At 49.4% G+C, this 66,899-nt stretch overlaps 25 protein-coding genes across 25 annotated transcripts; 15 read left to right on the top strand and 10 right to left on the bottom strand.

The window, feature by feature from the left end:
• Positions 1–229: 229 nt before the first annotated feature.
• Positions 230–1,325, top strand: Aspvir_003394 (uncharacterized protein; the record flags this gene model as incomplete). Its single annotated transcript, XM_043274978.1, has 3 exons — positions 230–305; positions 372–757; positions 810–1,325. The coding sequence occupies 3 exons, from the start codon at positions 230–232 to the stop codon at positions 1,323–1,325; spliced, it is 978 nt and encodes a 325-aa protein (XP_043130913.1).
• A 921-nt stretch (positions 1,326–2,246) lies between these two features.
• Aspvir_003393 (putative RNA helicase/RNAse III) lies at positions 2,247–6,802 on the top strand (the record flags this gene model as incomplete). Its single annotated transcript, XM_043274977.1, has 7 exons — positions 2,247–2,351; positions 2,410–2,438; positions 2,525–2,573; positions 2,634–2,886; positions 2,948–3,095; positions 3,153–4,235; positions 4,297–6,802. 7 exons carry the CDS (start codon positions 2,247–2,249, stop codon positions 6,800–6,802), a joined length of 4,173 nt encoding a protein of 1,390 aa, XP_043130912.1.
• Positions 6,803–6,948: 146 nt separating this feature from the next.
• Aspvir_003392 (uncharacterized protein) lies at positions 6,949–8,281 on the bottom strand (the record flags this gene model as incomplete). The annotated part of the gene is made up of 3 exons (XM_043274976.1): positions 6,949–7,897; positions 7,954–8,189; positions 8,258–8,281. 3 exons carry the CDS (start codon positions 8,279–8,281, stop codon positions 6,949–6,951), a joined length of 1,209 nt encoding a protein of 402 aa, XP_043130911.1.
• Positions 8,282–9,453: 1,172 nt separating this feature from the next.
• On the top strand, positions 9,454–10,248 carry Aspvir_003391 (HNH endonuclease signature motif containing protein; the record flags this gene model as incomplete). The annotated part of the gene is made up of 1 exon (XM_043274975.1): positions 9,454–10,248. The coding sequence occupies one exon, from the start codon at positions 9,454–9,456 to the stop codon at positions 10,246–10,248; it is 795 nt and encodes a 264-aa protein (XP_043130910.1).
• Positions 10,249–11,472: 1,224 nt separating this feature from the next.
• On the bottom strand, positions 11,473–12,052 carry Aspvir_003390 (light-sensor protein kinase; the record flags this gene model as incomplete). Its single annotated transcript, XM_043274974.1, has 2 exons — positions 11,473–11,791; positions 11,862–12,052. 2 exons carry the CDS (start codon positions 12,050–12,052, stop codon positions 11,473–11,475), a joined length of 510 nt encoding a protein of 169 aa, XP_043130909.1.
• Positions 12,053–16,242: 4,190 nt separating this feature from the next.
• On the bottom strand, positions 16,243–17,667 carry Aspvir_003389 (light-sensor protein kinase; the record flags this gene model as incomplete). Its single annotated transcript, XM_043274973.1, has 1 exon — positions 16,243–17,667. One exon carries the CDS (start codon positions 17,665–17,667, stop codon positions 16,243–16,245), a length of 1,425 nt encoding a protein of 474 aa, XP_043130908.1.
• Positions 17,668–19,099: 1,432 nt separating this feature from the next.
• Positions 19,100–19,663, bottom strand: Aspvir_003388 (uncharacterized protein; the record flags this gene model as incomplete). The annotated part of the gene is made up of 1 exon (XM_043274972.1): positions 19,100–19,663. The coding sequence occupies one exon, from the start codon at positions 19,661–19,663 to the stop codon at positions 19,100–19,102; it is 564 nt and encodes a 187-aa protein (XP_043130907.1).
• Positions 19,664–20,271: 608 nt separating this feature from the next.
• On the bottom strand, positions 20,272–21,243 carry Aspvir_003387 (uncharacterized protein; the record flags this gene model as incomplete). The annotated part of the gene is made up of 1 exon (XM_043274971.1): positions 20,272–21,243. The coding sequence occupies one exon, from the start codon at positions 21,241–21,243 to the stop codon at positions 20,272–20,274; it is 972 nt and encodes a 323-aa protein (XP_043130906.1).
• A 2,598-nt stretch (positions 21,244–23,841) lies between these two features.
• Positions 23,842–25,671, top strand: Aspvir_003386 (GMC family oxidoreductase; the record flags this gene model as incomplete). Its single annotated transcript, XM_043274970.1, has 4 exons — positions 23,842–23,881; positions 23,947–24,660; positions 24,726–25,119; positions 25,191–25,671. 4 exons carry the CDS (start codon positions 23,842–23,844, stop codon positions 25,669–25,671), a joined length of 1,629 nt encoding a protein of 542 aa, XP_043130905.1.
• Positions 25,672–25,822: 151 nt separating this feature from the next.
• Aspvir_003385 (formate/nitrite transporter family protein) lies at positions 25,823–26,865 on the bottom strand (the record flags this gene model as incomplete). The annotated part of the gene is made up of 4 exons (XM_043274969.1): positions 25,823–25,950; positions 25,998–26,354; positions 26,406–26,526; positions 26,578–26,865. 4 exons carry the CDS (start codon positions 26,863–26,865, stop codon positions 25,823–25,825), a joined length of 894 nt encoding a protein of 297 aa, XP_043130904.1.
• A 980-nt stretch (positions 26,866–27,845) lies between these two features.
• Positions 27,846–29,671, bottom strand: Aspvir_003384 (putative 2-ketogluconate transporter; the record flags this gene model as incomplete). Its single annotated transcript, XM_043274968.1, has 5 exons — positions 27,846–28,084; positions 28,141–28,352; positions 28,409–28,927; positions 28,976–29,253; positions 29,324–29,671. 5 exons carry the CDS (start codon positions 29,669–29,671, stop codon positions 27,846–27,848), a joined length of 1,596 nt encoding a protein of 531 aa, XP_043130903.1.
• A 645-nt stretch (positions 29,672–30,316) lies between these two features.
• Positions 30,317–31,423, top strand: Aspvir_003383 (glycoside hydrolase family 88/105 protein; the record flags this gene model as incomplete). Its single annotated transcript, XM_043274967.1, has 1 exon — positions 30,317–31,423. One exon carries the CDS (start codon positions 30,317–30,319, stop codon positions 31,421–31,423), a length of 1,107 nt encoding a protein of 368 aa, XP_043130902.1.
• A 1,356-nt stretch (positions 31,424–32,779) lies between these two features.
• On the top strand, positions 32,780–33,503 carry Aspvir_003382 (uncharacterized protein; the record flags this gene model as incomplete). The annotated part of the gene is made up of 2 exons (XM_043274966.1): positions 32,780–32,893; positions 32,964–33,503. 2 exons carry the CDS (start codon positions 32,780–32,782, stop codon positions 33,501–33,503), a joined length of 654 nt encoding a protein of 217 aa, XP_043130901.1.
• Positions 33,504–33,832: 329 nt separating this feature from the next.
• On the bottom strand, positions 33,833–34,580 carry Aspvir_003381 (uncharacterized protein; the record flags this gene model as incomplete). The annotated part of the gene is made up of 2 exons (XM_043274965.1): positions 33,833–34,271; positions 34,321–34,580. The coding sequence occupies 2 exons, from the start codon at positions 34,578–34,580 to the stop codon at positions 33,833–33,835; spliced, it is 699 nt and encodes a 232-aa protein (XP_043130900.1).
• Positions 34,581–36,674: 2,094 nt separating this feature from the next.
• On the top strand, positions 36,675–37,702 carry Aspvir_003380 (putative NmrA-like family protein; the record flags this gene model as incomplete). Its single annotated transcript, XM_043274964.1, has 3 exons — positions 36,675–36,983; positions 37,036–37,130; positions 37,183–37,702. The coding sequence occupies 3 exons, from the start codon at positions 36,675–36,677 to the stop codon at positions 37,700–37,702; spliced, it is 924 nt and encodes a 307-aa protein (XP_043130899.1).
• A 179-nt stretch (positions 37,703–37,881) lies between these two features.
• Positions 37,882–39,345, top strand: Aspvir_003379 (amidohydrolase; the record flags this gene model as incomplete). The annotated part of the gene is given in 4 exon segments (XM_043274963.1): positions 37,882–38,217; positions 38,273–38,493; positions 38,575–38,926; positions 38,941–39,345. 4 exon segments carry the CDS (start codon positions 37,882–37,884, stop codon positions 39,343–39,345), a joined length of 1,314 nt encoding a protein of 437 aa, XP_043130898.1.
• Positions 39,346–43,629: 4,284 nt separating this feature from the next.
• On the top strand, positions 43,630–45,117 carry Aspvir_003378 (acyl-CoA dehydrogenase family protein; the record flags this gene model as incomplete). The annotated part of the gene is made up of 5 exons (XM_043274962.1): positions 43,630–44,043; positions 44,101–44,415; positions 44,467–44,554; positions 44,599–44,902; positions 44,952–45,117. 5 exons carry the CDS (start codon positions 43,630–43,632, stop codon positions 45,115–45,117), a joined length of 1,287 nt encoding a protein of 428 aa, XP_043130897.1.
• A 398-nt stretch (positions 45,118–45,515) lies between these two features.
• On the top strand, positions 45,516–46,629 carry Aspvir_003377 (isocitrate lyase/PEP mutase family protein; the record flags this gene model as incomplete). Its single annotated transcript, XM_043274961.1, has 4 exons — positions 45,516–45,573; positions 45,620–45,918; positions 45,976–46,299; positions 46,354–46,629. 4 exons carry the CDS (start codon positions 45,516–45,518, stop codon positions 46,627–46,629), a joined length of 957 nt encoding a protein of 318 aa, XP_043130896.1.
• A 1,002-nt stretch (positions 46,630–47,631) lies between these two features.
• Positions 47,632–48,332, top strand: Aspvir_003376 (uncharacterized protein; the record flags this gene model as incomplete). The annotated part of the gene is made up of 4 exons (XM_043274960.1): positions 47,632–47,640; positions 47,689–47,770; positions 47,822–47,931; positions 47,982–48,332. 4 exons carry the CDS (start codon positions 47,632–47,634, stop codon positions 48,330–48,332), a joined length of 552 nt encoding a protein of 183 aa, XP_043130895.1.
• Positions 48,333–49,292: 960 nt separating this feature from the next.
• On the top strand, positions 49,293–50,294 carry Aspvir_003375 (NAD-dependent epimerase/dehydratase family protein; the record flags this gene model as incomplete). The annotated part of the gene is made up of 1 exon (XM_043274959.1): positions 49,293–50,294. The coding sequence occupies one exon, from the start codon at positions 49,293–49,295 to the stop codon at positions 50,292–50,294; it is 1,002 nt and encodes a 333-aa protein (XP_043130894.1).
• Positions 50,295–50,884: 590 nt separating this feature from the next.
• Aspvir_003374 (uncharacterized protein) lies at positions 50,885–51,301 on the top strand (the record flags this gene model as incomplete). Its single annotated transcript, XM_043274958.1, has 1 exon — positions 50,885–51,301. One exon carries the CDS (start codon positions 50,885–50,887, stop codon positions 51,299–51,301), a length of 417 nt encoding a protein of 138 aa, XP_043130893.1.
• A 2,661-nt stretch (positions 51,302–53,962) lies between these two features.
• On the top strand, positions 53,963–54,439 carry Aspvir_003373 (aegerolysin family protein; the record flags this gene model as incomplete). Its single annotated transcript, XM_043274957.1, has 2 exons — positions 53,963–54,054; positions 54,112–54,439. 2 exons carry the CDS (start codon positions 53,963–53,965, stop codon positions 54,437–54,439), a joined length of 420 nt encoding a protein of 139 aa, XP_043130892.1.
• A 2,580-nt stretch (positions 54,440–57,019) lies between these two features.
• Positions 57,020–57,779, top strand: Aspvir_003372 (Rieske (2Fe-2S) protein; the record flags this gene model as incomplete). Its single annotated transcript, XM_043274956.1, has 3 exons — positions 57,020–57,024; positions 57,132–57,474; positions 57,522–57,779. 3 exons carry the CDS (start codon positions 57,020–57,022, stop codon positions 57,777–57,779), a joined length of 606 nt encoding a protein of 201 aa, XP_043130891.1.
• Positions 57,780–58,797: 1,018 nt separating this feature from the next.
• Positions 58,798–59,196, bottom strand: Aspvir_003371 (uncharacterized protein; the record flags this gene model as incomplete). Its single annotated transcript, XM_043274955.1, has 2 exons — positions 58,798–59,125; positions 59,189–59,196. The coding sequence occupies 2 exons, from the start codon at positions 59,194–59,196 to the stop codon at positions 58,798–58,800; spliced, it is 336 nt and encodes a 111-aa protein (XP_043130890.1).
• A 1,546-nt stretch (positions 59,197–60,742) lies between these two features.
• On the bottom strand, positions 60,743–61,225 carry Aspvir_003370 (uncharacterized protein; the record flags this gene model as incomplete). The annotated part of the gene is made up of 1 exon (XM_043274954.1): positions 60,743–61,225. The coding sequence occupies one exon, from the start codon at positions 61,223–61,225 to the stop codon at positions 60,743–60,745; it is 483 nt and encodes a 160-aa protein (XP_043130889.1).
• Positions 61,226–66,899: the final 5,674 nt, after the last annotated feature.

Genomic DNA, 66,899 nt, shown 5'->3' with positions numbered 1-66,899 from the left:
TTCTCGATGCATACATTAGCTCCTGCTCCAACCAGCATGCAAACTGCTCAGGTAAGCAGCTTCTTGTCGCGGTTTGTCATCAGATCGTCTTCCCCAATTTCCCCAGATCCCAAATCCCCTCAGCTGCTGTGTCATCCGGTGGGACTTGATATCCTTCATCGTCGTCGCCGTGATTTCCTCGGTCGCGGTCTCTATGACGCGATGGCGATCGACCTCGCTTGCTTCCGTCATGGATTTTCGAGTCTTCTGCCGGTCGCATCGACAGCTCGCTTTCAAGCACTTCTTCTGTGCATCGCTTAAACCTGGTACTAATGCTGTTGACGTTGTAGGACCATGCGGATCAGGGTAAGTGACTCTTCATGTTGTACCAGTTGAGAATACAGCACGTCTCATCACCCGCGAGCGTTCCGGCGCTTGCTATACGTTCGACCTGCCAGCACCGTTTAGCGCTCGTCGCATTACGACAGCTAACATCATATCTCTAGTGCTCCATGATCAGCTTCTAGCTGCTCATCAGCATCTGTCGCATCCTCAGCAAGCTCGACCCCAACCCCCTGCACCGCAACCTCCGCACATGCAGCCCAGCACGCCGGCTCGCGATCAGAATAACATCGATCCTGCCATTTCAGGCGCTACCATGCTGACTGGCCCACCGCAAACTCCCAGCCAGCCTGATGTAAGCCAAGAGTCTCCAAAAACGTACGGCAAACGGCCGTTATCCACCTCAAAACGCGCCGCGCAGAACCGTGCCGCGCAGGTACGTGCGCTCCTATGAACTTTCAACAAAATCTTGACTAACTTGTGCGTAGCGGGCGTTCCGTCAGCGGAAGGAAGCCCATATCCGGGAGTTGGAGGGAAAGGTGAAGGCGTACGAGAACATGGGAGAAGCGATTAAAGCTCTGCAGGCGGAAAACTACCAACTCCGGGAGTACATCATCAACCTGCAGTCTCGCTTATTGGATTCTCAAGGCGAGGTTCCGGAGCTGCCTGGCAACATCGACCTGAGTCAACCGCGGAGTGAAATTCCTGTGCCTCCTATTCCAAACTCGGGAACGACCACCTCCAGTGCTGCCGCTCCTCCGACTGCACCCCAGCAACCTCAGGCTGCTCACCCTCAAGCACCCGCATCAAATGATGATATGAACTCCTTGAACCGCATAGCTGTTGCCGGGCTTGGAATGCGCAAACCTCCTACCGAAGAGGCAAATTACCTCGGCAACAACTTTCAGGCACAGGCAAGGCGCGTCCGCCCTGATGAAGGACAAAGCGAAGCTTCCGAACTGCCCAAGCAGGAACAAACACACGGGCTCCCGCTCATATCATAGGTCATTCTCAATCACCTCTTATGAAGCATTATTCGTGTTCTCCTGCAATTTCATTGGTCCTCTTCTATTGCTGGCCAAAGGCCTCCACGTTTCTCTGCCCGAAAGCCAGTTCTGCGACGTTTTGCCTTGKTTGTCTCCGGTGTATGGCGCGATTCTAGTGGATCTATAGTATTTCTGGCCCTGTTTGAGGCGGAGTTCTCTATTCTTGCTTTAGACTGGAACCGGAGGGGGTTGGGTCATTGACATTGTCTGTATGATTTCGTGTTTTCCAGCCGGTTCTATAATGCAGGTGTCTCAGTGCTTTTTTCTGCACATCGCATCCTTTTCCTATCACTGGACCTCACCTCTCCTTTGCCGACATGGGTGGATAAGGTACACAATTCGGAAGGCAAGAGGCGGATCCCGCGCAAGGAAATATGGTGGTCTGAGATAATTGGCTTCATCTGTTGTCCAGTTCTTCTTGTGAAGGACCTGGAGGCTTCCCGCGTTGGTACATTCATGTCGCGTTATTGTCTTGTGACTGCGGATGCTCCTTAGATATGGATACCTGCCCCCTTTAATCAATTGTAGCCATGATGAGAATGTCTTTCACTGGCCCTGCTGGACTTAATCATTGAGACCTTGCTCTTGTCTGATAGTGAACAAAAGTCTCACTCGCTGCGTCTACGATATTAATACTGTGATAACATTGGCAACAAGGCTGCAGAGCTGCTTTGTGTGGTGTCCGCTCATCAACCCCACCCACCACCCTCTCAATATTTCCCCCTCAACTCACTCGGCGTTTAGATCAAACAGCAAATTCGTCAAGCCGCCATGCCTTCGGGATCATCTCAGATTTGTTTGTGATTTCCTTTGCAAATGGCAGGAAAATGAGGACTTTTCTCTGCTGTTTTGCCTTACCTAGATTGTCACAATTTCACAATGGCCTCCACCGTTACTGCAAGCCAAGATGCCTCAGCATACCAGCCACGGAATTATCAGCTTGAGATGCTGGAGGCTAGCGTGAAGGAGAATATCATTGTGGCAGTATGTTCCCTCATCCTATACTTGAATCTTCAGAATGGCAATGATAACAATCCTTTAGATGGATACAGGGAGTGGTAAAACGCATATGTATGTCTGCCTGTGCGGTCCTTGCCGGCTGTCGTTACTCCCCTCTCCCGTGCTGTACCGGGCCATATTTTGACAGTCAACTGTAGAGCGGTACTACGAATCAAGGCAGAGCTGGACATTTGCCCTCCAGATAAGGTATATTCTCATTGATTCCGAGCACTGCACTTGAAATTGTGCTGATCATTCCCTCTTCAGCTCGTCTGGTTCTTGGCCCCGACGGTCGCCTTGTGTATACAACAGCATGAAGTGATCGCGTCCAATTTACCAGCAGTGAGAACACGGACGCTCACTGGACTCGACAAAGTCGAATTATGGACCGAGCAGTCGATCTGGGATGCCGTTCTAAATGGTTACCGAGTCATTGTATCGACGCACGCGGTCCTTGCAGATGCCCTTAGCCACGGCTTCGTGAAAATGACTCAGCTGGCTCTGATCATCTTCGATGAAGGTATGTCTACAATCTGCGCTCTACTCATGGAAAGAATGGCGTTGATAAAGACAAACTGTAGCGCACCACTGCACGCGAAGGCATGCCGCAAACAAAATCATGCGGGACTTCTACCATCCGACTTTAACGAAATTCGGCCCCGTTGCTGTCCCTCGCATTATGGGCCTAACAGCCAGTCCGGTGGTCAGATCGAATCACCAGGAGCTCTTGTCAGTGCTGCCAAGCTTTTGCGATGTTTCTGGTTGACCTGCTGACTTGCCAACCAGAACGGTCGAATCCAACCTCGACGCGGTATGCAGAACACCACGCGTGCACCGACAGGAGCTCCTAAAATTCACCCATAGACCGCACTTGCAGCAGATTTGGTACACGCCGACTGATCCTACGGGGTTCAAGGGCGCAAATCAGACACTGGGGGCCCTTTACTACGCCTGGGAAACCTTGGACATCGAGGATGACCCCTATATAAAGCGGCTCAGAAAAAGTTCCCTTGACGAGGGAGCTCTGCAAAAAGCGCTCATGACGGGCAAAACGTATTGTCGGGAGCAGTTGAGAAGGTTCGTCGATCGCAGTCGCCATATCTTCGAGGAACTCGGAGAATGGGCTGCCGAGTACTACATCCACGCGTCCATCAAACAGCTCAGAGATCGCGTCTGCGACTCGTATATGAGCGGCGACTGGGACGAAGCCGAGAAAGCGTACCTAGTGGACTTTCTCTCGAAAATCCCGGCTTCAGAAATCCAGCTTGCGTTGAACGATCCGGATAGCTTTCGCATCTCTCCGAAGCTCGAATCTCTCCTCAACTTCCTGGACTCACTGGATGAGCCGGAGTTCTCGGGATTGATCTTTGTCAAGCAGAGGGCAACAGTCAGCGCCATGACTAGTCTTCTCTCAGTGCATCCTTCGACGCGAAAACGGTTTAGATGTGCGGCCTACGTCGGCTGGTCCAACGGCAGCGCCAGCAAGGACATTCTCGGCGATCTCTTGAATATGCAGTTGCAGCGCGATACACTGGATGATTTCCGCAGCGGCCGCAAGAACCTCATAATAGCCACGGATGTTCTCGAAGAAGGCATTGACATCAGCGCGTGCAGCGTCGTTGTTTGCTATGACAAACCGCCCAACCTCAAGTCCTTCGTCCAGCGCCGTGGGCGGGCAAGGCGGAAGCAGTCGACCTTTGCAATCATGTTCCCAACAGACGATGCCTCTGCCGATGTTTCCAAGTGGCAAGGTCTCGAACAGGCCATGATAGAGGCCTATCAGGATGATGAGCGACAGCTGAAAAGCGCCTCTGCATTGGAGAGTCTGGATGAGGAAGTCATGGAGCGACTTATTGTCGAGTCTACAAGGTATGGTTCTTTTCACTTCCCAATTTCCTTGAAGGTTCCAATAATGATTTCTTATTATCAGCGCTGTTCTCACAGCGGACATGGCCATGGCACACCTGCACCACTTCTGCGCCGTATTGCCTTCACAGCCTTATGTGGACGTGCGGCCCGTGTTCTCGTTCGAAACGAACGAGGATGGGCTTCTAAAGGGGACGGTAATCCTGCCCAGTTGCGTGCATCCGAAGGTCCGACGAACTGAAGGTAGAAGATGGTGGTGCACAGAAAGAGCAGCGATGAAAGAGACAGCCTTCCAGGCATATAAGGCTCTTTACGAGTTTGGCCTCGTCAACGATCACCTTCTGCCGTTGACGAAAAAGCCAGAACTAAAATCGCATGACTTGGGAGCTATGCCCTCGATATTGGAGACGGCAGAACAATATGATCCATGGATTGAATGGGCCTACTCATGGTCGTCGCCTGATATCCATCAAAGTCGGATCGTGGTGAGACTGAATGAAGGGGGAGGCGATGAGCTGTGTATGCGGTTGACGGGACCTACGTACTTACCGCCCCTCTCACCGATGACTCTGTTTTGGGACAATTCGACCACATTTACTGTGACCTTTGACGCAGCAGAGCGGGCGCCACTCGTACCCTTGAGCAGTGTCGAAGACATGAGGGCGATCACAGCACTCTATCTCCAGGCGACCAGCTCTCGGGCCTGCAGCTCCGAGCGAGATTTTGCGGCACTGTTCGCACCAGATCTGCATCATACAGAGCTGAAGGCGTGGCTGAATGCTTATGAGGGGAGTAACCCGGCCTTGGAAGTCTACTCGCGTAGCCACAACCCACTGCTCATGGGCGTGGTTCGGGATAATTCGCGTTACGGAGAACCATTTTTGTTCCGGAGATGGCTTGTCTCCGACCAGAACCCGTCATCTTCAGTCGTCGAGTTGGAATGCGATCCTTTTCCGCGGAGACGCAATCTCCTGCATCGGCAGACGCTGGCTAATAGCCGGGTGGATGTCGATGAAGAAATCCCCGAGTCTGCAGCCAAGAGCCGCATTGTCCCTGCAGATGCGTGCACCATCGATAGGCTTCCGTTCACAATGGCTATATTCGGCCTATTCATCTCCGTCATTGTAGAGCGATTGGAGATCGAGCTGATCGCAACCAGACTTAGAGAAATGATCCTGAGAGATGTCGGCTTTACGAGCACTGAGCACATCATTACCGCAATCACTGCGCCTGTCGCTCAAGCATTGACCAATTACCAGCGGTACGAGTTCCTAGGTGACTCGATCCTCAAATTCTCTGTTTCTTGCCAGTTGTTCTTTCAGCACCCGAACTGGCACGAAGGGTATCTGTCCGAGGGCCGGGACATGATCGTGCAGAATCCTCGTCTTGCCAAAGCCGCGCTGGACACCGGCCTCGACGCCTACATCATCACTAAGAGGTTCACACCGCGGAAATGGTCCGCGCCGCTGATCTCGGAAAAGTTAGACCGTGTGCCAGCCAAGCGCCAGATGTCGACGAAAGTGCTGGCGGACGTGGTAGAGGCGCTGATCGGAGCAGCATACATGGACGGCGGCCACGCAACCGCACAGGCATGCATCCGCCGACTCTTGCCCGAGATCAACCTCCACGAGGTGGACACTCGAACCGCAACCCGGAGTGTGGCTCCCGAGAGCGCCCGGCATATGCTGAACGAACGACTGAAGCAGCACATCGGCTACGCATTCGAAGACGAGTCCCTTCTCGTCGAGGCCCTCACCCACCCCTCCTGCGACTATGACTCAACAACCCAATCCTACCAGCGCCTCGAATTCCTCGGCGACGCAGTCCTCGACATGGTCATCGTCTCCGCGATGTTCAACCACCCCATCCAACGCCCGCAAGGCGACATGACAAAGATCAAGCACGCCGTCGTAAACGCGAACCTCCTCGCCTTCCTCTGCATGGAATTCGCCATCCCCGAAGAGAAACTCGACGTCGCGCAGACAGCCAAGGACTCCTTCGCCGTGACGTCCTCCCAGGAATCCGTCGAGCTCTGGCGCTTCATGCGCTACCGCGGTCAAGCCCTCAGCATCGCCCGCGACGCCTCGCTCGCCCGCCACCGCGCCCTCCGAGACGAGATCGCCTCGTCCCTGCTGCATGCCCCGCATTACCCCTGGCAGGCCCTCTCCCGGCTCAACGCGGACAAGTTCTTCTCGGATATCGTCGAGAGCGTCCTCGGCGCCATTTTTGTCGACTCCGGCGGTGACCTTGCGCCTTGTGAGGTCTTCGTCAAGCGGATCGGGCTGATGGCCTACCTGCGTCGGATACTGGACCATGGGATTGATGTTACGCATCCGAGGAGCGTGGCGCAGCAGTTGGCTAAGAGTAATATCCAGTTTGTGGCGCAGCGGGTTCTCGACGGGGAGGGCGGTGCGAGCTACAACTGCTCGGTTCGGATTGAGCAGGTGGAGGTGTTTGTTGTGACGGGGTGCTTGACGGCTGAAGAGGCGGAGGTGACCGCTGCGGTTGATTCAATTAAATTACTGACACAGAGGGCGCAGGAGGGTTCTACACCGTTGAATACGAGCTGAAAGTCCCAGTACTCCGAGACTTTGCGGAGATTCTGACACGTATAGACCACATGAGTGAATGCCATTTGATGATGTGACGCCCAAAGAATACCCTATGCTATAGTGACCGTAGGTATAAATATAGCTGAAGAACACAAATCCCCCGATCATCCTTTCCTCCTGGTCCCCTTTGCCCGTCCACGGCCCGTCTTGCTGCCACTGGCCTCGGGGGTCTCCTGCTCCTGTGGCTGCTGATCAGCTTCATCCTGAGATTCCACCCCGGAACTCGGCGATTCAACCTGCTCATCCTCGCTCGATGCGACCATCACCGCCTCGTCCGTCGCGTCACCTGCCGAGTGCGAATCCGAGTCCGGCTTCGCGACCGATTCCCACGCTCCGTCCGCAGATCGGGCTTGATTCCGGATCCCCGCGAGCACCTTCTTCGCCTCGCTCTCTTCCCCGTTCCATGCCCCGCAGCTTCCGCACCGCCAGCGGCCGAGCTCTTCCAGCGCCTTGACACCCGGCGGGGCTTGCCCGTTGACGAGTCGGCAGGTGGCGCAGATCAACGCAATCCGGTTCTTTGGTTGTGCCTCGTCCTCCCCGAGTAGGACATCTAGCAACCGGTCGTACCAGTGAGAGTGCTCGACATATTGCGGAGCGCTTGGAAACGCGTTGGGCGCAAAGCCGGGTTCGTCAAATGCAGGAGGGGGCGGTGGATGGATGTTCTCGGGTTGTGGCTGTCCTTGAATCGGATATGGTGGCGGAGATTGAGGCTGGCCGGGAGAGCGCACTGGCGATTGAGCCGGAGTTGGTCTTCGGATGTTGGCGGTCGGTGGGGGAGGAAGCCCGGTTCTCATGACGGGTTGTTGCGGGGTAGAAGGCTGCTTGCGTTTGGCGTCTGTCTTGCGTTTCTCGTCGCCGCCCTTGGGACGCGACGGCTTGGGTGACTCTCCGCCATACTTTTCCAGCAGCTGTTGAGTCGAGTTGTATTTCGTTGCGACCTTGAGCTTCTCGATAGTCTCCTCCCGCTGTTTCTGTAGATCATCGAGGTGTCGCTGGGTCTTGCTGATGCGGTAGTCAAAGAACTTGCTAGCTACGGCTCGGACAGCGTAGATCCTGCTCAAGTCAGACGTCATACAAGGACTCGAGCTTCTCCTGGGAGATTTTCGTACAGGACTGGGCCCCCAACGATGGCAGCGTATTCCGTCACACCCCAATTCTGCCAGCCGAGAACGAGTGCTAGGATAATCGAGTAAAGGAGGTATGCGAAGGTGGTGTAGAGAGTCCAGAGAGCCTTGAATCGACGGGCATGCTGGCGGTGATGGTCAAGTCGGTTCGTTGTCTGTGTTATCTTTGTGGAGAGGATTGAGAGGGCCTTTTCGAAGGATGCTGGAGAATTGTCTTCGCCCTGCGATCGTGCAATAGTCGTCAGCGCTCTGTCACTGCGCATTCCAGGAGGAGACACGGATAACTTACCTTCCAGGGCCACAGGGACACCATCACTGGCGGTTCCTGAATCGAAAGGAGGGAGCAGTATCAATAGAGATCGCAGGATACTACCGCAAAGTCATTCTGCAGCAGATAGAGGAAGGAGACCTCGAATTCCAAGGTAGAGGGTGATGGATGAAGAAGGTCTGGGTGTGTTTAGAGTGGAGGCTTGACAGGTTGCAATGACGACGGTGAGGAAGTTGATCAGCAGCTTCAGCACGGACCACCCCCTCGAACTCCTGTCTATTCCTCCCAACCCAACTGTCAACACTGCCAGCCATTCTGAGCTGGATTTGATGTTACGATCTGTCGCCTGAGCCAGAGTATTTATGCGCAGTGTAGAGAGGTATAGTTTGCCAACCTGTCTCGAGGTTTGAGGATAACACATGAGCCGCTGTTCTTATCAATTACAGTTTCATATCCATTACTGTACTGTATCCGTAGAGAGGTTACTCCGTAGAGGAATCTCATTCAGGATACATAATGTCATCCATAAGAAAGTTCGCTGCACTGGCGAACTCAATGATGCATTTTATTTTCTAGGACAAAGTACCTCTCATAAGATCAGTTAAGAAAAAGCCAACAACAGCGCCTTCCTTGGCTTCAAATGATTGCAGACACCTCAGGCATCTTGGCTACCGAAGTACAAATTGCCCTAACTAGATTAGGGCTCGGTCTGCTTTAGAATTAGCGCGGCCCACCCGCCACAACCTGAATGTTCTACCTCCACCTAATTCTATTCTGCCACTCCACAAAATCTTCCCTCTTCAGCCAACGAGAAACATTCTTTACCGACCCAAATTGGACTTCGTCTTATCAGTCTTCCTTCTCTAGGTAAGGATCTACTTTTCTAGTCCCGTTCTTGGCTCCAGGTTTCTTTAGCTGCGTGCGTAACAGAACCATGTCTACCCACTCGACCCAAATGGATGTCGACAATGCTCCAGCTCAATCATCCCCAGTGAGACAACGTTCGACCACAGCGATATACCATGGTTCCCCGCTACCAGCAGATGCCCCTTCTCTACCTCCTCCAGATGACAGGGAAGCTCTTTTGCTGGAACTTGGCCAGGCACTTGGGACGCAGGCTGTACCCGCGTCGTTTTGGGCCTGCCTCCAAGTAGCGGACTTATCAGCGTTAAGGGACTTTCATCCAAGAAGCTCAAGCGGCACCACGCTTACGCAAAATGTTATCCGACGCCTTCTACGCGCTTCCCCGCATGTGGCGTCAGAACCCACCGAAAGATCGTGGCTCATCATGTTCATCTTCGTCACGAGAATCGAACCTTTCTGATGCTGTTCCCCGTTCCAGATCAGCTAGAAAAATCGCTAAAGAACGCGATGGAGGCAAGTGCGTAGTCACTGGACGTCAGGAAGTCCAAGTTTGTCACATTGTCCCCCATTGCTTGTTAAAGAAAAAGAAGCCTACAGATCTCACAAGACCTATACCTGACCTTTGGAAGTTGTTGTCGCTGTTCTTTGACAATGAGCATGTCCTCCAATGGAAGAACGCAATCTTCCCAGACCCCGACAGCATCCCAGAAAATCTCATTTGTCTCTCCAGCAGTGTACATGAGGACTGGGCGGACGGATATTGTGCGTTCAAACCACTTCGTGTGTCTTCTGACAGTCGGGAAATGGAGTGCGAATTTCATTGGTTGCCTCACAAGCCCCATGGGCCGACAGACAAGGTGGATCTTTCAAGACGCCCGTCATCGACCACGGGTCTCGATCAGTCCGGGGGCAGGTTTTCCTACACTTTTGAAGGTTGTCGGATTCAATCTGGGCGCCCGTTCGTTCTGAAGACGAGCAACCCAGTCACTCACCCCCTGCCCAGTTTCACGCTGTTACAAATGTCGTGGAAGTTGACCCAGATCGTGGCCTTATCTGCGGCCGCAGAGGACCCAGACCCAGAAGACGATGACTACGAGTCGGAGACCTATAACAAAGAAGTCATAGACAGATGGATGGCAGAGCCCTGAGGCTTTCTCTCAGTTCGGCATCCACTACGCACTCTCCGCTGAAAACAAGGACAAACACAGAGGCTGCTCAAGCGTCAGCCCAAGAGCCTGCCGAGATTTTCCATGATGTTTGAGCGGCTGAGGTGGAGACAGAGGCAGGCACTGCAGAAGTGTCCTCCTTACCTTTGATGGCGCTGCAATATGCCCTGGTTACCTTTGATGGCACTGCAATGTGTCCTGATTAACTTTGAAGGCGCTGCAATATGCCCTGGTTATCTTTGAAGGCGCTGCAATATGCCCTGGTTACCTTTGATAGCACTGGAATGTGTCCATTACCTTTGATGGCACTGCAGTGTCATCTACACTAATTTATGGACAAAAGTCCTGCGCAAGTAGGTGCCTGGTCGTCATCTCTGATGGCGGCCTCCAGGCCTCCAGTGATAAGCTCACACCTCACCGTGGTGCTGGAGTCTAGTAACCAGTATATGACTATAGACTGGCGAAGCTAAGATGAGCTTACTCTTGTATGTCAAAATAATATCATACCACTGTAGTACTAGGAAGCATTTGTTTTTGAGTTTAGACGTTTCATGCTGCGCTCGTTCTTTATATGCTCCGGACCAACGAGATTCCCACCGGGTCCATTATTAGAGATACTTTAGCTAGTGGAGTGCTCAAGATGGTCTCTTCAACTTCGCGATACGGCGCACCTGTAGTCGCTCGATGTCGAGTATGTGGGCCTAACTTTCTGGCTTAATACATATCGACAAAAGCATCACTGCCAAGCCACAATCTCCAGGGGAAAACCACAGACTAGCTTTGTAGTCGCGCATAAGATGCATCGAAGATCTGCACAGCGCAGATACCGAATAGAGAGATGGTTAATTAACGCCACAACCAAACTACAGAAGAAAACCATCAAATGCATGCAGAGCTATCATTGCCCAGCGACATGATATGACAGGCTTCTCATCAATCAGTGACGCGTGATATGGATGTATTCCTCAGCTGGGTATATGTGAGGCAAAATCAATCAAAATGACAAAATCGAATTCAGAGAAAGATGGAAAACTCCTTCGGAACTTCTGGATCCCTCGTGGAAACAAACCCACAACACCTCCGCTCATGATTGATGACGACAACTGACAATTCCACAAATGAGACCCGTCGGAACGAGTTGCTGAGGCTAGGTGCCGATGATGATGTGATGAGACGATAAAAGGACAGGAAAAAAGTTGTAGAAGTTCAAAGTTCTTCATGGCGTTTGAACCAGCCTCCCAACTCCCAATGGCCAGGTTGGTAGGTGGCTGCATTGCGGATGTCATGGTTCTGAAGACCGTCGAAGAGAACACCCAACCAGTTGAAGTTGATGGGTTCCATGATCCACCCGTCAAAGCCGGCTTCAATGTACAGTTGTGCGTCTTTCTCAAGGAGCGATGCTGAGACAGCGAAGACGGGTACGCGACCATTCTTGCTGGCTTTGTCAGACAGCGGGATTTCAAATCCTCGCTCAAACTGGCGGATCATCCGAGTAGACTCTATGCCGTCGACAATTGGCATCTCACTGGGATATCATGGCCTGAATGCCTTACAGAGGAAAAGAAGTTAATTACCTGAATATCCATCAGGACAACGTCGATCTTATAGGGTCGTCCTCGGCAACGAGAAGGCGCAGAGTAGTCGGCTCAGCATTGGGGGCAGGCGCTGAGGATAGTTCCGCCGTGCTTGGCAACTCTGCGGAGGTCTCACGCTGGCTTGGCAAAGCTTTGGCCGGAGGTGAGGGTGGCCGCTCCACGTCTTCTGGCGGAATGCGTATCGCTGTCATTGGAACTCCAGAGTGGGTAATGGGTTCCTGGCCAGGCGGAGGTGGGGAGACCGGTGCCGCGCTCGGAAATGCAAAGTACCAAAGGTGGTATTTAAGTAATAATGTAAGATTGATTGCAAAGAACTATATAATAGTAAATGAGTATCCTTATATATCCAGCCCTTCATGGGTCCATGTTTTATCCTGGGTAGTCCTGATTATACCATAGGTAGTTTCTGATAGCCTACTGGCTGTTATCAGTGTTCCTTCCCCCGCACTAGAGTGTTGCGCCTAAGGACTTTGTAACAGGAAGGCACGACAGTCATAACCACAGGATGACGATTTCTAAGGAGGGATACCCCTTAGCCCCTAGCCAGGCTATCCTGACCAAAACATTTCAGGACCCCATCATCATTTCCGATGATATCATCTGTTCACTATTGTCAATAGCCATACTAGTACTGGTGATTGATATAGAGACTTACTTGTATCAATTTGAGTAAGGTGGCGGCCTCCATTTGAATCTTGACAAGTGGCATAGAGGATAGTTTTCTTAAAACCACCAAAAGATACATCTTCACAGCTCCGACTAAAATCACCACTGTAGATATGTGTTAGCAAGAGAGATTAAGTTAAGAAATATAATAAAAAAGGAAGTAGGTAACTAGGCGAAGAGGGAGTAAAGAGGTATAGAGTTATAATTATAGATAGTGAAGGAGAGACCTTACTTGAGCCGGCCAATGAGGTTCTGATTATCATTGGTAAAACATAAATCCAGATTGATTGAGGCACCGCTGACGTCTCCAGACGTCCTTAGGCAATGGGCATTAAGGAAATAAGGCCAACGAGAATGAAGATCAGATTTAAGTGTAAAATCTGTGCAAGTGTCTCTAATAGGGGCAATTGCAACAACTTCAAGAGCAAAGTAGCTCAAAGCTGAAAAAGCAAGGATTAGTAAATTAATAAAGTGCATAGTATGGGTTGAAAGAAACCAAAGAGTCTTATTATCAGTTAGTTAATACAGATGAAGTAGTTGAATATGATTTTGAAGGGGGGAGCACAGTGTCCTTTATAGAATTAATGTCAAAGCCAATTTAAAAAACCAACTTATTGCCAGTTAGTATAGTTATATAGTGATTGGCTCATGTCTAGTAGCAGCTTTATTACTTTATACTACATTTTGCACTGCATTAATAACATACGGCGGAAAAGCCCCGAAAAGGAAGGCACAGTCTGAAGGTAAAATTCAATTAAATTACTGCATCCTTCCTTATCTCGCTAGGGGGCATGCAGTTCAGCAAGGTCTTGGGAAAGTTTGACAAGGTCTCAGGGTTGTTTCTAATATATTAGCTCAGCAAGGTTAATCGGTAAGCGAGCGGCCATTTCAACCAAGCAGCCACTTTTCCCATTCGATTCCAACGCGTTCAATTCGAAGCTATCCAAACAGCTACTATGCCACCAAAATTGCGTCAAACCTCTGCAAATTTGGTGGAGCAAGAGGGAAGGATTCTCCTTGCAATATCTGCTCTTAAGAATGATCAAATTCACACTGTTTCTGAAGCTGCATGTGTTTTTAATGTCCCCCGCACAACTCTTCAACGACGCATAGATGGCCATGCCTTTCAACCTGAGGCACGCGCAAACAGGCATAAAATGACACAGAATGAAGAGGAATCACTTATTAGATGGATTCTATCTATGGATCAACGTGGAGCGGCTCCCCAACCATCCCATGTGCGAGAAATGGCGAATATCCTGCTTGCGCAGCGTGGTTCAACTCCTACCCAGGCTGTTAGAGAGAAATGGGTATATAACTTCATTAATCGGCATGGTGAGATTAAAACCCGATTCTCTAGGCGCTATAATCACCAGCGTGCTAAATGCGAAGACCCAAAGATCATCCTGGAATGGTTCCGTGTCCAGATCACAATAATGCAGTATGGGATTACACCTGAAGATATCTACAACTTTGATTTATTATTATTATTATATTAATTTCATTCATGCTTCTGTCAGCCCTGTCGGCCGAGTGGCGGCATGTCTTTGACTGGCGGCTGGGTAAGCCGCTGCTATCTTACATACACTAGATCCACGGTACGTCTAACTGTCCCTAAGCTCCTGTAGATACGCCTAGTATATCCGTAACGCCCATTGCTTCCATTCCCGCGTCTAAATAATCTAGTCACCCTAAGGGGCGTCTAGCATAGTGTCCTCCCTCATTAAATAAGCCCTGCAAGCGAGCAGTGGCGGTACGCAGGTTAGGGGTCGCCAGCCTTAGTGCTAACCTGGAATGTGTCTGTCAGGCCCTGGAACTGGCCTAGGAGCCGTGTAGCAATCATGAATTGGGCAGCTTGCTGTACTGATTTAGATTCACAGAGTAGGTGAGTATAATTAGTCTTCCATAACCCCCGCTAGACTGTGCGGAGCCAGAGCTCTGAGTAGGTTAGGCAGGTGATTAGTATATGCTGAACATCCTGACAGCCAAGGCCGCAGGCGTAGTCTACCATAGACATTGCCCTGAAGGAGCCGAGGTAGCCCGTAAGGGCGATCTTGCTGGTCTGCATCTAGATCAGGACTGAGCTGGCTGCGCACTACAGGCCTGTATGGAGCTAGAGCACTATGCAGCTTAGGGCTGTGAAGAGTGAAGACCCTAGATCAGCTTATCAAGGGGTGTGAGATGGCAATGATTCAAATCATTTAATATCCCTACTATATGACGATTCGAATCCCTACTATATGATGATTTTTCTATATTACACCTAGTCTATAGATTGTAGGGGGTATTAAATACAAACCTAATAAAAGTTGAATAAGGTTAAAATATATAGATCTAATTAGAGACCTTGCTGAGCTAATATATCAGGAATGTTTAATAAGGTCTTAAGGTTGCCCTACATCCCCTGAGACCTTGCTGAACTGTAACCCTCTGAGATTTGGCCGTTGGCACGCCCAGCCCGAACTATTTGCTGATGACGACCCTTCGGGCAGAGCAGTTTTTGAAATCGACTACGCTAGTAAGGTTTCGATATGACTAAGAATTTGTATGTAAGATTGAAATCAAATGAAGGTCTGATTCTTTTCAACGAGTGACTATCTAGGCCATATTTATAGCCAAAAATGAAGGCATTCAGATTCGAAATGCTTCTGCATCGGTGATATCGAATTTATAATCATGATTCTGTAGATTTCTGGTGTCTTCGCGATCGTATACCGGAAGGTTTATCGAAGGAATGGCCGAATTTCTCCATCCAGTAAGCAGTAATCTAATTCAACAGCAGTCACCTGACTGGATTAGGGCTCCGTGCCCCCTCCCGTCAGGCTGTCTCCCTGCACTGGGTCAATCATTCCTTTTGTTTCATGGTGCACTGTATGGATGTCATCAAATTCACTCAGGCTCACACTGGCAAGTCTGCCAAGGCCCCCTGGGTCAAAGGCTTTGCTTAGCAAGCCCTCACCCTAGTCAGGAAGCTGCTAGATAGCTAATTCCGCGATGCCATAGCCAGTGATCATGGCATGAATAGTGTAGAAGCTAGTGAGCATGGCTTAGCTACTTCCTCAGCCATAACTCCCAGGGCCCAGGGGGTCCTTAGCTGGACCTAACAGGTACTAAGTAACCCATCTTTAACCACCACCTTCCTCCCCCTCCTCCCTCCCCCGGCCGCACCCCCCCGCAATGACAAGAACCACACCTGGATCTAGTAGCGCGGGCATGGCCACGGCCCAGGAGCTAGCCCATACAAGCAAACTACCATCACGGCAATTGTGGGTGAGATCCAGGAGATTTCCACCACAGTAGCCTCCCTGGCCTGGCCAGCGTGCAGGTGGCAGGGCCCTAGGTGCTTTGTAGTGGTGATCTTAATATATACACCCATCTCAACATTGGACTTAGTCTATTCTCAAGACTGATCTAGGACTGTTTCTTGCTATGTTTAGAAACTCTTGCGCGGTTCCAGATGGCTATTTTAAGGTCTCTTGTCATATGGGTTTCCAGCCTATTTAATCTCCATAAGATGTCCCTGACGGAAGAAGACCATGAAATCAGTACCACTGGGTGATAAAGGCACGTAGAGCATGTGGGAGATGTGCTTGAACCCAGGGGGATTTTGGTCGGTCGGGACGGTATTGATCAGTTTGCGGGCTTGGAGCCGTGATGTGTAAGACAGACGTTCGATATTCCGCGACACAGTGTCGCCAATCAACCGGCACATTTTTCAAACCAGAAAGGAGACTCGCATGCCGTGAGTCCCATAGGTGTGACATGAGATGAGACCCCACAGCTCGTTGAAGCCGCTGATGCTGATTGACATAGAAGCACGCACGCCCATATTTGCCAGATATTTGAGGTGGATGGGCGACATTGCACGCAGGTAGGAATGCGTCATGTCTACAGGAGTTTGCAAGTCCTCCAGAGTCCGGCAGACCAAGCGCGACGTGACCTGATCGCGATCATACAGCAATCGGACTTTGTTGATTCGATACAAGTCGCGCGCTTGCTTCGGGATATCAGAGGCTGGAAAGCAGAGTCCTTTGTACAACTCGACGCTCGCTTTGGGATCAACCAGTTCAGCAACAACAGTTTCGTTCCAGTCGGTATCGAACTGATAGATCAGCACACGGTGGAAACCAGTCAATTCTTTCACCAAACCAGTGGCCGTGTTTAACAAGGAATCCAACGACTTGGCACGACCCAATTGATCTTGGATCTGAGACAAAATGCTAAACACTTCCATTGCAGCGGCCTCGCCTCGTCTCCGACGCGCGTTTTGTAGCACTCGCAGGGGTTGACTCATATTAACAGTGCTGTGCTCGAGTTGCTCTGGCGTCGGTTCGACTCCAAGAGTATCGGTCGGTGTCACCGGGGTGATCAGACCAGAAACACTCAAGGGATTGATTTGGTCTTCCTCTAATTTAAACTCGCAGATGACCAACTTTGAGTCGGCTGGGCTGAGATGGGCGGCGCACCAGAATCGCCGAGGTTTACCAGAAGGCAGTTTCACAGACAAAAGGAAAACCTCGGGGCCATCGACGGAAGGGTCGTATCCATCATCGCGGACGAAATCAAGATGATCCAATAGATTTTCTGTCTGATCTTCATCCAAAATGTCACAGAAGTTTGGTAATGCACAGAGACACTTGGGTGAATACCCAAGGATGACCTCGGAGTTCTCGCTGGCTACATGGACTGCCAACTTCCCGTCAATTTCCTCCCGCAGCACAATCAAACACCCAAAACTCTGCACCGCACCAGGGATGCGGACCGGTTCGTCTTCGCATGCTTGATACGAGTCATTGGCTCTTCCAGTGATGACTATATGACCACCATCGGTCACTACATGACGAAATCGGGCAGTAACAAGACCATGGTCGGGATCGGCCTCTGTATCCTGGGTCTTGGTCAGAGCAGAGCCCGGAACCGGCGCGTGACTGAGGCCGTGAGGATTAGACGATGAACGTGCAGTATCCGGTGCTGACGGAGAGGGTTCAGTAGCGGCAGGTTCACCTGTACTTGTTTTCGTTTGCGTTCGTATCTTATCCCAGGTCTCGGCATCGATGATAGACCATTCTCGCGCTCCGATGGCGGGTGAGCTCAAACTACTCTGCGTATGCTGTTGCGACTGAGTGTCCGGGTTGGACATCAGTTCAACTAGAAGGGGAGGCGGATCATAAGGAAAGCAATCTCATCTCATTTCTCATTCTCAATCTCAATCATAACTAAAAGAGGCCGTTGAGGGATCAACGGAGACGACGGACCGGATCGGGTACACTCGGTCTGTGCTCTCGAAGCTTGTGGCACGCCCCAGGCCTGAGTTCGTTGTGTAAGTGACGGCGCCTTCCTCTCCTACAGCTCCTGACGCTGTTTCGGCGGGATCCTCGTCAGTCTTCTACCTCGTCGGAGAGGAGGCATTGGCTCTCGACGCCATGCTGGACGACAACTTGAAAAACGAAACGCAGCGACCCGACGTGACTATACCATCATTTGGCGAATGGGTTGTTTGGTTGGCAAGGCCCCAATCACGTCGACCTCGGTTTCACGTCCACTTCATCAATCCAGGCCAGTTCCTGCACCTCGTCACAATATCTACCGTTGAGACTGATCTGGCTCGAAAGGCAGCCAGAAGGCGCCGATGCAGTGGATTCCGGGTGTGAATCCTTGTGGAAAAGGTAAGAAAAAACCGTAGTCGCAGAGGCCCGGCTGAATGCGGGGCAGGTGGGAGAAGCTCTGAACATGACAGAAAGGAACAGTTAGCGACGGTTAACAGAGTAGGTGGGTGAGATAGCCCGTATCAATACGAACAAGATCCGAGTAGAAGCATATATTGTACGATGCAACCAAAGACTTCAAAGAGGGCTCCAATGCGCTGCGTTTTGCGGGCAACTGCCCCAGTGTCCCGCCATCGAACCAAGCTGACGGAATTGCTTAGTCGATACACATTGGCAGTGGCAGATGGACTACTGAAATCCCCTAGTCATGAAAATCTAGGTCATAGTACTCCGTACGGAGTTGAATTGTTGCCAGCTTGCCAGGACCCATTGTCCGTACGATAGTTGACAGTGGAAGAGGGAGAGATCCCACTTTTAGCAGCTGCATGTCATCTAGGTACCTTATGATTCCGGACCCTCGGAGCTTGGCTATCCAATGATCGCTCTGGAGCCTTCCTCTTGCGGTTAATGCCTGAGGCGCCAGTTTGCATATGAATAACACCTCGGTAGCTAGAGATATGCCTGAGGTGTCCGCAATTTATCCCCAAGCGAAATTTGAAGCCAAGAAAGGGTCTGATGAACGCCTCAGGCACCCCTTGAGTCGCTTGGGGCGCAGCACACCCAGGCGTCGTTGGCCTGCATCTCAACCTGACTCTCCGTCCTAAAAGCAGTATATCATCGAATTAGCCAGTGCGGCAAACTTTCTTATGGATGACATCATGCACCCCCGAAAGAGAGTCTCCTACGTTCCTTTCTACGGATACACTAACAGATATGAAACACTGGGATTGATAAGAACGGCACCACAAACGTATTGATGACAGCCACTAGAGTAGCCTTTGTCTATATTGAATACTGAACGCCAAATCACCCCGTTGACTTCGCCTCCCCATACGCCGACTCGCGCTGCAATCGCGCCGCCTGGTCCTGCACCGGCCGAGCATCCATGTACGTCCGCATCTCGACCGCGACAAACCCTCCCTTATCCTCGTCATCGCCGTCGGACTGAGAGCCTTCCCTCTCCAGCTCGAGAACGTTAAACTCCCGCACCCGCACCTCGAATTCATCCGGGTCATTACGGAAGACGGTGCCGCTCGTCGCCTCGAACATCACCGTCCGGGTATCGGTACCGGTATCGCTATCGCTCCCTGTGTCTGTTCGTGCGATATCCCATGCCTTGTGGACATCGTGGTGGAAGTGCCGGATATGTCGCTGGCGGACGTTTAGGAGGCCGACGACGTCTGTGCCTCTGTTTGGAGGGCCGCTGCCGACGAAGACTCGGGCGTCGGGGTGGATGAAGGGGGAGACGGGGTTTGCGTTTGGATCGAGGGTGTCTAGGGCGGGGAGGAAGTGTTTGAGGAACTGGAGTCCTGGGGATGCGGTCGAGGGGATTGACTCATAGGGTCCTTCGTGGGTGTAGACTTGCTGCATGGTTGGTGTAGGTTGGTCGTAGGTTCGGTCTAGTTACTGACAAGGCGTGTGAGTTGTGGTGGCTACGGAGTGCCACCTGTGTGGCGTTGCACAGGTGCATCGCCGCTCTACCGTAGGTAGGTGACCGCAGGAACGAAATAACATATTCATGGATTATGGGATACAGGACTCGTATCAGGCTCATATCTACAAGGTTGGCAATGATATACAGTAATATACATCTGCGAAGCAATGTACATGATGTGCCAAGCGCATGCTTTCCAAGTCGTGTCCAAGTCTTTCACAGACAGTGCAGTGGACAGTACAATAGATGGTACAATATGAGGAAGCGTTCCTGGAGGTGTACAGGTTCGTACTTGCCGAAATCGTACATGACAGCTAAGCTCGACGCAAGATCGACGGCAAAGCTTCATACTGATGGGGTCGGCCCGGTGCAGGCGGCTGCTTGAAATCTCAGTCTGGCTGGGCCAGGAATGATTGCAAGCTGCGGCCGATACCAATAATCCAAAATCTGGATGTACTGGAAGAGGACACCGTCCTACACTGTTTGAAAGGTTGAGACACATTTAGTCTGTATTTTCGAATGGTTGATAATATCATGTCCAGTGTCATGGAGGTTCGGTATGTTCAAAGTGTCGACTGTTCCGCTCGGATCGAACAAGGCTGTCGAGTGAGATTGCATCCCATGGGCGTGAAGATGTTCGTTGATGGACCGGCGCCGCGTGTGTGACATCGCCATTGATTTGAGATGGGTCGACAAAGGTGGGATACTCGTCGATGTCGGTGGTACTCGAGACTTGAGGAGCATGGACGAGAGAGACAAGCTTCCTCAGTACACCAAACTCGAGCTTGAGCTTGACGCTGTATACCGCCGCCTTGATGGTCACCTGAAGTGTGTAGAGACCGAGGTACTCCAAGACCAGGAGAGCCACGTCCAAGAGCACCATTACAAGATTGATCGCGATCAACTCATACATGATCTTGTTCCGGTTCGCTGCTTTGTCCGGCCGCAGCCGAAGCAACCTGACGGTCTCCACGATATAGATTCCAGAAATGAACATCTCCTGCGCTGCGAACCAGGAAACTTGCATGCGCTCCACAACATTGTATCCTTTGATAACGGGCAGCGTGCCAACGTAGACGGTCAGATAGTTGAGAACGGTCGTGGGAATTAGCAGGACGATGGAGTCAATGATGATAAGGTAAAGCACGCGCCGAAGGAGTTTCTGATTCTGCACCACCAAATGAAGTCGAGAGTACAACACAAACGACTGGCCGGGCACCATGAAATAAAAGCCAATAGTGGCAATGGAGATTGCGAGGCCAATGGGCCCAATACGGAAGAACTGCAGCAGGTGACCAATAGCATGGGGAATGACCCCAAGTACACCCGACAGTAAAAGACTCCAAAAGTAGAGGCCGCTGTAGCGATTGAACGTAAGGAAAATGAGAATCACGAGCTCAATGGCATTGTAAAGAGCGATCGAGTTGAACACCACCACCAAAATCCGAATGGCCAGACTGCGGATCTCGGGGTTGGCCCCCACACCCTCAGGAAGCTCAGTAATGGAGTTCAACATGGTGAAACGAGAGCGGTGTTCGTAAAGAGCGTTGTAAGACAGATTGCTGAGAGGGAACGACGAAGAGAAACGACGCCGGCTAAGTAAGTCACGGCAAACGAGGCGACGATATCCAGGAAAGTTGTTTCGCCAGAATTTCGGGTATCACAGGTTGGTTTACAATCGTCAAGTAGAGCGCCATAGTATTTTCAGAGTCACCCTCTTCAGATCGAATCTCGCGATTGTCCAGTCTGTCATAACCAAGTCGCTGATGGCCTTGTTTCAACGGTCACTGCTCGCACTTGCATCTCCTGTGGTGACCGACGCTGGAGTAGACTGCAAGTCGAAGAGAGACCTCAATTGACCAACCGATCGAACCGCCAGGGATAAAGGCTGCGAAGGCTAGGTTTCCTGGCTATGGGAATGGCCTTCCGAATTGCCGAATAACGGGATAACGCGGTGGCGGCGGATCCCCTCCTGCAAAAAAGACTGATGAAGAGCGGATGTAGAACAACAAAGAGACGCTGGCTGGTGAGGGAAAGAAAATAAATAAGCATAAGAGAATGAATGGGGAAGGTTCAGGAGACGAGAAAGAGAAAGGACGTTAAAAGGAACGAACGCATGGGCCGCGTGGGGTCTGGGGTTCGAGAGCCAACTTTTTTCCCTGCTAATATTCTCGCCCTTGAGGCGATTCGATCATTTTCCCATCGAGACCGCAAAAATTATGGGGAAGAATGGGATGGCGGGCTGGCACTAAACCCGATAAGGTATAATAAATGCCTGGTGTAGCCTGAGGCAGCAAAAACCCACATAGCGAGGTCGGCAAATCGTTGAAGAGAATCCCGAATGGCTCGCTATGAACCTGGCGACCGGAAGACGCGATCCAATGGAAAGTTCTCGCTTTCATCTGTCAGCTCGTTGATTTGCCTTCATTGGTATGGTATTCTGTCATCGGTTCCGTGGTGGCGGGTGCCCAGTGTATGAGGTCCAGATGTTGTGGCCTTTGAGCAGTCCACGGTTCCCTCGAGTCGGCCGAATCAAAAGTCATTTTGCTGTGGAAACGCGGTTGTTGATTGATCAAAAAAGCAGTAGCAAACTTTTGAGCCACTTCAAGAAGTCGCCCGAGATGTCGAGAGCAAGACTGCTGCCATTAACGTGGAGTCGTGGACTCTCAGTGAGTGGCCTGAGTCAGGTGACCTCCGAGGAGATACAGATCCGGATCTCTTTGCAGGTGACCGTTTGGGAAAGTGGTTGTCTGACGCAGTGACGCCTCCTTGACTTTGCGAGGACAAATCTGGATCTCTGCTGGTTCAATAATTGGAAGCCTCGCAAATCTACAGGGGTACTCCACTTGGCAAAGTGTCCACTCTTCTCGGGTTCTTTGCCTAGTTCGGTGAGGATGACCCCGTACTAACAGTCTGTCGGGTCCTAAGCATATCTAGATAGTGTTGAGCGATGCATTCTCATTTCATGATCCGTTTTCTATTATGACCGGTGAGACAATTACGATCCTTAATTCACGTCAGAAGCACCATGCATCTACGGCTACCCAGGTCGCAAGATCTTCCCTTGATTGCAGATCCTGCCCCCGGCGGAAAGAGTATCATGCCGATTATCGCTAGAGCTTCCTGCGCAGACTCCGCTCCAAAATTCTGTCTCCATGCTGGGTCTTCATCATTACGGTCGAGGATGACTTGCCGGTCGCGGACAGCGCCGAACTCTCACCCATTAGTTACGGGATAATGCTAGGAACGCATTGAGGCGGGAGCAGAGAAGCCCGGGAGGTAATGGAGGGAGACAGAGGAGACATGATGGTAGAAGGTTTGTTTAATCGCACTTGATCCAAGAACACAAACAGCAGAAGAACATGACTAATTTCCAGCTCTGTCACTTTCAGTTCTAGACAGTTCCTACACCTCACCTATCTCTTCTCCTGTCTATATCCGACCGCAGTGTCGACAAAGCTATTCTCTCGCTTTATGGAGCTATGCTGTAGCTGTTCTGGCAGTTCGTGCCGAATATCAACGGCGAGGAATTGGTCGAAGCTTGATAAATTGGGGTCTAGGCCAAGCTCGCCGGGAGAGTACGCCTGCTGGCCTCGGAGCCAGTGCCAGAGGAACATGGCTTTACGGGACACTGGGGTATGAGACTGAATGGAGTAGATACACCTTGTGCAGGGCATTGTAATCCTTGCAATGCTCTGGCACATTTCAGCCGTCAACAAATCAGCGGGGCTCGGAACCCCAACCCACGGAGATCAGTTCCGGCGTCGATGCATATTCACCCACCGACAATGAACCGGTCATAGAATAATTTTCGCTACGGTCGCTGTCGAGCTCTGGCAACTTTATACTTTGAGATACTTTGTCTTGATTACAACTGTTGGCTGACTGGAGTTGAACGCTGAAACTACACCACAGATCGCCTGATAGCTACCCCTATCGCCGATCGAATTTTGAAAATCTGGCATTCTTCCCTTTGTTGCTGAAGGATTTTTTCTTTCTCCTTTCGATTTTTGCATTCTGCAAATCTTTGCGCTCTTATCCTTGCGTCACTGAGGCCAGCTTACCCCTTCTTTGGTGAACAGCTTGGCGGGGTTCCTTTGTCTAAGCATAGAGTATGGGCTCTGAGGCAACCTGGGACTTTATCATTGTCGGCGGTCAGTCTTGATATCTCTTGTTTGGCTGCGTACTGTAGGGTCTCCTTTAAGCGGACTTGGCATAGGCGGCCCCACCGGCTGTGCTCTCGCGGTCAATATAGATCGCTCGACAACCCGTCCTCGAGCCCTGCTTTTGGAAGCAGGCGTGCGGGGTGATGACAAGTCCTTGCATGTGGATGGTCAGCGATGGAACACCTTCCTGAACAAAGAGGTGAACTGGGGATATAAGACCGTACCTCAGGAGAACTGCAACGGCCGTCAACTCGACTACTCACAAGGCAAAGTACTGGGCGGTACCACTGCCATTAGCTTTTCAGTCTTCACCGTGGGGTCTCGGGACGAGTATGACGAGTGGGCGACCGTTGTGGGAGACGAGTTGTATAAGTGGGATCGCATGCAGCCGCGATTTCGACGCTTGGAAACTTTCGACAGCACAATTTCAGAGCCGAAGAACGCAAAATATGCTGGTCCGAAATCTTCAGATCATGGATCCCAAGGTGCTCTGCGAGTAGGCTTTGCTTCAGAGTGGGAGCAAGACGTACCCTTGATGCTGGATGTTTTCGAACAAGCAGGCCTTGTTCGTAATCCTGATCAGAACTCGGGCAATCCGATCGGAATGGCTCTGGTTGTCAATTCAGCCCACAAAGGAAGGAGAATCACTGCAGCCGATCTGCTGGGCGCGGCACCGGAGAATCTAAAAGTCATCACAGAGTCCCCAGTGCACAGGGTTGTCCTCGACGGGAAGAAAGCGATCGGAGTGGAATGCAATGGCAAACAATGTAAGTCTTCCAAATTTTACCTTTCAGGTCTTAGGGTATCGACTAACAAGAGTGTCTCTGTACAGATCACGCTTCCAAAGAAGTCATCGTCGCCGCAGGTGCACTTGGTTCCCCGAAGATCTTGATGCATTCTGGAATCGGCCCTGCCGATCAACTTGAAAAATTCCGGATATCAGTTGTTGAGCACCTTCCATCAGTGGCTCAAGGTCTTAAAGATCATTTTAATGTTCCTCTCTGCTTCCAACGGAAGCCAGAAACGAATGATCGAAATGCCTTCTTCGGCGATAATGCCACCATGGACCGAGCTATGGCGCAGTGGATGAAGGACGGAACAGGGCCATGGTCACGCTACTCGTGTCAGTTCGCAGCTGGCTTCTTCAAATCAGACAATCTCCTTGCGTCGGCAGAATTTCAGGCGCTTCCGCCATCTGTTCAAGACTTCCTGAAGCGGGGGAGACGGTGCCACACTACGAGTTCTTGACTTATTTCCCTATGCATCTCGTCTTTCCCGGGGTTGTTAAAGACTACAGCTATATCTGCCTGGGGTTGTTTCTCCTGAACGAACAATCCAGCGGCGAAGTCCGCCTCCAGTCGTCGAACCCAGACGACCCGCTGTTGTTTGATCCCAAGTTCCTTTCCCATCCCTTTGATCGCCGCGCTTGTATCGAGATCCTTCGCGACGCACTCCAAGTGACCAAGCACGAGTCATTCCAGAAAGACACCGTGGCCCCAATGGGTGTGCCGTCGTCCGAATCCGACGATGACCTTCTCAACTTCTGGAAGAACAACCTCAGTTCGGTCTGGCACATGATGGGGACAGTCACGATGGGCAGACCCGGTGACGCGAAGGCGGCAGTGGACAGTCGATTCCGCGTGTTCGGCATCGAGAATCTGCGCGTGGCGGACCTGAGCGTTGTGCCAGTTCCCCTGAACACCCACCCGCAGGTTCCCGCGTGCATGATCGGTATGACCTGCGCAGAGGTGTCGATTAAGGAATATGATCTTATGTAAAGCAGTAGTTTCTAGACGCGGGTGTATACCCAATAGATAGTATTTGTCTGATTTACATAAAACTGGATATTAACTCAATACATGCCTGACCGTGTGTAACAATGTATAGGGAATCATAACGCTAAAATCAACCACTTAAGATGCCAATCAATTAGTTCTGCTTATCCGCAGCCATGGCCTCCACATCCACTGAACGAGGCGTTGCCGTGCCTGACTTGCGCATCCCGGTGAGAGTAATCATCTCTCCACTCAAGAGGTACATGTACCAGTAGTATGTGCCTGGTTCGGTCAGCCGCTGTCCCTCAACTCGCAACAGGTGCACCTACCAACAAACAATCCGCCTCCGATAATATTCCCCAGCAGCGTCGGAATGATCCCCTTCCAGATGTACAGCCCCACCGTGATCTTGGGCGCATCCAGCCAGATCGCCATCGGGATGAAGGTCATATTGGCGACGACGTGGTCAAAGCCTAGCGAGACGAAGGCAAAGGTCGGGAACCAGATGCCTACGAGCTTGGAGGCGAGGTCCCGTCCCTGTACGCCCAAGAAGCAAGCCAGGCAGACAAGCCAGTTGCAGCCGATACCGCGGAGGAAGATATGGTGGAAGGCCGGGGTGAGTTGTTTCTTCGTGGCAAAGGCGATGACTTCGGATTTGTAGGGGTCGGCGGCGAAGACGTTGCCGTCTGGAGCAAGATGTCAGGCCTGGATAGAAGTCGAGGGATGGAGATGCTTACAGCCAAAGATGATGGCGACAACGAAGAGGGAGCCAGCTAGGTTGCCCCAGAAGGTTATGAACCAGTGGAGCAGCATCTTGTACCAGGGCAGTTTGCGTTGGAGGGCGGCAACAGTGGTGAACTACACAGGCTAAGTAAGTATATTCGCAAAGTAGCAGTCTGAAAAGCATACCATGAAAGAACCAGTGCAGAGGTCCGCTCCTGTTAAGATGATCATACACAAACCATAAGGGAAGACCAGGGCGGATATTGTGCGAATCAAGCCGGGCGCATTTTCTTGAAACCATGTAGTTGTATTGGTGCTCAGGGCCGTTCCACAGGCAAAGGCAAGCAGACAACCAGCAGAAAAGGCACTGAAGAAGACCTTGTCGAGGCGCATATTGCCCTTGCTTACTCCAGCGTGGGCCACGAACTGGGCGACATCGGCTGGAGCGTGGGCATCAACGCTGACAGTCGTCATGATGTATGCTAATTGTTGGCCGCGTCTGATTCACAGCTAGCTTAGATTCTAGTTTGTTTGACCTGATGACGAACGAACGAGGAGAGGGATGATTGATATATCTTCTACGGGATACACGGCCCCGGAATCGATCGGACGCCATGGCTGACGCCCCTGTTCCTTATCTCAGATCTGCACCGGAATATTGGGTCTGGCAGTGAATTGTCTGGTCCTCTAATCTGTACGCACATTGATGACAGACTGACAGTATGCCTAAGCAATGAGTTAGTGCAGCCATCTTATCTGTTAAGAAGAGATAAGAGAATGTGTGTTTCTCCGCGGACTCAAATAGTGACCATGATAAGACCTGATAGTGATAGATCAGCGAACCTCTTTATGAGTCGAGCCCTTGACTGAATTTCGACCAACCTTAACTCGACCCCGTCCCGGATCTGCAGTTAATGGCTTTGCTCCTGGTGGGCCTTTCTCAAACTTGAGTTCTCTCATGGACAGCCACAATGTTCTTTCATTGGCTGTCAATGACTCAATGTTGTATACGATTATACCGAGGTAGTAGGCACCTGGTGACCTGCGTGACCCAGATGCACAGAAGCACCAAGAAGCTTATTCGAGAAGACTTATCTAGTACAATGCCAATGATGCCTATATCATACGGGTTGGCTTGGTTCTTCCATGATCCTTTGGAGGCATGGAAACATTCTCGACTAGGCTTATCGATAGACGAGACGGTCTCGTCTTAAGATGACTGACTAATTTCAGATGAGGCAGAATCAACATACATGCAAGGTCATATGGCTATGCTCTGAAATCACCCGTAATGTACGAATAGTACCATTGACCGGTACCTGCAGGGCCAACAAGCTTACAAATAATAAAGTTACCCTACAGGAAACGCATACGGAACATTAAATATCGTGCTATTACCAATCGATAATCCCACATGTAATAAGCCCTTCATAACCAAAACCATGTGTAGACATCTAGTAGATATACCGGAAATGCAAGTTCTCCTGGTCCGTGCGGTCCTCAAAGGCATGGGTGAGGTTGCCCTCCGCGGACAGGCCACTCTCCGCCAGCACACGGGCCTTCTTCTTGTTCTGACGGACGAGCCAGAAGCGCAGGAAGATGATGGCGATGGTCAGGCAGACGTAGCAGCCCAGGTGGACGCCGAAGGCGATGAAGTAGCGGGGGGCGTCTCTGTCGAGGAAGACTTGGGGGCCTGGATGGTATTCGTTAGTTTGGTCGGTCTTGACTGAAGCGGGGTAGGTGGCTCACCAATGGAGTTGCCGACGGCCCAGGAGACAAAGGTGGCTGCCACGACGGTGGATTTCTTGGTGGCGCCGGCGATGTTGCGGGAGACCATGGAGAGACAGAGGGTCTGGGCGGACCAGAAGGAGAGGGTGATGTAGTAGCTGATCAGGAGGCCGACCTTGGTGCCCATGTTTTTGTTCTCGACGGTCATGAGGACGATGGTTCCGACGTAGGATCTAGGGGTCATGGTGTCAACGGATGATACACTAGCAGGCAATGAGACTAGACTCACGGGATGACAAAGGCCAGCATGACGAGCAGGTTCTGTCCGGTCTTCTTGACCAGCCAGGCGGAGCTCAGGAGGACGATAATGATATAAAAGCCAAGCACCATGGCCAGCAGCTGCGTCTGCAGCACGGAGAACTTGAAGCCGCTGATGATGATGTTGGCAAACGCACCCAGGCCGCTGGTGGGCAAGGTGGTGAAGATCTGGATGGCGCAGTAGCAGTACATCTGGGGGTCGCGGAAGGCCTCCCACATCTGGTAGGCGCGGAACTTCTTGTTCTGCATACCGGTCTGGTTGGCACGGACTCGCTCGACCATCAGGTGCTTGTCCTCCTCGGTGAAGCACTTGGCGCGCATGGGCGAGTCGGGCATCCAGAAGATGACGAAAAGGCCCCAAAACACGGAGATGACCCCGTAGGTGATGAACAGGGCCTGCCAGGAGTGGATGGCCTTGTCCTTGCCGATCAGACTGAAGCAGTACGCGAGCAGACCGCCGACGATCTGCTGACCACCGTTCATCATGTACCTGCTGATTGTGAGCAGCATTCATGTTAAAGTTGTGTGATCGACCTACCAGTAGGTCACGGTCGCCGCCTGCTCCTCTCTCTTGTACCACATACTGGACAGCAAGACGAAGGTGGGCTGGCAGCAGGCCTCAAAGATACCCAGCAGGGTACGCAAGACCACCATGTGCGTGAAGCTTTTGCTAGCAGCATGCAGAGCCAGCACGGCACCCCAGAGACAAATGTTGATGCCCAGGTACTTGGCAATAGGAACACGTTGAATAATCCAGTTGGTTGGGTATTCGACGGTCAAAACGGCGATGTAGATACAGGTCGTCAACCAGGAGTACTAGAGTGACCGCCGTTAGCATCCGTGTCGCTCATATAAGATATTCCCGTGAGAAAAAGGGGAAAGGCACCTTTTGGCCATTCTGCAAACGCAGATCGGTACGAATTCCCATGATAGAGGCAAAAGACAAGGTACCCTTATCCAGAGCCTGGAGAAAGTACGTGAAGATCATGATGACCAGCACGCGGCGATCGATCATGCGTTTCAAACGCTTGCTGGTAGCTTCGTCGACATCGACCTGTCCGCGAGCCACATACTCCTGGAGATCCTTGTCCATCCGAGAGAAGTCGGCCTCCTCCTTTGTGAACCCATCAGACAACACCCGTTCGACATGGTTGATGTCCTTGGGCTGCTTCCGGTCATCTCCAGCGTCTGGTGAGCTGGAAGTCACCGGGCTCGGGCCAAGTCTTTCTGCCATGACGGTGGAATCAGAGCTTGTGGAATATGGCGATCAAAGAAGAAACCAAAGCTTGAGAGCGGTTCGAACAGAAACACAGCAGCAAAGGGGGAGAGGTCCGACCGAGACGGAAGACAACGGGGAGCTCTGGCCTTTTTATCGAGAAAAAACGGCCCAGCTCGTCGAGTTTCAGCTAAACAGCCAATTCGAGAGATCATTACCCCGGTCGCAATAGAAATCGAGGGTGCGCATGCTTTCCTGGCTGGCTTGACTCTTTACCCCGGCTTTCTTGGCAACGCCTCCCCATGGGAAGAATGACTCGAGATAACTGGATCTGAGAGGTGAGCGGGGTGCAATAGCCCGAGAGGTCAACCACTCAACAGCTCCTGTCCGTAACCGCTTTAGACACGGCCAACCACTTCGCTGCTCGGTTGGAATTGGCTCCTGCTTGGCGTTGGGTTTCGGTGTGTCGATGGCCCGAAGGTTGCTGTGTCGCCGCGGAGAATTCCCCCCCATTTCTTCCGCGTATCACCAGTGGCCGGTTCCACCCCGCAGCATTTATAGCCAGATGCAGCGAGTCAGCCATTATTATTATTATTCTGGCGAGGTGAAATAAAGAAAGACCGCTTGCTGATTGAGCACTGCTGCATAAACATATAAACGAGAATGACTTCCAACAGACTCTCGCAGACCGAGGTCCATCAGACCGTCAAGCAGCTCATCACCAACCTGGTCAACATCAAAGACGCCACAGGAAAGTTCCTGCTGCGGCTACAGGATGGTCGAGTCATTGACACCAAATCCTGGCACGGGTGGGAGTGGACGCATGGTATCGGGCTGTACGGCATCTGGAAGTACTATGAGATGACCGGCGACGAGTCCCTCCTGCGCATCATTGAAGACTGGTTTGCTGCGCGGTTCGCCGAGGGCGGCACCACCAAGAACATCAACACCATGGCTGTCTTCCTGACGCTGGCCTACGTCTACGAGAAGACGGGCAACGCAACCTACCTCCCCTGGCTGGATGCCTGGGCCGAATGGGCCATGTACGAACTTCCTCGCACGCGGTACGGCGGCATGCAGCACGCAACCTACCTGACCGAGAACTACCAGCAGCTGTGGGATGACACGCTGATGATGACCGTCCTGCCGCTGGCCAAGATCGGCAAGCTCCTGAACCGGCCCGAGTACATTGCCGAGGCCAAGCGGCAGTTTCTCGTTCACATCAAGTACCTCTTCGACACCCAAACAGGACTCTGGTTCCACGGCTGGACCTTTGAGGAGGGAGGGCACAACTTTGCGCGCGCACGCTGGGCCCGCGGTAACAGCTGGGTCACCATCGTCATCCCTGAGATTATCGAGCTGCTCGACCTCGAGCCGACGGATCCGATCCGCATCCACCTCATCGACACGCTCGAGGCCCAGTGCGAGGCCCTGCAGCGGCTCCAGGAGAGCAAGACGGGCTTCTGGCACACCCTCCTCGACCATCCGGACTCGTACGTTGAAGCGTCTGCAACCGCAGGGTTTGCGTACGGCATCTTGAAAGCCGTCCGCAAGCGATACATCGGCGCGCAGTATCGTCCTGTCGCGGAGAAAGCGATTGCGGCGGTGATGAGCGCGGTGGATGAGCATGGCGAGCTCCAGAATACCAGCTTTGGCACGGGAATGGGTGATTGCTTGCAGTTCTACAAGGATATTCCCCTGACGGCGATGCCATACGGGCAAGCGATGGCAATTATGGCGTTGGGAGAGTACCTGCGGACATGTTTATAGGTTCAGTTCTTTTGTTATCTTATGATGGGCCACATTGATAGATTGGTTCCGGAGTTGAGTTTGTATATAGTTCCTGTGAAGAGATGCATGTGTCAGTCTTGCATGATTTGATAGAGAGGAAATATCTCCCTCGAGAGTTTTGTTCACCGTGTTCTGTAGAAAATTTCCTGACTGGATGCAGTTCCTCATCGATGGAGACATCATACGGGCAGTTGAGGTACAGGTTCTCTACAGGTCGATCGTAAGACCAAATTGATTGGAAATACCACAGTTTTATCGAGTCACTGTCCATGAGAGCGATGGCATGTACATTAAAGCTGAGCTCAGATGGGGACACTGGGATCAGCCAGCGGGGCGGGAAAAGATTCCGAATAGCTTCAGGAACGACGGAAAAGGTAAGACGAACTATGCAGATCCAGAACAGTTCAACTGATCGAACCTTTGGTATAAAATTGAGATCTTGTAGACTCTTCAGCGATGGAGGGTGTCGGGAAAATTTGACTCGCTGTGTCGGAGCCTGTAGCGGCACCCATAGAGGCACGCGATGCTGCAGCAGTTCGACTGTGACATCTAAAGCTGCATTAGACATATCGGACATGCTCTATTGAGTCTCTGCTGGTCAAGTGCGGATCCGGTTCTCCAGATAACAAGTGTCTCGACATGAGACGCACACATCTGAAGTCAGACACGAACACATCAAACGCAACAGCTACAGATTCAAACAACGAGCTCAACCAGGTCAAATCAACCACATAACCCAAAGGTCCGATCCGCGGCCTCGAATTGCACAAGAATCACTACCACTACTAGCAAAGCAAGAAATGAAACGGACCAGGCTATCGTTAAGCTCAGGCTTCTTCCTAACCACTACAGCGGTTGCATGAACGCTTGATGGAAAACTTGGGCCGTCCGGCATGAGAAAAAGGGCATCGAAGAGACATTCAATTCCTTTCATGACACAGAATAGTTGACATATGTGTGGATGAAGCTGACTAAGATCAGATTCCATGCATGTCAAAGGATATCTGAGTTGTCCGGTGCCAACGAGTCTTGGTTTGCCTGACGCCATGGTTTTCTTTGTTCCATCGAATGCCACCAGAGTTGTCAATACACGGATCCTATTGTTGAATCGAGCTCAATAGGGAAAAGAATCACGACATCCAATCGAAGGCAAGTGATTTTGATTGAATGATGTCCGGCAGTCGACAATAGTTGCTTCCATTCTCGAATAGAGAAGGGAGAGTCTTTGCAACGGCAGCATAAATAGTAACGATTCTCCTCGAAAACTCTCTGACTTGCCAGACATTTCTCTCTGCCTGTTCTCTTTTTAGGAGGTTCATACAAGATTAAACCAACATGACGGATCAGCCCAAAAAAAGGCGCGCAACGGTTAGTGGTCCGACAGGCTCCGACAGGAAGAAACCCCGGCGCACAAAGCCGGAAAACAGCACCTCGGATGAGCCCATTGTGGTAAGTATCTCTACTATCTCTACCATCTCTACCAAGCATATCCCTCCGAATCCATTTTGACTAACAGCAGCTCGACCAGATCCCCAGTCACCCGCCATCTCCAGCTCTGCCGAGATCCACCCGAGCTACCGCTCCAGCTCCAGCTCCAGCTGCTCGCCGCGCCGCTCCTACTGCTCCCCCGCTGATCTCCACCGGGTCCGTGGTCGCAACCTACTCGCCCTGTCTTCGGTGCGTCAAGAAATGGACCGAGGACGACTCGACCATCTGCCACCGCGACGCTGCCCTCGGGAAGTGTCGTTCGTGCAGCCGAGCCGGCGCAGAATGCAGCGCGCTTCCGAATCACTTTTACGGCCCGCTCTCTGTCGCGCAGAAACTCACTGGTCGTGCTCGACGGAGAGCCTGTGCTGGGATCAAGGATGCTCTGGAGGCGTATGAGCGCAAGAATGAAGAGGAAATACCTAACAAGGAAAATGCTGGATCTGGATCGTCGGCGCAGGAGAGGGGCGAGATGTTGAAGGCGATCCGGTCGTTGAATAAGAATGTGTTTCGGTTGATGAATACCATTCGGGAAGTTCGTGGGATGGAGCTCATCTCTGACGAGGAGACTTGATTTGAATGGAGAGTTGTGGACATGTTGTCATTATGCTACGTGCATTAGTGATGGTCAACAGATTTACTCGCCCTGCCTCCGGTGCGTAAAGAAATGGACCGAGGACGACTGCCTTACTATACTACCCCCTCCCTTTTGTAAAGGATCCAGTGATAGGGTCTTAAAAGGCTGTCATATTGTATGGAACACCCGCTGCTTGATTACAGCTTGATCCCAATCATATTCATCCGATATATAGAACGACTTCCTATCAAACTCTAAATCATGCCTATCTTTACTTAAGCTGTGTTGATTACAACGCCGGCCCAGTGGGATCTTTCAAGTGCCAATCACCCCTCACTGAAGGGATGCATAATTCCCAGAGAGCGAGCATAGTTGAAGCGCTCACTTTGCAAAGCCCAAACTTCTTGCCCGCTCATGGGATAACCAATGGCTCTGCAATAGCTGGATAGGTGAGGGTAGACAGCCAAAATCTCACCCGCAAGCTGAACATGCCGGGCCTCGAGCTCGCGACACATATGCCAGAGAAGGCGCTGAGCTGCCGCTGCGTCTATCTTCAGGGTATCCGCAATAATCTTTACAGCGGAACAAAGTTGAGCTCCATCCGCCTTTGACTCTCTAGCTTTCTTTAACTCCTTCTCCCAGCTGCAAATATCGTTCAGGAGAGGGATTTGCCTCGCCATGTTCATGGTGATTTCCTTCACCGCCTCGATGTCGTCGTTGGTCAAGCGAAGGCCCATTGCAAAGCGTGTCAAAGGACTCACAATCCTTATTGGTCAGCAGATTTTCTACCAGGCGGTTCTGTAAAATGACGTACACTGAACCTCCATCACAGATCCTATAGTCGATGTAACTGCCTAGGTCTTTGAACTCCCTCCGTGCGTCACTGCCTTGAGCGCTCCACAGGGAGCAAGTCGCAAGCAAAAGGTCCTCGGTTGCGCTTGAGTCAATAGATCGCATTTGTCTCCACAGATCAACTAAGATCCTCTCCACAGGCATATCTAGATCAGGTTGGGATTCTCCTCGCAAAATGCATATCAATTTCTCAACGAGAGCCTTGCTCGTTTCAAATGACATGTCTTCTAGCATGTCTAGATGGCGTTAGATTGCTTGACCAGCGATACGTAGGGGTCATGAAGATAATCATCTCTCCAAACGGGAAGTTCATCGCCTTACCATCGACCATAAAGAAAGCGAGGGCGAGAAAGCGAGCAACAATTTCGATGCGGTCATCAAGTGCTTCGGGGAAACAATAGCAGGCTACCTGGCCACATTTCATTGCGCAAAACTTCTTCTTTTGCTCTTCAGTGTCGAACGGCCAATGCTCAAGGAAGAATCTGTTCACGTTCTCTGTTACTAGAGGTTCTAGCGGATGGCATTTGGCTTGGAGAGGTGATGGTGGGATTTTCGCGGCCTCTCTCAGTGAGGCGGCGTCTGCAATGTAGTTTTGAGAGGACATTGTCGAACGTTGAAGGGTGCCGTCGAGAAGCTGGAAGAACTAATGTCAGAAAGCGAGGCAGATCCCAGGAGTTTACTCAAGGTCTTTGTAGGACTTTTATGGGGTGTTATAGGCTCCCATCTTTTGCAACCGACTCCTCTCACAAAAGCTCTGGCAAGGGTCTTCCTCGTCGATGACTTGCTATTTCCTAGAAGTTGCCAAAAGACTTACCGTCCTTATTGGTCGCAAGGTAAAGTTATGACATCAACTCTACACTTCGCACAGATCGACCACTATATTGTCGGGTGTAAAGGGCATCAAGGAATGAGCAACGATAGGCTAACTCCAGCTTTATGTGACGTATTCATGATCCATAAGGCAGCACAACATGCAGATCTGACACCCTTGCAGAGAAGGCCCGTGCAGAGAAGGCCCGTCATGAGGACAGTTGTGGAACTATATTATGCAGCGGAAGTCTGGAAGCCGGGTGCTGCAGCCACTGCTCAGATGTCTTACGCCCGGCCAATATGCCAGATGGTCAGGATTCAGCACTTCTTGCGTATAATTTGAGTTTCTCAGGTGTAACCTTTCTATTTCTCGCCTTGAAACCATTACATAGCCACCTAGCAGGCATTCTCTTTCTGTGAAGTGATAATCCAAGGGACCAAGATGCTCAGGACAGTCGCTTTTGACATCAGACGTGCAAATGCTACGGTGTGAGGAAGAGGAGGCAACTCCCTGCGCAAACTCAGCACCAAGTCCTCTATTCTACCAAATTACTCATTCTTCTGAATCTACCCTCTTGTCACACCCAGATTCATCTAAATAAACAAGGTAGTTCGAGTAAAAGTCTGACATCAAATGAATGTACGCGTTACGTAGATCTGCAGTTCGCTCTCTTGGATTATATTTGGCAGCTTTGTTAGACCAACCTTGATGCTTATGCATGTGGTTAGAGAGGTACATGCACCTGAAACTCATCGCATAGGAAATCACCATCTCATCAAGGTAAAAATGGGGCTTCTTGAGAAGGTGATCCCAGAGCGCTTTAACTATAACTTGTGTGAGTCCGCCCTTATTCAGGGGTGCCATCAAACTCCCATGCCTAGTGATAGTACTTGAATGGCAGCAGCCGCATTGGCAATCTGGGAGTGAGTAAGTTCATTACTAAAATCATGTCACAGATAGACTCCGCGGTCAATGGAGCTAGATTAGGGCCATCTTTTTTTCCCTATGACTCTATGAGGATGATTAATGTGATCATCTTCCAGGAAGGATCCTTAGTAGGTTCATAAGAGATATATCCACGTGGCCTGACAGATGCAATTGTATGTGGGGATACAGGTTATATAAAATATTCTGCGTTACAGGGCGGCTTCTACCATGCAATACAGAAAAACAACAAGGGTTCTCAGAGACTTTCATAAAAGCAGCTTAGCGTGTTTCAAGAGTATAAACATTTGCACCAGTTTTGCATCCAGCTGTACAGCCATCAATTATTTACGTAAGATGTCATTATCGTCATTTGTTCGATCCGATTCTATGCGGGAGTTGGCCCATCGAGCATCGCCATTGGCTTCAAGATCTAAAACACCCTGCTGCTTACGAATCACCAGCGTCGTAGTTATTCGACCCAAGTTGATTATAAATCATCTCGCTGCGACGCTATAAAACTGCACACCAGGTCAGACAAGAGTCAACTTATGTCATGTCAATCAACAAAATAAGACAACATGACCTTCAAATATCTCATCACCGGAGCCACCGGCGGCCTCGGCAAAGAGGTCCTCGCCTACTTCGAAGCCAACCGTCCCTCATCGGAATACGCGGCCGCCTCGTCGCGCGAGTCGAATCGGAAACAATTCGAAGATCGAGGAATTGCATTTCGCCATGTAGACTACGATGACCCGCGCACGCTCGACGCAGCCTTTCGGGGCGTCCAGAACCTCTTCTTTGTCAGTACGAATGTCTTTGACAATGAGAGGCGCATCAAGCAGCATCGGAATTTCGTGGAGGCTGCCAAGAGAGCGGGTGTCAAACATGTACGTGTCTTTGCGGTTACTTGTGTGATACTGAAGCTTACTGACTAGATAGGTGTGGTATACATCGCTCGCATTCGGGGGATTGAAATCCGATTCCAAAGCGGCGATTCAGCAGGCGCATCTGCAGACCGAAGATTTACTCAGAGAGTAAGATACAACCTCTGACGTTCGAGATGTACAGTTCACTGATAACCATCAGGTCGGGAATCACGTTCACCTCCATCCGCGAAGGAGTCTACACCGATGCATTCCCGCTGTTCCTCAACTGGTATCCCGATACCACCACCGTGTCCCTCCCCGCAGACGGACGCTGCGCTTTCACTCTGCGAAAGGAGCTCGGGGAAGCAAACGCCCGATTAATGATCCAGGGTGGCCACGAGAACGAGATCGTCCTCCTGGCAGCAGGGGAGACCATCAGTTTCGCCGAGGCAGTGGATGTGATTAACGAGGCGACGGGCCGGAACGTCCGATTCCAGATCGTCTCCCCAGAGGAGTATGTGCGCTTGAGTGCAGCAAACGACCAGGGTGGCAAGCCCGCCGAGTTCTTCCAGGCGCTCGTGAGCTGGTACGACAGTATTGCGCAGGGGGAAATCAGCCACACCGATCCGTTGATGAAGGAGGTGCTGGGACGGGAGCCCACCACGCCGCGGGAGGCGATTCGGGGGTTTTTGTTGGAGAATCGGGATTATACCTGGCATCAGAATTATGTCGAAAAGTAACTAGCATATGACTCGCTTAATTGAGATCGAGGGTCAGTCTCCTTCGCGCATCTCCGTGTCCTCGTCGGAGGTCTCCGCTCACGCCATGATGGATGAGGGTAGAGAGTAATAGAAGATATATACATTCAATATGCTGTCTCGTCACCTTGAACTTCAGTAACCGATCAAGTCGTCTCGAGATGCTCTACACACACGCAACCATCATCACCGTAGACCCTTCCCGACGGATTATCGAGGATGGGGCCATCCACGTCGCGGACGACCTGATCGTCGACCTGGGTAAGACGGACATCCTCCGAGCCAAGTATCTCATCCCCGGCCTCATCTCCACACATATGCATACAGCCCAGACGCTGCTCCGGGGCACAGCCGATGACCTGGAATTGGTGTCGTGGCTCTGCGAGCGGATCTGGGTGCTGCAGGGGAACTTTACGGCGGAAGACGGCTATGCCGCGGCGCGGTTGAGTATCGGGGAGATGTTGAAGTCGGGGACGACGTGTTTCTTGGAGAGCATGGTAAGACCTCGCCTCCGTCTCGGGTGGTGATGATAGTAACTCCTAACTGAGAAAGTTCGCCGATCGGTACGGATTCGATGGCCTGTGTCGTGCCGTCGAGGAGAGCGGAATCCGCGGTTGCCTCGGCAAAATCGTCATGGATATCGCGCGGTACGCACAAGACGATGCATGGGCGATGCACCCCGGCCTCGTGGAAGACCGGCAGACGTCTCTACTGGGCACGCTGAAGATGTGGGAGAAGTGGAACGGCAAGGCAAATGACCGCATCCGCGTGTGGTTTGGGGCGCGTACACCGGGAGGGCAAGTCCGCACCTCTCACCCTCGACCTGAGTCTCGTCCCGCTGACAGTTGATCCAGTGTCTCCGACAGTCTGTACCGCGAGATGACCGCCCTGTCCCGGCAGAAGAACATCCCCATCACGATGCACTGCGCCGAGGTCCGCGCCGACCGCGACTTCTTCGCCTCGGTCAAGCACAGCCCTATGTCCTACTGCGCCTCCGTCGGGCTGCTCTCCCCGTCAACCGTCCTGGTGCACATGGTCCACCTGGATGACGCGGATATTGCCACGCTGTCGCGTCCGGCACCCACGTCGCGCACTGCCCGACCTCCAACGCCAAGCTGGCGTCGGGGATCTGCCGCGTGCCGGACCTGCAACGGGCGGGCGTCAATATCGGCCTCGGCACGGACGGCGCCCCCTGCAACAACACGTGTGATCTCCTGCAGGAGATGAAACTGGCGGGCATCATCCACAAGAGCGTCTCGTACGATCCGACGGCGGTGCCGGCGGAGAACGTGCTGGAGATGGCGACCATCAACGGCGCGCGCGCGCTGGGCCTAGACGACCGCATTGGCAGTCTGGAGGTGGGCAAAAAGGCGGATTTTGTGGCGATTGATACGCGCAGGATCCACCTCCAGCCGTGGTTCAACCCGATCAGCGCGGTGGTCTACACGGCGACGGGCAGGGACGTCGATTTCGTGGTCGTGGATGGGCGCATGCTGGTTCGGAACGGGGAGCTGTTGACCATGGACGAGGCAGAGATCGTGCGCGAGGCACAGCAACGTAGTCGGGAGGTGGTGGCTCGGGCTGGCTTGACGGGGCGTGTGCAGGCTGGCTGGCCGGTGGAGTAGTTGCATTTATGAGATATCTATGGACATGGTTATGTTGCATTACGAATGACATGATATGACTTGTAAACTAGGCTAAAGACTTGGCTTCACCCGCAGCGTCTGGGAGTTACAATACGCTGTCAACCCGTTCAGTCCCCATTCCGTGCCAATCCCACTGGACTTATGTCCTCCAAACGGTGCCTTGGGCAATACATCAAAGTGCAAGTTAATCCACATGCTTCCTGACTTAAGCTAATTAGCTATCTGTTAAGCCTGGGTCATATCCTTACTCTATACTGATGCTCTGAGCCCTATCTTAGTGGCATTTACCCGCGCAATGATGTTGTCCTTATCTGACCACATGAGCATTGGCAGGACCGGCGCAAATGGCTCTTCCTGCACGACCCGGGCTGATTCGGGAGAGTTATCAACAATGGTCGGGGGGGGTGAAGTAGCCCGCCGAGTCCTGGATGGTTCTGCTGAGAGTGGTTGTGAGACCTTCTGTGGACAAACTCTTAACAAGATCCTTGGCTTTGTTATACTGCATGCTGTTCTGCACAGGGCTAAAAAAGATATTAGGCTCAGTGCCGTCACCAACCTTAAGTGATCCCACAAATACCATGAGCTTCTCCCAGAACTCATTGTATATCTTCTCATGCACATACAGCTATTTGACTATCATGCAGATCTGGCTCAAGCAGAGGAAGAAGAGGGTCCCAATCTGCAACATCAGTAGCCCAACAAGGTCATGCCCCCATGCGCCTGACTGGTAGGCGAATGAAACTCCAGACCTTTTTACTACTAGTTGGACAGTTCGAAATTGACCCCCAACGACAGGTGATCGTGTGAACTCAAACGCCATACCTCCTAGTCCTAAGACCTGCTTATGCTCTTTCTTTTCGTTTTCTTTTGCATGTTCAAATATCTCAGTTAGCGGATTCTATCCGCTTTCTATTTCCCTGCACCTTTTGTTCACAGATTTCACCGGGGGTTACATCTATCGACCCGTCGTCTGCTGCCTCTGAAGTAGTCGCCCGAGTAGCAGTCCTTATGCTACCTTAGTGATACACTGCCAGTAGGATTAGATTCCGCCATACCAGGAGAGCGAATTAAATGTCAGCCTCTACATCCATCATTGGCCAGATTTTTAGCGATGGTTGGAGCGAGTAATGTATTTATTTTATCATTTAAGCTTCGCTCTGCATATCACCCGTTCCCCAAGATGCAAATGGTATAGTCTTCCTACAATGTTGCCTGCTGCTATGCTCATCCACCTAGCTCATAGGTCCCACGTTATTATAAATTATCATCATAGTCCAGAATTGAGAGCCCCGCTGAGAGCCTGAACTTGGTGTACATGCATCAGTTCAACTCCACCTTGAGACATCTACTCTCCATGCTTCCACTCGGACCACTCCGCGGTGGAAATGTTTCATTTTGTGTTTCTGCTCTACTAGAGTAGTTAGACGAGAGAGTCAAACGAGAGAGCCAGACGAGCCAGACGAGCCAGACGAGCCAGACGAGCCAGACGAGCCAGACGAGCCAGACGAGCCAGACGAGGGAGTCAGACAAGCGCCAATACCGGCACGGTACAGTATTCTGGCGACCACCGACTGTCTAGCCTGGACTGTTCCATTTAGCACCAGATCCATGCGCGTATAATAATAACAAGTGCACTACAGAGTAATTTTACAACTCCAGGCTCTTCGAAATTCTATTCACACAACCAATTCACTGATCGACAGCGGCCAGTCAAACTTCTGGTCTAGTCACATGCTCTAAATCTCACAACTGTGGGTGAAGAAGCACACGGTCTTCCCCGCCCTGTCACCCAACTTATGTATCTTTGCTTTCAGCTAACATGAACATATGATCATCCTCCACTGGTCATTGGGATGTGATCAGCCTACTGTACTATATTTTTGTAGCCGCTCGAGCCGCCCGCAAATCATGTTTTAAAGAGGCCCACATGATTACACGTGATTACACCTACCATAAATGACGTAACAATGCTTGGGTAAGCGCCTGAGGGGGTGCCCGCTTAAAGAGTCAAGGTCTCAACGGGACATGCTATTGTATTAATATCATCACCGAGCACCTTGGGCCTCAGTATGCTCAGCGTCTCTCACCCGTTTTGATAGCAGATTCGGTCAAACATCTGGCTGAATGGCATCGTTTTCTAAACGTCTCAGCTCACCCCGACGCCGGCCCAGCCAGCCAGCCGCAGCAGCGCCTGATGAGGTGAGAGCATATCCTGAATTTACCTTTTCAGCTGAGTTTCAACTAAGGAATTTAAGAAATTATTATCTTTGGATCTCGAGGAAAATGACTTTCTATACCGAATAAGGAGAAATTCACGGATTGTATATGTCTCTGTGCTTGACGGAGATATCCTTCCCCCTGATTGCAGGACAGATGGTGACCGTGTTCTCTCAAAGCTGCGAAAAATTCCAAAGTGGGAGGAGCAATGGAAAACACTTACTGTTCAGAGGGGCAACCAGGGTATTGAGAGCAGTCTAAACAAATTTTTGCCGCATGGGCTGGACCTTGACCAGCTTAACATCCCTTCTGCCCTCTTTCTGAACATTTTAGACCTGAGAATGGTCTCTCGGATCAGCGATCGCATCTCCCGAGTCAAGTATGAGGGTGAGACGTGGATACTGAAAATTGCGCGATTCAGACATGAAATTCCGGCCCTGCAACAAGAGGTTTCGATATATTCTACTCTAACATCAATGGATTTTCCTCTGGCTCCGAGATTTATTGGCTTTGTCTATGAGGAAACAAAAGCTCGGACAGTTGGCTTTCTAATGGAAGAAATTTTGGGCCAACCGCCAGACATACATAATCTCAGAGATTGTGTGGAAACTGTTTGTCTGCTGCATACATGTGGAATTGTGCATGGGGATCTCAACAGGTATAACTTTCTGATGACGGAACATGGTGCAAAAATTTTTGATTTTGAGGTTTCCACTGCTCATGGGGATGTGGACCCAACAGCAGCTGAGGAGGAAATTAAAACATTGGCAACCAGGCTGGTCGATGAATCAGGCATTGGCAAGCGGTAATGCCCTCATGGCTAAAGGAGAACTTCCTTGTCTGCTCCCTAGACTCTCAAGCGCTCTGCAGGTGCTTCCTGCATTTATGGGTTGAAAATTTGACGTCCTTGTACTCTATTGTTCTGCTTGAGCATCTCTCATCCTCTTTATCTTCATGCTTCGCGCATTTCACAAACTCGCCATCTTTTGAACACCTGCATTGCATGCATAGCGTACTTGCTCCTGGGTGCAAACGTCGTATTTCAACATTTTATTTGAGGTTTTCTTTGACAAGTTAACATAAGTTGAAGTAGGGTAAGAAGTGCCTTACTTAACAGAGGTGCCTCAATTTCAATGTCGTCTTGGTTTCAGTTCAACGGATCCGGGATAGCAGACCAGCTGGTGGAGCACTTTGGAGTCACAGAAGAGGATGGATTTTCTTCAACTTTTCAGTTCAGTAACCAGTATTTATATTATTCCATACGGGCTTTCTCTATTGAGGGATAGACGAGGGAGCCATACCAGGGGGGCCACCAACAAGGGCCAATACCAGCACGGTACTTCTGGCCACCCTCCACATCGAGCCTGGACCATTCCATATAGCACTAGATCAGTGCGCGTAAAATGATAACAAGGGACATGGCGAAGTAATATTTAGAACACCAGCGCACTAATAGACGGGATACGGTACGAAGCATGTTATGAGGGATCGACAGCTGGGAGGGGGCAAAAGGGCAAAAGAGAGTGGGCAAGGTCTTATCTCCCTCGTTTGACTCCCTAGGTCCACTAGTTCTTATAAAGTGGCAATTCACAGCGTGGAAAGGCCATAGTTTCTAGCTTAAAAGCCATGCATAACTGTGTCCTTGCTGTCATCACCCAGACTTACTCCGTACAATCTTGTCCAATTTATACCTGTCAGACAGCACCGGTGTCTCTCTAAACACGCGGCATGTCTGATTGCATCCTCTGAGTCTGACGGAGATCGATAGTCGAAGGCTTGATGTCAGCTTGCGGGGTTTCTCAGCCAGCACTCAATCAGCATCCAAGTTGAACTCTCTTTTGATCAATCTTTATGCAATTAGCTATGCGCCAAGATCTGACGTGGTCTTTGAATGCTCACATGCCGCCTGGTAATACATGCGGGGTAGATATCGGACAGCGCAGGCGGGGATGGTCTAGTTTCGTACGACATGAATAAATATCTACCGTGGCATGAGCTCCCGGCTCTTCAAACGGTAGACGGTCAAATCATTCATCCAACTGCAACATGGTCGACTTCACCCTCTCCAGCTCCGAACAGCAAACAAGAGCAGCAGCACGCAAGTTCGCCGCCGCCCACTTAGCCGGCGCTCAGGCAATATACTCAGACCTCGCAACGCCCGAAGAGCGATTTCAAAGTCTCCGACCCATCTATGCGGCCGCAGTCAAGGCTAATCTCATCAAGGCCCAGGTGCCGGCCCAGATCGGGGGCAGCAGTACTAATTTGGTCGAGGCTGCCATCCTAGTAGAGGAGTTCTACGCCGTCGAAGCGTCCGCTTCATTGACCATTTTCGGAACCGGACTGGGCTTGACTCCGGTCGCGCTGGCTTATCGGCCTTCAATTCAGAAATTTCTGGATCCCTTCCTTGCAAGCGAGGGGGCACCGCTTGCTTCGTTAGTTTTTTCTGAGCCAGCTGGCGTGGTATGCTTTTTCCCGCTCTTTTGGGTCCTAGTATATCCCATACTGACCATGTTTTAGGCAAATTGGCTGGAACCTGGAGCGCCTGGGTTGCAAACAACAGCACGCCGGGAGGGAGACGAGTGGGTTCTGAATGGTGAAAAGCTATGGGCTACCAACTCCGCAGGCTGGGACTTTCGAGGCGCCGATTTGAGTTGCGTGGTGTGTCGATGCGTTGATGAGGACGTGGTTGCGCAGGCCTCCTGCCCTCAGGATCTCATCATGATTCTGCTTGTTACTCGGGAGGATATCCAGAGAAACGGACCGAACTGCTTCCAGGTCCTCAAGCATGTTGAGACGGCGGGACACAAAGCCACCTCGGGTCCTCATATTAAGGTAGGTTGTGGATTTGTTTCCTCCAGATTACGAATGACGCTGAAAAGAAAGTACACAAACCTCCGAGTCCCGGTCGAAAATGTCCTCTGCGCGCCAGGCGCCGGTGCTCCCATCGTGCTACACTCCTTTGAGATCTCGGGTTGGTGTTATCCACCCCAAGGCAGAGCCAGCTGACATCCACAGCAATGCTCGTAGGAGCAATGGGCGTCGGGGTCCAACGAGCCGTATTCGATGTGGCCCTGGCATTCTCCCATGATCCACGCGGTGGCACTGTCCCCATCGCTCAACGTCAGTCCGTCGCGGACCTCCTGATCAACATCAAAATGCGGACAGAGACATCGCGGTACCTGACGTGGAAAGCAGCGCACTGTTTGACAGCCGGTCCTGGCGAGCATGCGCAGCGGCGGGAGCATGCACTGCTGGCCAAGGTACATTGTTCCGATGCAGCAGTGCAGTCGTGTCTAGACGCGATCAACGCAGTGGGAGTGTACGTATTTCAATCTTGATGTTGTCTGCACAAACTAACGCAGTTGAAGCTCTGCTTATAACCTTGAAACGCCGTTTACTTCCCTCCTCGCCACTGCGCTTGTCCTGCCTATTTTTGACGGAGGGAATGTGGGGATCCGCAGACGGGCACTGCAGGATTTGTTCCTTGAAGAAGGATATCAGCCGTGGGGGACGACGTTTGGATTCGATAACTAGTAGATATATGCTACATGCTGACATGCCCGTGAAAGGCATTCGGCATTGATGGGAGGGTATGCGTTCTACGTATGGCGTCTTCTCTGGTGTCTTTGTGTCTTTCGCTGTCTTAGTGTGCCGCGGCCATGCCATGTACGGCCTATGGTAACTACGCATCCAGGTTGAAACACGAAAAACTGATACCATTTATCAAACATTATTCTAAATTGAATGCAACCAAGCAAGAGTTAATCACCCCGTCTGACGCTAAAAACTAACAAGCAAGTATACTGACTTGTCCGTCCCTCCGTCACGATGACTTCATCCTCTTCTGGCCTTCCGGTCTGCGGGGTGAAATCCCCCTGTACCATTGATTATCCTCCTCCAGGCCATTGTATGCTCTTGTACACTTAGGCAAGATGAGTAGTATCCAAAATAACAGACCAACAAGACGTTTTCGGGAAGCCTTGAACCAAGGTACGTCCACGCCGTCCCTGGCTGGAATACCTAACACAGATACTAGGCCGATGCCTCATCGGACCCGGCGTCTTCGATGGGATCTCAACACGCGTTGCAAGCCAGATCGGGTTCGACTTTCTGTACCTGGCCGGCAGCGGAGCCACAGGCTCGTACTGCGGCGAACCTGACCTCTCTGTCATGACCCAGACGGAGTTCTTCGAGGTGGGGCGCATGGCCGCGCTGCACACAGAGCTACCTATCATTGCCGATGCGGATACAGGTTTTGGCGGACCGCTGAACATTTCTCGCACCGTGCGACTGTACGAGCACGCGGGAATCGCGGGACTCCACATTGAAGACCAGGTATGATACGTCCCCAATGCTGACGTACGCTGTCCGTATTGACTGTAACCGCACCAGGTCTTTCCCAAGCGGTGCGGCCAGCTTCAAGGGAAAGACGTCGTGGACTTGGAAGTCTTCATTGAGCGCGTTCGCAGCGCCGTCGAGGCACGCCAGGACCCGGACTTTGTCATCATCGCGCGGACAGATGCGCGGCAAGCCAAGAAGTTTGGCGGTCTAAATGCCGGATCGGAGGCCTTCCATGAAGGGGTCAAGCGGCTCAAGGCTGCTGCTGCTGCAGGGGCCGATATGGTCTTCATGGAATCCCCGCGCACTGAGGATGAGTGTCGGACCTTGGTCAAGGAGATGGGAGATGTGCCTGTTCTGATCAATGTCCTTCCCAATGTGAGAAAGTCTCAATCGAGAATACATATCGGTGTGCTGACAGACGTCATGCAGGGTCTCACGCCCAACCTCAAGACAGAAGAGTGCAATCGGCTGGGCTTTCGGGCTGCGATCTACCCGTGTACCGGGTTTATTCCCGCGATGCTGGCCATGCAACGGTCATATGGTGCTTTGAAAGCCACGGGAACGGACCTTGAAGTGTGCGAGGGACGTACGATCAAGGATTTCTTCGATCAGGTCGGGTTGCGCGAGGCGTGGGAGTTTGATGCTAGAATTAGCGATTTCAGCGAGAAGCAAACTGGAGGGACAGGGGCTCAGGAGGAGAGTTGAAGGTCGTCCCATTTATCTCCATGCTTTAGTAATGGATATTCAGTCGGATGGCAGACCTAGACATCTTTTCTTTTACACTAGGACTGGTGCGTCTAGGTCCGGCTCTCTTTTCCTCTCGAGCATATCACCAGCATAGTAACCTTAGGTCCTAACGGGAATTCATATTTCAGTGCAATGGCCAATGGAAGTTGCAGCAGTTGCAAGAACAGTGATGGTGATGGTGATTCTCACTATTCTTCAGTCGAGTAGGGCGTCGGCACTGACAAAATCGGAGGAATAGAAAGTCTCCGATGCTACTCGCAACGATTATCAATCCTTAGCAATCCTCGATTTCTCCTTCGTCAATGTTTACTCGGTTCTATCACAAAGGATATAAGTTCACGACAGTCTAGCCAAGATATGCAACGAATACTCCTATTTTCCTCAATTTGCGAAACATCTTCCAGCCATCACCTGTTACCAGTGATTGTACAAGTCCGTCAATTATCTCCCGGTCATGGAATACAACATTCTTATCACTGGTGGGTCAGGTTACCTGGGAGGCACACTTTTGAAGCAGTTGAAGAGCGCAGAGCTCTCCAATACCACAAACTGTTTGCATTCGTGCGAACAGTCGCCCAGGCCGAGGCTGTAAAGCAGTACTCCGCCGAACCCCTGCAGTTTGATATGCAGGACGAGGCCAGCGTGCGCGACAGCATCTTGCAAAACAGAATAAATGTTGTCTTCTTTCTGGTCGATGCAATCAGCTCGAGCTGTCAAGAGTCCTTTATCAGGGCGTTGGCGGAACTGAGCAAGACAACTGGACAGGATGTGCATTTTCTTCATGCAAGTTCTCATTCTTGCTCCTTGTATTTCCCAGCAGCTGACTCCTTTTGCGAGATCTAGACCAGTGGAGCGAAGGCGTTTTCCAACCATGCCGGAGCCCCAATTGATCGTCTGCTTCTCGACGATGACCCCAACATATACGAGATTCAGAAATCTCAGCGGTTCACGCTCCCGATCATGCAACAGGTTAGTCGGACAGTTTATCAATTGTTTCTCAATCTCATCATGTCTTAGGGCGTGGAAACAAACAGTCGAATCATAGAGCTGAGCGAATCTCTCGGTGTGAAAAGTTACATATTCTGCCCCTGCGCGGTTTGTACGTTATTGCGCTTTACCATGCAGAGCTAGGCACTGAGCATCAGCACAGATGGTAAAGGAGAAGGATTCGGGAACAAGATATCGATTCAAACAGCTGCTATTGTGAGAGCAGCAAAGGCAACTGGAAGAGTATACAATTTGACTGAAAGAGACGATTGGGTGAGTAATCTCCCACACAATAACATCCAAATCTAATGTCCCAGTGACAGGCTTGGCCGGTCTGCCATTTGCTTGACAACACCATGTTGTACGTCGAGATACTGCGGAAGATACTGTCATCTGACGATATCCCCCATGGCCGAAATGGTTACTACCCCCCGTCAAGTGGTCGGGCTGCATGGAAAGACGTATACGCATCCATTGCCACTGCACTTTTCAAAAGAGGTCTCCTCATGGACTGTGCTGTCCATCCGGCCGACGATGATATTCTAGCTGCTATGGCTGCCGCGCTCGACTCGCCGAAAGAAATGGTGGCGGTCCAAGTGGGTGGCGAGTACGTGAATCCCTTTCTCAGGTCCAAAGGCAACAAGAGTAACTTCTTTTCCGCAGATGTCTTTTGACAACAAGAAATGGCCTCAGGATTGGCTGGAAGCCTTTGTTCCCTCCTGAGCATATTCTCGGTATCCTCGATCAAGAAGTCGATTTTATTCTTTCAAACGATGCTAAAGAGTATCACGGAGGAATTGGTAATTGGTAGGAACTTTAATCCTCATAATGTCTATGTTAGTGTCGCAAGTGATATGTATGTTTGTAGTCTCAATCTGCCTCTTGGAAGTTCTCTTGCATACCAGGCAAGTTATACACTATACTGTCATTGTTAGGGAAATAGCTCCTAGGAAAGCACTTATTTCACATATCTAATAAGGTTCATTCCCTCCCTCTCAACCAAAGCTTAAATCGCACAAAGACTCAGTTAATATTAAAGAGTCACATGATCAAGATATCCTTGTGGAAGCTTTCTTTATGCTATTTACGAGCCTCTCCTTGAAAATTCTGTGGTGATTCTGGTTACTGTAACTAACCAGCTTCTTTCTTTTGCTAACATTACATATCCGACTCTACTTTAGTAATGTCTATTCATGGAGTGCTTCCTATAATTTACCAATGTGTGATGTCCCATCTGAATAACGCCAAATGTCAGAGACATCAAGTGACGATTTCCGGGTAATTCCCCAAGCCAAATTCATATAGGCGATATAGGGCTAATAACTAACTTTTACAAGGACTGCCAGATTCTTCACAAGACGTATTGGTAAAGTTATTAATACGGAGTTTCCTCTCAGGATATGGATGATGAATAAGCGATTCGAGTAGCCGAAGCGACAGCAAGTATGAGTCACAGATATTCAATTATGGATCAGTTTCTTGTATACGGGACCTACAATCACATGATTATTGATAACAAAATCCAGGACGAAGTTCCAGTCGATTTACTTCCTGCAACTTGCTGACTCTGTGTCTGTCAGAAGACCAACAATTGGAGCAAGAATTGTATATACATAACTCATACGAGAATCGCAATGTCTTCATATGATGTCCTTGTCACTGGTTCAGCAGGCCACCTCGGCACTGCCCTCATGCTCTCCCTTCCTTCGCTCGGCTTCACACCTTTTGGCATTGATATCCTGCCCTCCTCCACCACCACACGGGTAGGATCTATTACGGATCGAGCTTTCATCAGCTCCATCTTAGAGTCCCAACCCATCAAGCACATCCTCCACGCTGCAACATTGCACAAGCCACACATCTGCAGCCATGCTAACGAGGACTTTGTCTCAACGAATATTCTCGGAACACTAGTCCTTCTCGAAGAGTCAGCCAAATATAGCCAGCGTATCGAGAGCTTCATCTTCTTCAGCACTACCAGCGCATTCGGTATGGCACTTAGTCCCAAGCCGGGATTCCCCGCTGCATGGATCGATGAAACCGTTGTTCCCCAACCCAAAAACATATACGGCGTGACAAAGGTCGCAGCGGAGGATGTCTGCGCGCTCATACAAAAGCAGAGCGGCATGCCGGTGCTGGTTCTCCGGACGAGCCGCTTTTTCCCCGAAGAGGACGACGACGAGGGGCGCCGCGCGGCCATGGACGATGAGAACCTGAAGGTCTTGGAGCTTGCTTATCGCAGATGCGATATTGAGGATATCGTGCGGGCGGCGGTCTGCGCGATGGAGAAAGCGAGGGATATTCGCTGGGGAAAGTACATCATCAGCGCGCCTCCGCTCTTTAAGAATGATGCGCACACGCTTGACAGGCTTAGCCGTAACCCGGCAGAGGTGTTTAACGAGATGTGTCCGGGTTTAGGCGCTGTGTTTGAGAAGAAAGGGTGGAAGCATCTGCCGAGGATTGATCGGGTGTATGATTCGAGCAAGGCGATGAGGGAGATGGGATGGGAGCCACAGTATACATTTGAGAAGACGGTGGAGAGGTTGGCAATGGGTATAGAATGGAGGAGTGAATTGACGGCGAAGGTTGGCAGGAAGGGGTACCATGCTGTGAGCACTGGGGTTTATACAAAATGATAGACAGGACTCCACACCAGAAGTAGTAGAGGTCATCACAATCATACAGCCTAGCCTCCTTTAATCATGTGGCTTTTCCAGCAAAAGAACGAGCAAAGATTGGACTGAACAGCGTTCTTTGGCTGATTTGTGGGAGTGGAGATGACATGGAGAGCCGGCGGATATGCAAGTCAGACACCACTCTTTAGTTGCCAGAAATGTGTATATTGAATTTGTAAAAGCCATGTTGGGAGCAGATGTTGATGTTGGATTGAACACACCGTAGCTAAACACTGGGTTGTTTACTGTCAGAAGGTGAATGCGTGGATTGGTCCCAGCCCATCTCATAGCCTTTTAGTGTTCTCTGGTACACTCCTCCGCAACCACACACTGGACTTGCTTCCAAACTTTGGCATATCAACCAAGATTCACAGGAAGAATATCGAGCTCAGTGCCCTGGTAGGGCTGTGTATAGTTACGTCACCCGAACCCGGAAATTGCCACCCCCGGCCAAACAATGGGGCCCACATATACATATACCCTAGCGACATGCCAGCTTTGATGACAGAATCCACGCGTTTACCTGCCCGTCTCAAACGGCAGCTGTCAGTATGCAGAATATCAGCCTGTCTCGTGCAATATCTCCAAAGGGCTGTGTGCGGTTCGTCTCCTTGGGAACCTGCCCCCGTCCCAACGCTATACTCGCTCTTCGCTGGAATTCCCACAGATTCGGCCTGCAGACGCCGCAGAGTAATCGATGGCCGAGAGGGTTTCAGACTGGACAAATGTGCAATATACCTGACCAAGAAACAACAAAGAATGATGCAAAAATTCCGCAACCGCCACCAGAGAAAGAGTCACCGTCGGCTCGACCAGTAGTCGTGGACTCAAAGGGAACAAAATACTACACCCTCAAGAAGTACAGGGAGGGCCCGAACCCGGAGAGCGGCGAGCTGGGTAAGGAGTATAATTCGGAAGATGTAAGGACTCATAACAAGGATGTGGACGACAGGCATAAGAAGGATTGATGGCTGATATGCTCGATGTGGATGTACTACTGCTATTTTCTCCTCATGTATTATATTTGCTTTTTCAGTATAGACACGTCTGTACTTATTATGCCCAAAATTGAATTGAGCTATTTGCTCTTACTGTGATAATAGAGCCCTACTGGTGTATACAGGTAACAGGGATGTCCAGTTGCCAGCTAAATCCTATATTTCGATTTCAGCATAGAACGCTACAAGGAGAAGGATAAGAGGGCATAACAAATCACGTTTCCATTCCACCAACATCAATGTTTCCTTATACTACTTCTTTCTAGTTCTGCAACGCGCCCAGAAAGCACTAGCAGTCGCTTCTGTAGCATCTACAACCTATAGTCAGCTTATCCTGCGCAATAAACAGCTGGTCACTTTCCAGCCAACATGACACACCGCTCCTGCTAACGATTGACTTATGTCGAAGAACCTCTTTACGAGAAAGTGGTATATTACTTACACTGAGATTGATATTTTGCGGCACCCTATATTTCGCGATGGTGTATCGGTATACAGATGTACCGCCAACGATGGCCCCAATTGCAAACGCAGCTAGGCTTATTTATCGTGTAATGTCAGCCAACAGGCAGGTAGAAAAGGGTCTCGGGTTTGTGCCAACCCTCTGCTAAAGACACTGGATGTTCTCGTTGCAAACATAACTATGGGTCAAGATTCTGTCACGGCAAAGTACAGAAGTGCATTGCTGAGTTATTGAAAAATCAAGTCCGGGCGCATTAGCAATGAAAGATGAGGAGAAGGAAGCTATATACTTGTGGAGGATGTGGCCTGACCCAGAGGCGAGTTGCGATATCGAACCAGAAGTGTACATCACTCTACCATGGTTGATCGGCTCCGGATTGTTTGTGTACCAGGAAGCTTTCTGAGCTCCGTGTGATCCAACAGCCTGTTCTAACTCTGATACAGAGTCATGTGTCAATGCTCGTTTCAGAATATCCAGATATTTGTTGATCGGGCTGGTTATACTGATCACAAGACTCATAGCGTCCAAATCAGCACAGTAGCCATTTGAACAACTGTCGTTACTGCACCAGACGGGTTATATTGCCATGACCTGTGTGCGGCCCGCCGGTCGGTATTTGCCTTTGAAACTAATCCAGCTATTTCGAGCCTACAATTTTACTTAGTCGCGGCTTAAGATGGGAACGAAATGAGGCAAGCTATCCGCTTCTTCCCCTTCCATAGTGGCATATTTATTTAAGGAATCGAGGCATTACTCAGGAGAATTTATAACACCATGACCAAGTTTCAAAGGCATAAAGACGGAGAAAATAAGTCAGAAGGGCCTTGCCTTTTGAACTGCAGTCTACAGTATGTACTACTCGCCAATGATTCGCCTACTAGAGCCGGGGGGGAATAAGCTTAGGTACTAGTTGAGTAGTGACTGTCTGTGAGAAGGCCCAGAACTCCGATGATCTGATCAGCGCGAGGATAAGAGGCATACTGGCCCCACACGGAATAGTATACACTAAGTCTAGTAGCCACCAGCTTGATTCTGCAAAGCCAAGGTTAGGCGGTATTTCTGTATCTGCTTCTCGCTATGAAGCGAAAGATCTCAGGGATCTTTAGAGAATGTTATCCTTACCTGAGTACCTAGTACCTACCATTGTCCCTGATTCTTCTCTCTGCATCTGCCAGGTGTCCGATAGTCACCTTTTCCTTTCAAAGTTGAGCAGGGTGAAGATTGTTGGGTGCGGTATACTCGACGTTCCATTGTCCTTCACACCTGTCAGGCTGTCACCAGTCTTCCGTTCTTCTGGGAGCCATACTAATCGCCATATCTACGAAGGCTGTGCAAGTAGTGACTGGACCGTTGGAAGCCCATCTCTGGCAATGACACCAATCTTTGCCGCATCCCGTTTGTACATCTTATCATCGAAGTCCATAAAAGAGACTATTTAGTGAGCAGAGAATTCCTGCCCCAGACTCGATGCAGGTCACATGACCCGTGAGGCTTTTGCCAAAGAGGACACAGAGATGTTGATATACTCCGTCGAATTCTGTCATGTGTATGGACGTTGCACTTCCTGCTTGTATAAGCATTTCAAGTAACCAAACAAGCCATGGAGGCTTCTGTATGGTTAGACTCCTTAACTGTTGATTCATTGACAGAACTCTAGAACAGCATTTAGTACATACCTGTAGAGCTTGCTTAGGGACGGTACTCTTGCTAGATCCAACAAATGGGAGTCTTGTTTATCAAAGCCCTTAGTCACAATTCCATACGGGAATATTATTGGGACCCGACCATGCCGTATCTAAGGATTGGTGGTCCTCTGCGGAGTGTCATGGCAACGTAACTATGACGCACAGCAGGTGCTATTAGATGTTTCCAGCGCAAGTGCCACCCATGCGTCTGAACAATTTAGCCACTACTCTTTCTGACTGGTTATTGTAATAAGAAGGGGCAGCATCCGGCAATCCTCTCGATTGGGGGATGCGGACCCCCGCACCGTACCATAAAAAAAGAAGAGGACCTCCGTCATCGACTCCGCATCCGTCCAATCCGTATATAGTGCCCATTCCTTCCTGAGCACAATCAGTTCCCTTCTGAGCGTGTGAGATCTCCATTACATTGCAAATTGACTGTTTGAAACACTGTGTCAACCACGAGCGACCTATCGAATCGATATGGCACCTGCAGCTGGACAACAATACGTCGACATTGAAATTAAAGATGACATGAAGTATGACATTCGCATTGAAAATGCTCACATAGACAGGTATTTACTTCTCAGCCTGCCTGAAAGTGACTTGCAGTTTGATCTGACATCGCTTAGCGGCGAGTTTTATAACGAGGATAATCAAAACGATACCCTAACCACCGACGACGTTGACGATATGGTTATTCGCCATAACGGTGGCTTGCGCCATGTCTGTGCCTGTGGCGAAGAACAAGGCTTCAAAGGGCTGGAAGGCACAATCGACCTCTTCGACGATGTAAAGGATACCAAGATTTGCACTCTAGCATGGAATGCTTCTATGGGACCCGGGAAAAGAAATATGTTCGAGATGCGTGATCGTGACCCAGGATACAATATCAATATTGGAAAGTGGAATGAAACTGGTATCATGGGCAAGGTTCCGGTTACCATCAGCGAGGAGTAGGGTACCTGGGGAGTGATAGGATGCTTTGTCCTTGTGTGGCTTCTTTTTTCGTACATACGAAACCCATATATGGAGCTTTCACACAATCAAGGCTGAAAAATGTCAATACCCCCTTCAGACCCACGCTACATCCCGCTGAATTCCAGACACCTACTATATTGTGTCAAGATATGAGCTAGTTTAATCTAATACGCTGTTCCAGACATCTTCTGTTTAGATGTGCTGACTCGGAGGCTAAACTCCGTAGCACAAATAAGTCTTCCAATGGCACAGACCCTTAAACATCCTTCGCTTCCTTTGCTCTGAACCAGAAGATATCCCAAATAAAGACCACGACGGCATGTCATACGGTCATTGGTAGATTAATAGATTATCCAACCACTAATAACTGGATTTGCAGACTTCAGAAATGGAAAGACTGCGCTGCAACCGTTGTGAGAAGAAGCAAATTGTGAGCACTGAGCAATATGTCACAAGAGTCTAGCCGAAAGGCATTAAAAACGCTGGATTACCATATGTACGGCCATATCTCCTGGCCCGGAGGTTGGATCTCAAAACAAAGGAACCCCTCCGTAAGTTGCTACGGGTCCAAGCAGTCCTGCAGAGATAGTTTGGTGCCTACACATACCTGGCTTTACCCAAAAAAAACAAGTTGTAATACGGAGAATAGAGTTCCTATCCACCAAGCGCTTTTGTAGTTCTTCAAGTTCGTTACTTCTCCATCTGGCCTGGAATTGAAGATTCTCAATTCTTTGGAGACATCTTCGCAGAATAATCATCCTGTATGCATCTTTCCACTTTCCACGAAAAGGTAGTCCTTGGCGCAACTGCATCCGATGTGGTTGCATGAGATTCTCAAGCACAATGAATCGGTTCGCTAACGCTGACTGGCGAAAGCGTATACACCTCTTACCGCCTATAGAACCTGGAGGTCCGTGCTAATATTGATCTCGATAATAGGCTTCGTCATGCTGCTTTCTGAAGCTTCTGTGGTCCATCGATGCTGACTTTTGGACCACCCAGGCTATAGAGGAAGGGGAGTGGATTGGCGTGAGAGAGTAATATTGGCCAATCCTTTAACGTGCGATGCTCTAATTGAGCTATCTGTTCAGGAGGCATTTGTAACCCATAGATTCTTTTATGTAAACAGGCCGATCCAATTGATCCAGATGATCACGCTACTGCTGCTTTGGTAGATCACTCCGGCTTACTGATCGTCAGGAGATCTTGTGGCCTAGGCTTCGCTCGATACCTGTTTACCCTGGTTGTAGATAAGCTCTACCGCCGGTTTCAAGGAACGAATCAAGTACATCTCAAATCGACCTTATATTAACATCTCGCGTGTTGATCACCAGAGGCTCCAACTTCGGAGCTCAAAGGGTATACCTTGTTGCCATTAGTTTTGTAGGAGCACTCGCAAAGAAGGATTGGATGCTAAACAGTACTGTAGGGTAGTACATTATCATGTTCGAAAGACTTCTGAAAGATCTCCTTTCTCTCACCGTTATTTCCACTGACCACAGATTCACGTATTAGTTGAGATATGATCATAGCTGCTGAAAACGACGCTCGTAGAGCTAGAGTATCCTTTGCACTGCCGACATTGGCGAACGTGACTCTCCTACACCGTTGCGAAGTTGGCTTTTGATGGCTCAATATGACTCTTGAAGATGAGGTAGTCGATTATTTCCGGGTGGAAGGAAAGGATGACTTTGCTGTAGAAGTCGTTTGATCATACCGGCATTCTGCTTGGAGCTTTAAGTATTGTCGAAATAACCCGGGCGAACAAGGGAAGTGGAATTACTCATAAAAGTGGGACAGTGACAGGTCTCATACAACTTTGGAGATTCCCATCAAGAGTTTAGGCAAGCATTATCCCCAGGAAGTTTAGGACGTGTCTGGTTGGCAAGGTTTGGATCATGAAGCTGGTTGGGATTATTTCTGTTAAAATATAATACCAGTATAACTATGGATATGAGAGTGAGACCCTAGACTGATGAGGACCATGTCCGGACACCCTTTGGGCCTAGTGGTATTATAATTCAATAATTTCGATCGCGAACTAATATCTTCTAGATCTGGGCATGATAAATTTGTCTTGAAAGACACACCAAAGGACATCTATATGAACTTCATCGAGAAGCCCCATCCATGAAAGTCACTACTCATTTCCATGCGACACTACCAGACCATCGTATATAGATACTTGACGGATGACTTACGCCTTGTCTGGAAAGGCATTCCCATGCAAGCTCGGAAAGATTTTAAAAACTTGCCTGCAAGGTACTGCTGGTTGCATGAAAGACATATTTTTCATCTCGGTAATCTGCCTTAGCGCATTCGCAAACTTGGGAACTAATGGCCTCAGATATCAATCCAGACAATGTCCTAATTGACTGCCGCCAAGAAGGTCAGAAACCGATCATTGAAGGCGTTCCGATCATTGACCTAGAAATTGCCGCGTAACATCCCAAGGGAAGGTGCATTCAGGTTATGCTGGCTGGAAGCGACAACTGGCGCAGCCCCGAGGCACATTTCAACGGTGAACTGAACAAATCCACGGTTTATGGACCTCTGAGAATGAGGTAATTGCGAAAGGAGAAGACGTGTTCATTCTCGTCGCCTCCCCGGATATCAAAATTAGTCACGTGATACGATCAATCGTTTGTGGCATGTGACCTGATGGTGGAAGATCACGTGCTCAGGCAGTCTCGTCTCGCGATGCCGAATTCACCCAATTTGTGAGAGAAACCGCCAGATCGCTTACACCAGCGATGAACCCCTTCAGAGCTCCATCTCGTCGAGATGGAGCTTGGCACAAGGTCGGCCTTGCATCGGCATTTCCGGACCTCGATATCGACTATGATGGCCGTCGTATCACAGCGAAGTGCAAAGCTTTTCGGATCCCGAACTCCAATACAAACGGGCCTCAAGAGGCTGAGTGTCCGGTCGAAGCGGATATTGACCTACCAGGCGACTTGAAAGATCAGGTCCTTGTGTTTAAGTATAAAGGAAAATTTCATGCAATTGATCACGTGAGTGAGATGAAGACAGATACATTGACTCATGCTGACCCTTCCAGCAATGCCCTCACTCGTCGTTCCCACTGTCGCAGGGGAGCCTCTTTGACATTGAAGACTTTGGCGTCGTGCTCAGCGCCGGTATCACATGTCCTAAGCACGGCTGGTCCTTTGATCTCTTCTCTGGGCAGTCGGACCGTGGCAACTACAAGCTCAAGGTTTGGGAGGCGCAGCTGCGTGACCCTCCCACATCGACTGATGGGGCTTCTGAGGCTACCAACAAGGAGGTTTGGGTGAGGCGGAAGCAACGAATCGGCTAGGTGAATAATTCAGAGCTGAGCAGGATTGACCTGAGCATTCGTATCTCCTATTGGTCTCCCTCCTGTAATCAGCTTGACATGAACAGTAACGTCATGTATCAGTCGCAGTAAAAGGACTGCTGTGACTGTAATTGTGCTTGTGTACTTCAGGGCACCCTGCTGTGAAGAGCGCCTTGACGCCATTCGTCCGCACCCATTGCCATATATTTACTGTCTGTGGCAGTCCTGCACAAACGAATGTCAGTCCGCATCACACCGTGCATGCCCCGGCAACTATGCTTTTGTGTCAATAGAGAGGGTTGTAGCACCTGTCTACTCACAGGAAAATGGAGCGGATAGGCATGATGGAGGAATGAGGATATCCAAGCACCGACTTATCCTAAGGACTCATGTAACGATATATATTATAGGCAAGGAGCTAAAAAGAAATGACTCTTGAATTTTATCACTAGCTTTAGAGTAAAAGGAACCGTCCTGCACAGATTTGTTGTCAACCCAACGCCCTGGAATCGTCCAAGTTGGTGTCGACTTGGATCTTGCTATTAAGGAACATAGAGACCAGCCTTCGGGCGCAATGAGCAAGACCGGGACAAGGAATTCATGGCCATAGAGCTGCTGCTAGGAGAGAAGCATTTGTTTTGGTATGATCTGAAGTCTTTCTTTTGGGTTTTGTTTTGGATATGCATCCATTATGATGGCCCTGGCAAAAGCGTTGGGCCAACGGACTTTGACTGCTGGAATTATGAAGATGACCAAAAACTGGCCAATTCAAAACGAGGAATAGTTGCCGACGAGACGGACTCGTCCTTGAGGCAATGTCAGCGCTCGTGTTACTCTTCAGCCCCCCAAAGCTAGAACATAAGTCCAGTGATATTATGAGTATTTCCATTAAGCCAACAATTCTTGATCATGGTATCCTACTTCACTAGCAGAGAACGAATTAAGATCCACACAAATGTGGTCATCCAGGAAAGAATGCCGCATGATGCCATGGTTCCACGGTCCACAAAGAAAACCACTACCGTACAGGAATCGATCCCTCCTCAAAGAGCTCAGTAGCCCCGAACCCACGTAGCTCATCACCATCAACTTCCCAGCCATTGTTTGCCAAAAAGCCATCCAGGTCCATCTTCAACTCTTCGGCATCCGCGTAGCCGTATTCCCAGCACTTTCGTATAATATCGCCTAGATATTCCCTTTCGAGGACTGGCCATTGGTGCTCCACCACCATATGCCGCAGCTCTGCATCCTGTCTGTCCTTTTCATGGCCAGGCCAGGACTCCGTCATGAGCTGATAGACAAGACATCCCCAGAGAAACAGATCGGTATAAACCGTAGCCACTTGACTATGTTGTCGCGGTATATTGCAGGGATGAAATGGCTCATACCTCACAGTTTCATTAATATACTTCCTCATTGTCTGACTATCAAGTAGACAGTGTCAAGAAAGCTGAGCAGCAAGAGCAAAAGAGAAGATGATAGCCAGCATAATTCAATTTGCAGATCACCAAAGATAATGTTTTTTGAGTGCACAAAGGATAGTGCTGAGATGAGATGCAATGCCCATTGGTAGATTAGCAGACGATATTTAGGCGTAATTCGTGACGGCCCATCCGCATTGGAGTACATGGTCGATCTGTGCGTGGCCATGAGCTGATCAACTGTAGTTGATGGCTTGTCAAGGATAGGAACCGCAAAGAATGGGTCGCGATGATCGAAGCGAACAATTCGTGGGTGTGTTTCAGCAAGCTGTTCATACACGCAGGTGGCCTTCCACAGACGTGTTAAGTCCCCAGACATCACTTGTGGGCCTGAAAAAGCATCAGGCTCATCATAAATGTCTAAATTGTTGCATGACATATAATTGAGGTGGTCCTGACTCAAGAGAACGACAGATTTTTCATCGACCTGCATCACTGTTACATTATCTATATATGCTCGAAATCTTTGCTCCCAAGGGACGTTGGGTAAGAGTAAGGGGCTCATGAGACGCCTGAGCAGATCTGGTCGAGACCCCGGAAGAGGCCGTAAAAGGCGACTACATCGACCACCGGTACGTGCCATGATGGGCTGTGAATAAAAAGAGAAAGAGCGGCAGGATATGTACATGGAAGAGTGAGTGTATGAAGTTATGAACTAGGTAGTAGCTAAAATATATAAGTTACACCCCCAAAATGAGTCACGTGCAGAGGAGGCATATCGGCGAGCATCAATCGCAAAGGAGAAGGCGCTGGCTAGAAGGAAACAGATCCCTCCTTTATCCAAAATTTGACCAAGTCTGGCGTACTTAATACCGATCGAAGCGTAATTAGTCCAATATAGATTCTAGCCTAGGCGTTCTAGACTCCTAGATGATCCCGCGAACGTCCAATTGGTACGACAACGGGAAATTCATTTATTGTAATGGACGAAGACACATTCGCAACGACCCTGATTCCTGATTTCTTCAAGCACAACAATTATACTTTGTTTGTTCGCCAGTTGAACATGTAAGATTTCCATAAAAAGGTGCGACTTTCTGATACGATACTACCTCGGCACCTGCACGGGCGAAGAAGGGCAGAATTTCCAGCGAATATTGGCACAGCTACTTCAAGAGTCATCAACCACACCTGTTATGGTTGATCCATAAGCCCAACTTGAAATACAACGAAGGTAGCAACGCTGGTCAAGAGAATTTGGCTACGAAAACAGAACGTCAGAGTTGCATTGGAGCGCGAGGAGATCCGTAGCTACTATCCCATAGCCCACGCTGGAGGGGATGATTGCGATTACGCCGGCTGAGAGGACGGTCAAGACGCGGGCTGCGTCGGTGGGGATGTTGATGGGCTTTTGCTTTTGCTTTTGCATTTTTGCTTATCGCACTATTACAATGGGGTGTAGGGTGTATGGTGTGGGAGGGTATAACTTATACACTAGGTCAAGTTACACATGTACAACAAATCCATTAGCTGTACTCCGTGCTACTGAGTAACCTCGAAGACGGCATGCTCGGACTCAAACTTCCCCCTCGCCTCTCCCTCGCCCAGGCTCTCTAGCTGTGAGTCTGTCACTTCGTCCCGCGTACACGCCCAGATCCCATGCCAGATCCCATGCCAGATGCCCTTTGCTTGAACTGCGTACTTGTGACCTTCTTCCAGGGGAACCTGGGGAATAGTCACGGTCTGCTCCTTTGAGCTCTCTGCCGGGATCTCGACCAGGTCATCCCGGGAGGGAGGTAGCCGGCGGTTGATTTTGATGGTGTCCAGTGTGATGGGGTTGTTGTTACTGGTGTCATTGATCTGGAAGACGCCCAGGAGGTTGGCTCTGGGATCGAACGGGGTCCCCCAGTTGAGGAAAGTCACTGGTGTATTTGCCGGATTGTGGATGGCGAAATTGATGGCGAGGCTGATGGGTTGAGCGGGCGATGGAGGGACGGGCGAGAGTGTCACTTGGAGGTTTGTCATTGCTTTAGCTGTAGAAGGAATGTAAACAGAGGTTGTCTCGGTTGATGGGAAGTTGAAGCCGGAGAGTAGGAGAGTGGATGGGTTTATGAATGATGAAACCGCAAGCTTTGCATGAGGGATATCCGATCCGCCAATTAGACACACGGTGTAAATTGCCGAGCTATAGATTCAAGTCGCCAAGCTTGAGGGGTCTTTATAGCAGTAAATGACTGGTATAAAAGAATGGGACGGTGAGACAGGAAGTCTTGGGTTGCATTCTCTTCGGGTCTTCAAGTATCAGCCGGATATTAAGGAGATAATAAGGATTGATAAGGTGTGATGATCGGCGATTCAATCGATGAGTCGTTCTTTTTCTTGACTCACTGCGGAGTACTTGTATCACTTCTCTTACAACTCTTTAGTAAACAACTCCACTCAGTTTCACTTAGAGTTGCATAACTGAACTGCAAAAATCAAATCCAACCCTCACCAAACCTATAGCAGTGAGGGTTCAGTGCCTAGCTTAGGGAATCACTTTAGGTTTGAGTTCTCTACCCCAGGCCGGATTTAGGTTTAGTGAAAACTATTAGTTTTAATTTTTATAGTTTTTATGGATTAGGTGAAACTGCCTAATCTAATTAAAGGTAATATAGAAGTATTATATATTAAAAAAATAGGTTAAGTTAATTAAGTACTCTAACTATAGTTAGATTTTATAAAGATAAGATAATAAAGCAGAACTCTTTAATTATATTAAAAATCTACTAAGTAACTTACCCCTCTATAAGCTCTTTAAAATACCCTAGTTAATAATTTATATAGCAAGGATAACTTAGTTAAGCCTAAGATACTACTTAAGAAATAATAATCTATATTATAGATAGATAACTATTATCTCTATTAGATCCCTCTTTACTAGAATCCCCTTCCTTAGACCTATTTCTTATAGACACCTCTTACTAAGATATATCTATCTTATTATCTTTATTAAAGCTATCCTAATCTTCTTTAGCCTTACTAATATACTATTTAATATTCTAATTAACCTGATTATCCTTCTCTATGTTAATATCTATCTTACTAACCTTATTAAGTAAAAACTAGAATTCCTAATTAATTTTAAATTAATCTATGCATATTAAGAGTATAATAGACTATATTATCCTAGAGTTTAGGTAGCTATATTAGTAGTAATAGATATCCTAAGCTATACTAAATAGATTCTCTAGCCTAATACTAGTTACTAGGATAGTAAGAAAGTCTTAAGTAATTAAGATAAGTATTAGATATTAAGTAATATTCTTCTTCCACTAGTTAAGAATATTAAAGGAGTTATTATATAAAAAGTAACCTAAAATCTTACTATAATTAGATTAATAGAAGGATAGTAAGGGAAGAGGGACTTACTTTCTCTAAGATATTTAGAAAGTTTATTACTACTAGATACTTTATCTAGAAAAATCTAGTATTATTTTAACTTATAAAGGGTATAATTTAGGCTAATTAGTAGTACTTAAATAGATAATAAAGTTTAAGCCTATAAATACTTCTTTCTATAATAGTTAAAGATCTTCCTAAGCTTAGTATAATATTTCTTAACCTAGTTATAGTTATTATCTGCCTAAGAAGTACTTTTAAAGAATATAAGCTTTTAATATAGATTAAGAAGATTCTACCTTAATCATCTCTCCTTGCTCACTCACGTGGCTCATCTCTCTTACTAGATTCTATCTTAATCATCTCTCCTTGCTCACTCATGCAGCTTATCTCTCTCACTAGATTCTACCTTAATCATCTCTCCTTACTTACTTACATAGCTTATCTCTCTTGCTAGATTCTACCTTAATCATCTTTCCTTACTTACTCACGCGGCTTATCTCTCTTACTAGATTCTATCTTAATCATCTCTTCTTACTTACTTATATAGCTTATCTCTCTTACTAGATTCTATCTTAATNCTTACTTACTTATATAGCTTATCTCTCTTACTAGATTCTATCTTAATTATCTCTCCTTACTCACTTATGCAGCTCATCTCTCTTACTAGATTCTATCTTAATTATCTCTCCTTACTTACTCATGCGGCTCATCTCTCTCACTGGATTCTACCTTTATTAAGAGAGATAAGCACGCGCAGGGGGTCCCAGACCTTATAAGCTAAACTAATAGTAAGCTAGCTAGCTAGCCCCTTAAACACTAAACTACGTGCTGGTTAATAAACAGGGACCTTAATAGACCCTAAAATCTGATCTCTCTACCCCTGAGAGCCATCTCTGCATAGTCAAATATGCATTAACTATTATTTTAATTAATAGATCATATTTGCAGCTTCCTAATTAGGATCCCATGCAGTGATTAACCCCACTAATTAGAGGCCCCAGCACCCAGGATCTCCCTACTAATCAGAGGCACCAAACCCTAGACCTCTAAGATTCAGCTCTAGCTATCTATTAATAACAACCCTTCAGGCAGAGCAGTCACCTAACTAGATTAGGGCTCCACCCCCTCTTATTAGGCTGCCTCCCTATGCTGGGTTAGGCTACTTATAGATCTTACTCTAGCATCATATACTATCATATACTTTAATTACATACTATCTCATACTTTCCACTGGGGCCTAGTTATTTTAATATTATAGCTTAGTAGCCAGCCCTAGTAGCTAGTGATAACTCTTCTATTGCTGATTACTCCTTTCATTTCATGGTATACTATACAGATATTATTAAATTCACTTAGGCTCACCCTGGTAAGTCCACTAAGACCCTCTAGGTTAAGGGCTTTACTCAGTAAGTGCTCACCCTAGTCAGGAAGCTGCTAGATAGCTAATTCTATGATGTGGTAGCTAGTAATCATAGCATGTAGGCCCTAGGCATAGATAGTATAGGAGCAGGTGAGCATAGCTTAGTCACTTCCTTATCTATAACCCCTGGGGCCTAAGGGATCTTTAGCTGGACCCAGCAGGTGCTGAGTAATCTATCTTCCCCCCCTAACCATTATCTCCCTCCTACCTCCTCCCCCCTGGCCGCACCCCCCCATAATGATGAGAACCATATCTAGATCCAGTGGCGCAGGTATAGAAACAGCCTAGGCCCAGGAGCTAGCCCTTATAAGTGAACTGCCACTATAGCTATCATAGATAAGATCTAGGAGATTCTCCACTATAGTAGCCTCCCTGGCCTGGCCAGCATGCAGGTGGCGGGGGCCTAGGTGCTTTATAATAGTGATCTAGATATATATACCCATTCTGCATCAGATCAGGAGTGCCTAATCTGGAATGAAAAGGCATGGCTCCAGGAGCTCCCTAAGGGTAAACATGCCTATATTACTAATCATTAGTATACTATCCTTATCCACTATATCCCTATCACTTTCCTCCCCTCCCAGAGCACAGTAAAACACCTCTAGGAGAAGATCTTACACTATAATCTAGCACTCCACAGCCCTATACTACATATAGGCTAGTGCGGGAATAATGCTGCAGCCTAATAGAGTAAGCAGAAATCTTCCCTAGTGGTTTCCTTCTAGAATACACAGTTAGTGAACTATGCTATCCAGCACTAAATCTTCCTAGATGGCACCCCACTATATATAGAACTATTTAACCCACTCTGCCAGCTCCTACAGTGCACCTAATACCTAAATTATAGACACACCCAGCCTATTTACATAGCTAAAAGAGTTACATGTCTGTACTGTACTAATACCTATAATAAGAAGTTTTATAAGGTTAAGGAAGTCCCTTCCCAGCACCACTATTAGAGTTGCATAACCGAACCGCAAAAATCGAATCCAACCCTCACCGAACCCGCAGTGGGTTGGGCTCGGGGCCTAGCCTAGGGAATCGCTTCGGGTTCGAGTTCCCTACCCCGGGCCCAATTCGGGTTCGGTGAAAACCGTCGGTTTCGATTTCTGCGGTTTTTGCGGATTAGGTGAAACCGCCCAATCCATTTTAGATGAAAATCACTAATTTCTAGTATTTCACTAATAATTTTGATATCACTAGATAGCCCCTGATCCAGGCTATCTAGTGATATAAATATTAATTTAAAATACCTAGTGGTTGCTGAGATATAGAGGAATAATCATTTTCGTCATGGGGTGGTATGAAAGTGGTRTRGATATATATATATATRTAACTAATRGTTRAYAACYACTATRGTTTAAAAATGATTTTTTAACCACCCCCCATTCAGCCCTATAGATATTGAATTAAAATTTTAGATATAGATTAGTATGATGATAATTATGATATATTTCATATAAAAATGATAATTTTTGATTAGCATAGTGATATTATGATAGATAATATGGCATTCGATGAGGCATTGAAATTCAAAAACCATCAAAATTCACCAAGGGGTAGCGGTTTAACCAACTCGAAATCGAACCGAATCTAACCATGGTTAGTTAGTATAGGCCTAGCTAGGCCTAGCTAGGCCTAGTAGTGGGTTTTTGCGGTGAAACCGCCACCAACCCGGATCGGATCCGGGTTGGCTGCGGGTTCTAAAATTTGAACTCGAAATCGCAGTGGTTCGGTGCCAACTGGTTTTAAACTCGCCCGAACTCGCACCAAATGCAACTCTAACCACTATGCTATCTACCATAGCACCCACTAAGCTAATAGCAAGCAGTGCCCTGTATACCAACATAAATACTAAATATCCTAAGATTAACTACAGAACTAACCCCTTTTCTTTACTAGCCTGCCCCAGCCTGCCAACCCAGCCCTAGATGCTAGAATAGCCCTAACACAGCCGCCTGCGCCACTACACAGCACAGCTGGCACGGAGCCCCCTGGGCCTGAAAGGGCTAAAATAATTAGTAAGCTAATACCAAATTCAGAAGATACACATTAACTGGCTAGCTAATCATCACTATTACTAGTTAATACATTTAAAACACACCCTCCTGTAAAGGCCCCTATCCATCTACCCATCCATCCACCCATCCACCTGATAGTTAATGTCAGCCGCCATCCATCTCTGTGACTCCAGCCAACCCATTCCATGCAAACCTACTCATAAAGCATGTCACCAAAGCAGCCCTAGAAAGTAATTATAGCCCTAGAATCTAAACCCTAACTAGTAGGGAAGGAACCAGCACCTCCACTACTGCCTACCTATAATATAGACTTCTATATACCAGTACTAATACTACAGTTAATAAGTACTAGCACCCCTAAATAAATAGCTAATTCAGCCTCCCCACCCCTATTATTACTCTCTAACCCAGCCTAATACATCCCCAGACTCTCCTTACATATATTAAATATATTAAGCCTCTTAGTTATCTCCCATACACCTACCCTCCTGAGTAACCTCACCTAGGAGGTTCCTAAGCTACCAGGGCCCCTAAAATATAAATATAGCCACAGCCAGGGCTGCTAGCCTGCTGTAAGTAGCCCAGACCTGCTTAATACCCTAGTCACCATGCCAAAATATTAAAAGATATCCACTAAGATATATAACACTAAAGATAATAGCACCACTTAGATCTCTATACTATAAGGCCTGCCCACATTACACACTAACCTAAACCTGCCTACTAAGCTAACCTAGATGCCCAAGACACTGAGCTAAGGGGGCCCTATCAAGACCCTCCTACCACAGCCCTAGTTCATAAGATCAGGGCCTCTGGTGTTAATCACTAGCACTAGCTCATCCAGCATATTAAGTATATATAACACATCCAGTTC

The sequence above is a fragment of the Aspergillus viridinutans genome, assembly GCF_018404265.1.
Source record: "Aspergillus viridinutans IFM 47045 DNA, scaffold_15, whole genome shotgun sequence".
Classification (NCBI taxonomy): Eukaryota; Fungi; Ascomycota; class Eurotiomycetes; order Eurotiales; family Aspergillaceae; genus Aspergillus; species Aspergillus viridinutans.
The sequence above is the reverse complement of the archived record's forward strand: the minus strand, read 5'-3'. Positions and strand labels throughout refer to the sequence as shown.